The sequence below is a fragment of the Homo sapiens genome, chromosome X (assembly GCF_000001405.40).
Source record: "Homo sapiens chromosome X, GRCh38.p14 Primary Assembly".
NCBI classification, from domain to species: domain Eukaryota; kingdom Metazoa; phylum Chordata; class Mammalia; order Primates; family Hominidae; genus Homo; species Homo sapiens.
Window position 1 is genome coordinate 5,118,967 of NC_000023.11, and position 72,089 is coordinate 5,191,055.

At 36.6% G+C, this 72,089-nt stretch overlaps 2 pseudogenes, besides 1 other annotated feature; one reads left to right on the forward strand and one right to left on the reverse strand.

Moving 5' to 3' along the window:
* Positions 36,155-36,805: an enhancer, noted in NCBI's record as "OCT4-NANOG hESC enhancer chrX:5073162-5073812 (GRCh37/hg19 assembly coordinates)". NCBI's record gives its function as "activates a minimal SCP1, AML or CMV promoter by ChIP-STARR-seq in naive H9 embryonic stem cells {active_cell/tissue: H9 hESC(naive)}" and the evidence as "EXISTENCE:reporter gene assay evidence [ECO:0000049][PMID:30033119]".
* MTND6P12 (MT-ND6 pseudogene 12) lies at positions 49,952-50,473 on the reverse strand (annotated as a pseudogene).
* On the forward strand, positions 50,546-51,679 carry MTCYBP12 (MT-CYB pseudogene 12; annotated as a pseudogene).

Below are 72,089 nucleotides of genomic sequence, written 5' to 3' on the forward strand. Positions count from 1 at the left end.
ATTAAGAGAAGGGAAATTGGGGGTAGGCAATTTTGCTTGTCCACCTTGACTTATTCTATAAATAAACGTAAATAACAGCATTTCAACTCTTTGAGAAAAATTATCCAATCGAGACAATGGGAAAATTAGACAGGATTGTGTGCAAATTCAGAAAGTACAGACAAGTTAAAACACATGGGCACACAGGCATACTCACCAATCCCCATGTGCTCACTAAGGTGAATTAATTTGTGCAGGAAGATAGTAGTGTACCTACTACCTGTTATTTAGTACCTGGTGTTTATGGATGGTGAGTTTAGTACCTGGAATTTATGGATGGCGAAGAAGTTTGGAATATAAAAAATTAACCACTATTTGTAAAAATTTGAAATAGGAAATGAATGGTCCTATTGAATAATTGTAATGTGCAGATGTAGAAATAATATTTGAATTCAAATATAAAAACAATGGGAACTAGAATGATGCTTAAAATTTGCCATGTAGTAAGCATGACTACAAAGCTATTTTAAATATTAGAATTGGTAATCTACCCATATATATTTATCATTTGGCATATTTGTTTGTCAAAAAATCTTAATACATTTTTAGGGATTGAGCTATGGATTTCAAGTGATGCTATGTATAATTGTTCTATCTCCTTTAATATATGAATCTATGACTGTGTGCATGCCTGATTAAAAGGCATGAGGCTGATCTTCCAGAATAAATTATTTAATCATCACCAACTATATATTAGTCAACCAGCCACTCAATTATAGAGAACACATCGCAGTCTGACATACTGATACATTTAAGGCTGGTAAGAAATCTATGCATACATTCTAGATAGATATTTTTATATTTAAAATTATGATATAAGGTTAATTTTTATTTAAGAGGATTTTTATTTTAAAAATCCCATGGATCAGCCTGAGCAACACAGTGAAACCCCATTTCTGTAAAAAATAAAAAAATATTGGTCAGGCATGGTGGCGTGTGCCTCTGGTCCCAGCTACTTGGGAGGCTGAGGTGGGAGGATGGCTTGAGCCCAGGAGTTTAAGGCTACAGTGAGCCACAATGGTGCCACCGTACTCCAGCCTGGGTGACAGAGCAAGACCCTGTTTCAAAACCAGCCAACCAACCAACAACAACAACACAAACCTAACACAAACAAACAAACCCACGGATGATTTGACACTTTGGCACATTATGCAAATATAGAGCCCTGACATCTACGTCATTGTAACATTTCTTATTATGCCGGCGTTCAACTGCTGGGTGCAATTGACAGTATGTTCCCACTGTATAAACTCCCTTGCTAAAGATGAACATAGAAAATAAAAATAGCCACCTGTGTTGAAAAAAACGATCTATTAGGTAGAACAGGTTAATTATTTCTCACATGAATGTTTGAATGTAACTATTAAACTCGGAGAGTTACCAGCCCTGTGTTGACTATTGATTCATTAGCTTCCAAATTTCTGTAATTGACAGGCACCTGAAGCTACCTGGTGTCTGCAGATAATAAAATGTTAACGCAGGAACATCATTTTCATGCTCTGTTGCTTTAGATCTTGAAGTAAATACTAATGCACAGGGTCCATTAGGTTTCTTCTCCTTCTGCATGAAGTGTAGCTTCATTGTACTAAAAGCAACCATTGAAATCATCTTATTTTCCAGGAAAATGAGGCATTAAAAAGATAAAGAACTTGTCCAAGGTCATCCATTTAGCACTGTGGCCATACAAGCATTCTGTGTACTACTTTAAAATGAAGTTTTCAAAAGACTTTAAGATTTTTTTCCTCTTGCCATGCATGATCTTGTCAAGTAAAGACAAGGACGACTTACCATTCTGGAAATGAAAAAAAAAATAAACTAATGATTATATTCAAGATTTGCTTCTTATTGGAATATTAACAGAAAACATCCAATTCTATATTTATTCATGATAATTTTGTTTAAAAATGATACATGTGTAAAAAAATTGGCAGATTGCTGTATTTTATATGGGATACTGATAAAACTCATTCAGTGAAACTGATAATAGGAATCCTGTGCCTTGTAAAAATTGTTTAAATGCATAAACTTATTTAAATAATTTTTAAATGAACTTTGAGAAATGATGACTTTTTTTCAAATTTGGCACTGTATTGCAACTTGTTTAATTTTTTCATGCCATTATCACATACAACATCATGATTTTAATTGAAAAGATAATTAAAATGGACATTATTAAGAAAATAGCTCTTGGGAAATTGTTCATGATCTCAGAGTATTACAGCCCAAGATATTAATGCAATGATTTATCGTGCCATCTGTACAGGCACACTAGTTACCTTGCTGTAAGTACATAACATCTGACCTAGAAAAAAGTCTACTTTTCCTATTTTAATAGATTGTAACATCAAAAAGCACTTTTCACTAAGCTCCAATAAGATACAACCGTGCCCATGAAACTGTGCCCCTAAGTTGCACTGAATTTCAGCTTTTGATCACTGCTGATTGAAAGTACTGTAGGAGTGCTGAGAGCAGAGTTAACAACAAATATATCATTTTCTTTAATCAGCTCATGCTTCAGAGATGAGTGATCTCTGTCTTTGGGATTGTGAACTTGGGAGCAGTTCAGTATACAGTGTGGCTGGTCAGAGAAGTTTCCAAAGGAGATGATTGACTCGCCTTTCAAAAGAATTCTGTGAGTAATGAATTTGAAAGATAAACCTTTTGTACATGTATATTTGAGGATTTGAATATAGTCCACTGTAGTTTACTGTGATTTAAATGATTTAAGTCACTGAATTTGGTTTTGTAGGCAATGTGATGAAACTGCATCAAACGAAACTAACAATAGGTATTACATTCACTCCTTTTTGGCTGGATGACAGAGTGAAATATTTCAGTTCTCAGTTAATTTAGTTTTCTATGAAATAATTAATGGCATAAATTGGACTAATTTTAATATCAATTATTGCTCTTAGTTTTATGAACTTAAGTCCTCTACTGCCTACTGGCCTATATCTGTAAACAAAGCTACACTGTTTCACAAGTGAAGAAACTAGCACTAATGGGACATTTCAAAATTACCTTTGATATGCAATTTTGGCATTTAGTAGCATAACTGTCACATTAAGCAAGAATTTCCCCTTCTCATAAATGAATTTTTTGGTTCAATTTCCATTGGCCAGTAATATGTAGTATATGACAATATGATGATGATGATGGAGATAATGATGATGATAAAGATAATGATGATGATGGTGGAGATCGTGATGATAGTGTTGATGATAATGAGGATGGTGATGGTGATGGTGATATGATAATGATGGTGATGATGATGTTGATGGTGATGATGATAATGATGATGATTGTGGTGATGGTGATGAGAGTGATGATGATGGTGATAATGGTGATGATGGTTATGATGAAGATGATGATAATGGTAGTGATGATGATGATGAATATGATAATGATGTTGGTGATGAGGGTGTTGACCATGATGATGGCGAGGTGATGAAGATTATGATGGTGATGAAGAAAATGATGATGATGTAATGATGGTGTTGATTATGGTGATGATGATGATGGTGATGATGAAGATGATGTTGATGGTGGTGGTGATAATGATGATCATCATCATCATGATCATAATGATGATTAAGATGATGACAACGATGATGATATGTCACGTTACATAGACACTCAAGAAAATGTACCCTCATATTATTTAACAAATTGGAAAAAACATTCCATGATCATGGATAGGAAGAATCAATATCGTTAAAACGGCCACACTGCCCAAAGCAGTTTGTAGATTCAATGCTATTCCTATTAAACTACCATTGACATTCTTCACAGAATTAGAAAACACTATTTTAAAATTCATATGGAACCAAAAAAGAGCCCATATAGCCAAGACAATCCTAAGCAAAAAGAACAAAGCTGGAGGCATCACACTACCGGACTTCAAATTTATGCCTTTTTTTTTTTTTTTTTTTTTTGAAAATCAAGTTTAGGAATATATGTCATATTTAATTCATATAAATATTGCATTTTCTTTGACTAGGACTTTTTATAGGGAATATTAGGATTGTCAATTATTTGAAGCTTTGGAGTAAATCTATAAAACCATTGAGCCAAGTGCCTTTTTGGAGGATAACTAGTTTGAAATTTTTCTATGATTTAAATGGAAATTGTTTTGTTGAAGGATTCTTTTTGTACATGATTTGCATTTGGTAAATAGCTACTTTTTATTAGATATTTCATGCAAGTTTTCAAGCATATTTGCAGTAAGTTATACAAATCAATCTCTCATGATGTCTCAATTTTCTGTTTGTTTCAGTAGTCTTTTTTCTACTTGCTCTTTCTTAATTTTTGTATCTGTACCTTATTCCTATTTTTAAAAATGTAACTGTTTGTCCATATTTTTCATTGTTTCCAAGTGCCAACAGTTACTTTGTTGTATAGTACATGGCTTAACTGCTCTCATCAATTTCTGCTTTAATTGTGATATAAGAAAAGATAAAATTTAGGTTCCAAAACACCAGTGATAAAAGGAAATAAGTGTAATACTAAAGCTTCCAATTAACACTAAAGACATATTTATGAATATCTATGCTTTAAATAAGAGGGCAACTAATTTTCATAACACAAATGTTTAAGATATGCAAGGAGAAAGAGATAGAGTCATACTATCAAAGGGACAAAATAATACAAAAAGAAACAAATAATCTATTCATCAGCGAGATGCCCTTATGGGGACATACAAAATGCACCCTTCAGTAATAGGTAATATACTTAATCTGCAGTTACATTTTTAAAAATTATGAAAATTGATGATGACCAAGTAAATCTGTATCAATTCCAAAGGAATAAAATTTATAAAAATACTTGTGTTATTTTTTGTGATATTGAGTGAGTGATTTTGGTTATAACTAATACTTTTTTTCTCCACGGGGTTTTTGTTTATATGTTTTATCTATGCACTTCTAATCAAGAAACACTTGAGGAAAGAACCATTATTGGTATTATTGTTCTGTACCAAAGTTTTTCTTTACTTTGTTGGGTATTGTGTGAAGCATCTTCTTTAACTAAAAATTTTTGAGTTTTACTTTGGTTTTTATTTTAATAGTAGTTCCCAGTGAATTCTATCCTTTTTTTTCCTGTTTCTTTTTCAGTGTGCAATTTTCCTGTAGCATCAGGAAAATTGTGTTTTGACTTATGAGGGACTGGTGAGGGGCTATTTATGGCTTACTAGATTTTTCAATTCACGGACACCCTCTCGTGTCCATATAATTAAGTTGCCCTAGGAGACGGCTTTTTTTGGTTTATTTTATTGTGTTGTGTTCTCTTCTGTTGTTTTGTTTGATAAAAAGAGCACAAGTTCTGGCATGTACTTTTGGTTTCATAGGACTGACACTTTTTACTTCTTGTTTTTTCAGTTTGTTTCTTTGTTTTCAGTGACAAATCCCAAAGGATGCCCACTCTTACCAGGTATCTCTCTCCCCTGCCCCAAGTAACAATTCCTTCCTCGAAGTGCCCCCTCTACTAAATTATAGTCCATATTGATAATCACTTGCATTTTGATATGATAATGTAATTGAACAAAAAAGCCATCATTCACATTAGAAAACAAAAAGAAAATACATAGTATCTTGGAATAGTTCTTTGACCATTAGTGGAAGATTTTCTTTTCCTCCCTCCATGGAGAAAATGTTAGCATGGAATGAAGGATGTTGATGTAATTGTTTAAAGAAATGACTCAGATAGAAATGCTCTCCAACACCAGATTCCTGGGGATCTCTGATGTTTCAGGCTCTTCAGAGGGATTTTGACTTCCATTATGGTTTTTCCTATGGACATGGCTAGTTGTTAAAAGATAATTTATTGATCAGGACACCAAGCACATCTCTGAGAGGAAGGTGATATATTCGAGCTCCTGGCAATACCACTAGTAGAGTCAAAAGAGAAGATTCTGGAGTTGAAACCTAGTCATGTGCAAAGGGAATATCTGTTGGATTAGGATGAAGCTGGAGATGGGAGATTATGAATGAAGATCAGAGAAAATGCAGTCAGCACAGCTGAGGTGCAAATCCTAAATCTCACCCCAGGTTCCTCTCATCTAGAAGCTTCCTTTGTAATTCCTAAAGCATCTTCAGCGTTACAATTGTCAATAAATCTTTCCCCAGGTCAATATCTAGCCCAGATATAAAAATGGTGAGGATATGTCTCAGTACTGTGTTTTCAGTCTCAGAAACAAAGAGGTAGGAGGCAGGACTCAACTCTAGAGGAAGGGCTTAGACACCAGACCGAATTGAGGACTAGTTAAAACAGGAACAAAGTGGAAACGGCTCTCCTTAAGACATGTCCACCAGTGAACAATGTCGGTTTATCATTGCCATAACAACACCCAGGGGTTACCACTCCTTTCCATGGCAACAACCCAACAACCTGGAAGTTACCACCCTTTTTCTAGAAATTTCTGCATAAACTCCCCTTAATTTGCATGTTATTAAGAGTGGGTATAAATATGACTACAGAATGGCCTCTGAGCTGTTACTGTGGGCACACTGCCTATGGGGTAGCCCTTCTCTGCAAGAGGCAGTACTTCTGCTGCTGCGGCACACTGCCACCTCAAAATAATTGCTGTCTAACACCACTGGCTCACCTTTGAATTCTTTCCTGGGCAAAGCCAAGAAACTTCCGAGGCTAAGCCCCAAATTAGGGGGTTGCCTGCATCTCTTTCTTTCTTTTCTTTCTTTCTTTCTTTCTTTCTTTCTTTCTTTCTTTCTTTCTTTCTTTCTTTCTTTTTCTTTCTTTCTTTCTTCTTTCTTTCTCTCTTTCTTTCCCTCCCTCCCCCCTCCCTCCCTCCCTCCCTCCCTTTCTTTCTTTCTTTCTTTTTCTTTCTTTCTTTCTTTCTTTCTTTCTTTCTTTCTTTCTTTCTTTCTTTCTTTCCCTCCCTCCCGCCCTCTTTTCTTTCTTTCTTTCTTTTTCTTTCTTTCTTTCTTTCTCTCTTTCTTTCTTCTTTTGAGATAAGGTCTGGCTCTGTTACTGAGGCTGGAGTGCAGTGGCATGATCTCAGCTTACTGCAACCTCCACCTCCTGGGCCCAAGCTTTCCTCCTACCTTAACCTCCCAAGTAGCTGGGACTACAGGTGTGCACCAACACACCTGGCTAATTTTTGTATTTTTTGTAGAAACAGGGTTTCTCCATCTTGCCCAGGCTGGACTTGAACTCCTGAGCTCCAGAGATCCACCCACCTCGGCCTCCCAAAGTGTTGGGATTATAGGTGTCAGCCACTGTGCCCAGCCCATCAGTTTCGTTAAAAGCATAAACATATACACTATTTAAATGGCATAGCATTGCTAATTTATATTATTTAGTATTAAAGAGTGAAACAAATGAGCTAAAGGAAAAACATAAACTTGGTAGAGAGTTGAAGATATTTTATATTATGCTGAGTTCTATATATTTTTGCCAAACACAGTTCTTGCAGATGAACAAAAAGGACACATTGCACATTTGCCTTCTGTTGGGATGTTTCTACTGTTCCTAACTGTCGGCTTCCTAGAGAGAAAACACCATATTTTGAGATATAAATGTAGATGGAAAATGAAAAATGCAAACTGTCACCCTGACATTATCAAATATTTTATTACATTGGTGCCTACATTACAAATAACTCTACTGAGTTTTCATATTAAATGTGTTTTTAAATAAAGAGAACATTTGTGGTTGGTATGAATTTATACTCTGAATTCAGGTGTCATTGCTATGACTGAATGCAGAGATCAGTGTTCCAGAGAAGTTCATATTGTATTCATTGGTTACCTTTTAAATAAGAACTTTAGTGATAAGAAATGCATTATTAAGAGTTTCTGTAAACTTAGGAGACATCGAAATCTGATAGTGAAAACATAGATGATAATAATGTCATGTAAGATATACTTTAAAGATCTATTCCACAATTTATGCTTATATGTAGGTTATGAACTAGAAGGTAGTGATTTTTTTGATAAGGCATGGATATCTCTTAAATTTACTTGCTTATTCCTTTGATCTGTTTTAAAATATATGAGTGATGATTATTTTTTATAGATAATTTTCTATAATTGAAAGTGGAGGCTTTCATTTTTCCAGGCTTTCCATTTTGATCTAATAATTTTCTTAAAAGTAACTATCAGAAGATGCTATTCTACATACAATATGTTGAATTTATTTACAGCACAGTTCACAGAACAGCTTAACATGTTTTGTTCATGTAGATCTAACATTAACTGGAAGGGGTGTGTGTGTGTGTGTGTGTGTGTGTGTAAAAGTAAATATGTAGTATAGATTTTGTTTGAAGTGTACTATTTCTTATGTATTGATTATACTGCTGAGTGGCCAAAATATGAATGGATATTAAAAAAGATTAAAGATCATAGACAATAATTTTCCTCATATGGTCTATAAACAAATCTCATCCAAGGTTATTGCTATTCAGAATGATTTGCTTTGGCAAAACAAATATGCACAAAGCATTCTGTCCTCAACACAACAAGTATTTACCTAAAATTACTGATGTATAGCATCCACATGCAGAAACCATTTAATTTAATCAATGCTCTTGACACATGGTTTAGGATGTTGTCCTTAATATAATATGACTTTTTTTCCTAACTGAAATTACCTACCTGAAAAGAAATAACAAACATTTTATTTTTATTTCTTATTTTCTTTTATTAGTGTGTTAGTCAATTAGGATTTTTTGAAAAGGAGGAGAAGTACGATTAGGCATTAAGGAAAAGCAGTATAGAAAGGTAAATAATGAGCCATATATATAATGAATATTAGCAATTTTATCACAGAAATACTTTAGCCACTTTGTTTTATTATTCACAGAAAAGCAAGTCTTCATGCTGTAGAAACATAACACACAGAGTCATATATGAAGATTTAGGGCTTATTTACAAATATGAATCTCTCTCTCTCTGTCTCTTTTTGCATTATAGCTAATTTATCACAATGGAATCCACACCTTAATTCCCATCTGTCTACTAAGCTGTTACTGACTCATGAAAATGACTGAAACTGACAACACACCTTGGAGACGGGATCACCACTCAGAGAATCTGGCTGTGCTCATGGTCATCTTGGCTTCAGGGGAAACCCTAGGCCTGCTGGAGGTCCTGGGTCACTGTCTATTGTGACTTCCTCCCTGATAAGGAAACCTGACTGGAAGACTGTGATGCTTTACGTTGGGGCCACTGGCAATTTGCCACAAGCAGGGACTCCCCAGTTGGGCTCCCACTTGGTGTATGCGTGTGTGTGTGTGTGTGTGTGTGTGTGTGTGTGATTATTCTTCTAATGATGTTTGTTAGAGAAGGTACAGCCTTGTTGTATAGATGGAAGGTGGTGAAAAAGGCACAAATTGGCAATTCAGGGCTGATTTTCTGAGACAGAATTCGTAGATGTGCCGGTCTAAATTTCAATGTTGAAAGTCTTGCTTTAATTGTGACTGTGGTTTCTTAGGAAGAGAAGTTTGGACAAAGTGTAAGGAGCCGGTGGTTTGTTTCTCTTGGGGCTGAGGCCAACAGGTAGAGGATGGAACAGCACTTAGGATAGAACATCTTGGTCTGTATTCAGGATGGCTTCTTTGCTCACGTGCCTTGCTGACTGCCTGGACGGAGTCAACTGAAACCAGGGTTCAGCTGGGATGGTTGACCAGATACAAACATGTGGCTTCACCATGGGGCTGGGATTTCTCAGTGAATGAAGGCTGGGTGACTGCATGCCAAGAGAAAGCACCCCAAAAACATGTGGCCCAAGGAAGTAAAGTTGCATTTGTAAGATTTAAAACATTTTGTAAATCTATGGTAGTTTATCTCTATTGCTTATTCAAATGGATGACTCCTTAATAATAGTTTATTTATCAAAGCTTCTCCTTTCTGATTTCTTACATCTGCCTCTTGCTTTGCTGGATTTTATTAAGTGAATTTTACTATAAATAAAAACAGGGACTCACTATGGCCACAAAGCATCATTTCTGACCTACTCAACTGGTCCAGGCAGCCACAGTTCATTCCTGATTCAAGGTGAAAAAATTTAAGCCCTCAACTTTTAAATAATTGATTAATTAATTTTTAATCGACAAAAATTATGTATTTATGTTGTACAACATGATGTTTTGAAATATGTATCCATTGCAGAATGGCTAAATAAGCTAATTAACATATGCATCACCTCACATACTTTTTTTTTGTGGTGAGAACACTTCAAATCTACTGTTTTTAGTGATTTTCAAGTACTCTCTACACTGTTATTAACTATAGTCACCATGATATACAAGAGATCTCTTGAAATTATCTTTTAATTTCTGATGTGATGAATGTCAAAGGATTTGCAGCCCCTTTGTAAAACTGCTGCATATAGACACACTCACTGGATTGCCTGACAATGGTTTAATACCACAGCAAATAAAGGAGAACATCAGCATTGCTGCAATATATATATATATATATATATTTTTTTTTTTTTTTTCAGAATTCACAGAACTGCTCATGAACTTCAAGATCTCAACAGAGAGAATTGTGCAGGTATGACTGACTGCCAGATTAAAGGTCTGAGTGATCACTCTAGGATAGTCCACATAAGATTTGCTGTTATCTAGTCCCTCAGAATGTCAAGTATTTTGGAGATTCTGCCTAAGAAGGCAGATGACAAATAAAGACTGTGAACTGTGAAATGTTTGTTTTCAAGAAGAAAGAAAATGAGAACTTTCACTGGCTCACTCATAACAAATGGCCATTGTTAGCACTGAGGATACATAGTTTGCAAAAATACATCTGTGGACATCATCTCCAAAGATTGTACTTTTTTTGAAATATGTGTATCTCTAAGACAACGTGGCGATAAATAAGAGGCTTAAGGTTCTAAGCTTTCAGAATGAATGTGTTACATTTATATTGCAATACCCTGATGTAGATTTCTAGATGCTGAAAGTTTTTAGTTGTAGCTATGGGTGAATAGGGCATTCTGTACTTTAGCTGTGTTTCTGGAGCTGACTTTATATTTAAATTGGGTTTCCATACAGCACTGTTTTTATTTTATTTCTTCTGCAAGAAAATCAATTGTGAAAGTAATGGAAAGCTGTAAGTATTTACTTCCAAGCTGAAATGACATCAACACTATGATGACTTATCTGTAGTAAACTATTTTTTCTGACATATTTAAATTCTGCAGACATTTTCCATGAAAATACATTTTTCTTAAGGAAGATACTATTTGGGGTAAAAAGAATCATCAAAATTTCTCTGAGTTGTTATATAAGAATTGAAATCAAAACCACTTTTACATATAGGATATGTTACCTTTTTTGCAAGTGAAATATAAAGATTACTTAGAATAACTTGGCTACTATTTACTGGTTATAGAATAATATATTGAACTTTGAGTTCTGTATTTGTTTCTGTAAACACACACTCATTCTTATATATATATATATACATGTTTGTAAAAACACAGACACTCTTATATAGAAATATATGTGTGTACATATATCTTTATATCTGTCTATATCTATATATAGATAGGTAGATAGATATAAAGTCACAGTATGAGATAGGTGGTCAGCACAAAATACAGGTTATAAAGACCTTGCTGATAAAGCAGGTTGCAGTAAAGAAGCCGGCCAAATCCCACCAAAACCAAGATGGTCAGGAGAGTGACCTCTGATTCCAGAGTTTTGTGTGGCTGGAATAATGACTAGCTTTTTATTTCACTCTGGAGATCAGTTGAGTGTGCCATGCCTTCAGTCCACTTCAGGGCAGTCTTCCTCAGCCTTCAGACTAGGTTGTAGATGATGAAATACTATCTTGGCACAGGGGATATAGCACCAGGTCTCTCCCAGATGACCAATGTCCCTCTTAGCTTCTTGGTGTTTCCAGGTCACCTTGCTTTGTGGTTTCCTGGGCTTCCAATATTGTAATCTTAGCTTTTCAGGGAAATGGAAACCTCCAATGAGATTTTTGGAGGCTTATTTTGGAGTCTTCCCTGGTAAATCAGTGTAAGACTCTCTTATCTATAGAGTGCGCTCTGTCATGAATCCACTGTGGCTTGGCGTGTCCACTTTTATAGCTTTTAGGTTTGTTGTTATTAAAGGGGCTATAGAGAAAGTATGGGAGAAAATTACATTGCTTTTTTTCTTTCCTTTTTCTTTAGAATGTTTCTCAATCTTGGGTGTTATATTTATGGCAGCAATGGGGGGGAGTATAAATTTTAATTCATATGTAAATACTAAACTGCAAGGCTTCTTTTTAAGAACTTCAATAGCTTTTGGAGTACAAGTGGTTTCTGCTTACCTGGATAAATTGTATAGTGGAGAATCTGAGATCTCAATGCACTCTTCACTGGAGTAGTGTATTTTGTACCTAGTATGTAGTTTTTTTTGTTTTTTGTTTTCAAGACATAGTCTCGCTCTGTTGCCCAGGCTGGAGTTCAGTGGTGCACTTTCGGCTCTGCCCCAGGGTTCAAACGATTCTTGTACCTCAGCTTCCTGAGTAGCTGGGACTACAGGCACACGCCACCACGCCTGACAACTTTTTATATTTTTAGTAGAGATGGGGTTTTGCCATGTTGGACAGGCTGGTCTCAAACTCCTGACCTCAGGTGATCTGCCTGCCTTGGCCTTCCAAAGTGCTGGGATTACAGGCCTGAGCCACCATACCCGGCCCCCACTATGTAGTTTTTTTATCCCTCTCTCTCTCTCATCTTTCCCCCTTGAGTCCCTAATGTCCGTTATATCTGTAAACCTTTGTGTACCTATAGCTTAGTTCCCAATTATAAGTGAGAATATATTGTATTTGGTTTTCCATTCCTGAGTTACTTCACTTAGAACAACATCATCCAGTTCCATCCAAGTTGCTGCAAAATACATTATTTCATTTTTTATGGCTGAATACTATTCCATGGTGCACAGATCCCACATTTTCTTTATCTACACGTCAGTTGATGGGCACTTAGGTTGGTTCCACATCTTTGCAATTGTGAATTGTGCTGCGATAAACATAAAAACATAAACGCTTCTTTTTCTAATTTTATTTTTCTAACACCAGCAAACTACAAATAGGACATGAAGTTCCATTGATTTAGTCTCAATGGCACTGTAATAAATATATTCTGAGGGAGGTCACTAAGACTATACCTCAAAGAACTCACAGCTCAAAAAAATGTTTCCTGGTATGAATTACACTTTTAAATTATATAGCAAGGTCTATTTCTAATCTTTAATAAGATGTTTGTGTATGTGTTCCCTTTGACCATTTAATATTTGTCTGAAATTTGTCCTCTAGAAAGGTCCACAATAAAATATCATGATTATGTTATTCTTTGAGTTTTTTGTTTCTTTAGAGTGAACAATATTTTCCTGTTGTCTTTACACCCAAGAGAGCTAAAGATGCAAAATTTTGAGATGCGTGCAAAATGCAAAAACTTTGGGTGCTGGTTGCAAAAATGTTTGGTTCTCACTCCATTCCTTGGATTTTGTTGTATTCACTTTTAGGTGGCAATGGATATTACCAAAGAACAAAACTGAAGCCAGTCTAAAAACACTAATGTATACAAATCAGCCTAACTTTTTGCCAAGGATATTTATACCCTAGTTTATTTTTTTTTCTTTAATTATAGCTGATTAAGTATTCGTGACACAACTTGAGTCTTTTCAGAGATGGATTTCAGCTGTTATGTTATTTTGGACACATTTGTCTGAATTTCATTGGTAAAGTTTGATTGGTGGCATGGTTCTGTTTTCTGGACACTAATCATTTTTTATGCCTTTAAATTGTATTGCACTTATTTTTGCTACATCTATGCTTCTGGTTGTTCTTCATACTTTCCCTACAGATTTTATTCTTTCTACCTGTTCTTTACCATCCTCATTTCTATGCTTGGTGTTCTTTCTTCTTTACTAGGTTTTGTTAGCTTATGATCTACATTCTGCTGTTTTCTCATCGTTGTTTTTCTCAGTTATTGTATTTTGATGTTATTTTCTTCTTTTATAGATGCTGACTGCTTTTGTGAACCTTTTAGACTGCTTTAAAAAGTCATGCATACAATTTATTGTTTTTAAGAAACTTTAGCTCTTTTTCTGTATAAATCAAGATCCTTATCGTAAAGAAGACAAGGAGTTACACCCGTACACTTTCTTTAGACTTTAGGATATTAAGTCCTCTTTGTTGTTTATAATTTCTCTCTGCCTCTTTTCCTTGTGGTTTATTACTACTATAATTACTCTGAGATTCCTGGAATTATCCAATATGGTCAGAGTTCACAAACCCCTTGATACGGCTTGGCTGTGTCCCACCCACATCTCATCTTGAACTGTGGCTCCCATAATCCCTACATGTCATGGGAGGGACCCAGTGGGAGGTAATTGAATCACGGGGTGGTTACCTCCATGCTGTTCTCATGATAGTGAGTTCTCACCAGATCTGATGGTTTTATAAGGGACTTTTTCTGCACTTTTCCTTGCTGCCACCACGTGAAGAAGGATGTATTTGCTTCTTCTTCTGTTTCCTGACATGCTGAACGGTGAGTCAATTAAACCTCTTCCCTTTATAAATTACCCAGTCTTGGGTATGTCTTTATTAACAGCATGAGAACAAACTGATAGATCCCTCATTATGAAATTGATGGAAGTTATGATTCAAAGGCCAAAATTTAACTGGATATTTTGACAATTTTCTGGTCATGTTGGTGGTCAATATTAGTTCAGTGTGAATTAGGGGTAGAATAGTTCATAGTAAACGAGATCATGTGCAGGATTGGTCTAGCTTCCACTTAACTGATTGACTTTCACTTTAAAAAAATTTTTATAGAGAGACCTGGTCTCGCTCTGTCACCCAGGCTGAAGTGCAGTGGCATGATCATAGCTCACTGCAGTCTTGAAATGCTGGGCACAAGTGATCCTCCCGCCTCAGCCTCCTGAGTACCTGGGACTACAGGTGTACCACCATACTCAGATAATTTTTCATTTTTTATAGAGACTGGGTCTCACTATGTTGCCCAGGCTGATCTTGAATGCCTGGCCTTAAGGGATCCTCCCATCTTGGCATCTCAAAGTGCTGGAATGACAGGTGGGAGCCACCACACCCAGCTGAATTTCACTGTTATGGGAACTATCTGGGTACATTTTCACTCCCAATACTCCAAAGTTTGGTGCAGTCTACCAACTCAGGTGCAATAATAACGTGAAGTTCCTCTATTTCATTTTCCTGATTCACGATTGTAGTTATAGTGCACAGTTTTATCCCAGGTAAAAGGCACAGCTTATTAATATCATCCAATCTTAAATAAAATGTGAGTGCTTATACCAAAGTCTTCTTCCAAGTGGGAAGGCCCAAGTGAGAAATTTGACACGTTCAGGGTTTTTTCCCTCAAGGATCGTAATCAAGTGCTGGAAAAAATATATGATTTGATTACAATACTGGTACATTTTTATGCATGATGCAAGAAAGGACACTAACTCAGAGAAAAAGTGTAAGGGGATATTTGTGAAAGAGATTCCATCTGACCTGACTCCATGAGGATGACAAGGCATTAACCAGGGAAGTGGATTGATGCTTTATGGCAGAGAGGGAGCGATGTGTTCCTTGGCATGAGAATTTGAGACAGCAGATCTCATTAGCATAGCTGGTGATAACTCGGGGGACCCAGTGTGAGCCAGGGCATGCCATAAGCGAACACACACAGTGAGCAGAGGCAAAACAGTCACCACAGCCATATGCCTTGCAAAGAGATTCACAATATATCTAGAATATTTTAGAGTGATTGAAAATGATAAGGCAAGGGTATGAATTGGAGCATAGATGGAAACAATTTGTGATTTTGCCAAGAGATGTTTCACTTGTGAGACAGGTGAAGAGGTGTGTTTTTAAGAGGGTTAAGGATTGAGTGAGCCACAAGGAAGTTGAGACAGGAGATGCTTCAACTCAGAAAGATGAGCTGTGAAGGAAAAGAAGGAGAATGGTCAAATGTAAGATTTATACTAGAAAAAGGTGTATTGTTGATAGCGCATCATTTTGTCTTTTTTAAATTGTGAAAGGCCTGAAAGTAGACATGATTTAAGGAAACAAATCTGAGGGAAAATTGGTGAAGTGAGGTCTCTGAGAATTTAGAAAGATGATAGAATCTAGATGACAGAGATTAATTCTGAAATTAGAGATAAAGGTAATTTAAGAGTAGATACAATGTTAAAAATTAAAATAGAACAGAAAAATGGACTTGGCTATTAGAACTCAAATACTGGTTTTGAAGGAGTAGTAGAAGTGAAATGTTGACATCCTGCCCTATGTGCAAGGGTCAAACTGTCAGATTAAATTTGTAGATAGAAGGTCATAGGTCATTCTTTTCTAATTTGATCAATAGTCTGAAAGCAGTGGTGATGAGAGTTGACAGTTTTAAATCTTAGGATATAATTTATTCAGATATCATCCTATATTTTGAAATACATGAGTGCTTGAGAAAATAAGAGTAAAAAATTAGAACCAAAACATTACAAGTGAATTGGGTTAAAGATTAGGTAGGTAGATAAGAGAGAGAGAGAAAGAGAGAGAGAGAGAGAGGTATAATGGATGGATAGAGAGATAGATAGGATGATAGAGAGACAGACGGTAAATAATAGATGATATATAATAGATAGATAAGTAGGATGATAGAAAGAAAATAGAAGATATATATATGTATATTTATAGGTGATAGAGATAGATGATAGCTAGATAATGGATAAATGATAGATGCATAGATAGACAATAGATGGATGAATAATAAATAGATGATAGAGAGAGACATAAAACAAAAATGTTTTTAAAATCTGCAAAAATTGAGAAGACTGAAAGATCTACCATACTTTCTTGATTGGAAGAATCCAATTCAGAGATTGCCAATTAATATGTCAATTATTGCTGGTTGGAACAGACTGAAAGTATGCACACATTTTTAAATTAATTTACCATATAATCCAGTAATTCTTTTTCTTGATAATTACTCAAAAAGAAAAAAGAAAACATAAAGGCACACAAATATTTATGCCAGTACCCCCAAATCAGCTTAAACTGAAAAGAAGGCAGATGCCCAACAAAATAGATTAATAGATTAAAAATGTAGTATATACCTGCAACCAGATTAGGACTTATCTGTAGAAAAGAACAGAGGCATGAAAGCCTCAAAACAATATATTGAGCCAAGGAAGATAAACACACACAGGTATATTTTGTATGATTCCACATATTTGACATTCTGGAAAGTGCTATCTAAATTATGTTGGCTGAAAACAGATCATTGGTTGCCAGGGGCCCCAGGAATGGATGGTTTGCCTGGAAAAGGGAGTGAAGGAATGTTTTGAAATTATAGAAATGTTCTGCATATTTATTGCAGTAAGCATGTGGTTATGCTAATGTATACATCTTTCCACACTCATTAAATGATACATTTTAAATGGTTGCAGTTCACCGTATGTATTATGCCTCAGTAAATTAGATGAAAAACATGAATGCCCTAAACATTTTATTATATGGATGCAATAAGCAGACTAAATAAAAATAAAAATCCAACAACATACTATTTACAAGAGATGTGTATTAATGATGAGAATCCATTAGGTTCTAAGTGAGTTGACTGGCAAGATACACTCTGTAAACACTAGTAGTAAGAAATCTGAGGTAGCTATATTAAAATCTGGCAAGATAGACTTCAAAAAACAAAATAGGGAATCCCAAACATAAAATAGGATATTCCCTAATGAGAAAGGAGCCAATGCATCAAGAAAGCATGCAAATATGAAACATATATGAACACAATAATAGTGATTCAAAATACATAGAGCACAATTCTAACAGGGCTAGAGTTGAAAACAGGCAAATCCAAAATTACAGGATCAGATTGTAGTCCCCCTTTCTCAGTAATTGATATAACAAATATAATGTCAGTATGGGTAGCGATGTCTCAAGTAATCTTATCAAAAAACTTGCAATAGTTGACATCTATAGAATGTTCATCCCAAATTGTAGAATGCATCTTATTATCAAGTGCACATGAAGCATCCACAAAGATAGATTATATTCTGGGCCACAAAATAAATGATGATACATTTTAAAAGTTCAAAACTTTAGCAAATATATTGGTTCATCAATTAAGTTAAACACCAAGAAAAATGAGTATATAGAAAATTTTTGAATATTTGACAATTTAAGGAAAATATTTTAAATAGCTCAAGGGTCATAGACAAAAGTGCAAGAAGCTTTCAACATTCAACTTATTAAAATGTGTGGTATGCAGCTAAAGCAGTACCCTGAGGGATATTTACAGCCTTACAGGGTTTTTGATTCTTTTAAAGATTTACAGTCAAGGTTCTTTCTTTTTTAGAAGCCAGCAAAAGAAAGCAAATTAAGCCCAACATTAAATCAAGGAAGCAAATAATAAATATATGAACAGAAGTCACTGAAAGAAATCAATGGAGAATATATAGATATATGTTTTCAGAGTAATTTCTAAATTGCTTTATATTTTCCTTTGAGGAAAGCCTAAGACCTGGAAAGTTAATTTGTAATTTTAGCAGAAATAAACATATAAAAAATTATGGAAAAAGACAAGAGCTTCAGAGTGAAGAGGCAAGATGAAATTTAGAAGATAAGATGGAAGAATAGATGGAGACATGACCTTTCTCAGCAACCCACATCATTGCTAATATTCCTGAAAAATCTACAGGAGGAGACTTTTTTGTATAAATTTATGGGGTACAAGTGCAATTTTGTTACATGCTCAGATTACACAGTGGTCAGGTCAGGGCTCTAGCTTGCCCATTGCTGGAATAACATACATTGTAGCCATTAACTGATTTCACATCATTCTCTCTCTTCCCACCCTCTCAGCCTTCCTAGTCTCCAATGTCTGTCATTCCAGTGTCTCTGTCCATGTGTACACATTATTTAGCTCCCACTGATAACTGAGAACATATGGTATTTGACTTTCTGTTTCTGCATTGTTTCACTTAACATAATGACCTGCAGTTCCATGTTGCTTCAAAAGACATGATTTCATTATTTTTTATGGCTGAATAGTATTTCATTTTGTATATGTACATTTTCTTTATCCAATCCTCTATTGATGGACACAGGTTGTATTCTGTATCCTTGCTATTGTGAATAGTGCTGTGATGAACATACAGCTGCAGGTATCTTTCTGATAAATTGATCTATTTTCTTTTAGAAGTGGACTTGCTGTATTGCATCGTGGGAGGGGACATCTTTTGTATCAAGGCTTCCCTGTGCCACAACAGCTTGCTTGTCCATGTGCACGCTGAGACAATGGAAGCATGAAAACCTTTCAGAAATCATGAAGAGGGTGCGACGATTGCATGCAGTCATTCTGCAAATGCTGATTGGGCACTTTGATAGGCACTGGGCGTAAAGTGCGGAGAAAGCTTAGAAGCCCCTTCTCGTATGGAGTTTCCCATTTGCATAGGAAAAGGTCAACAAACAGGTAAATAACAAAAAGTATCCTATGTCAGGTGTCAACCAGAGGGCTGTGAAAAATGAAGTAGAGAGAATAGTGCTGAGAAAGAGATGGGTGACATCCATGGCGGAAGCCTTAATTGAGGGAAGATTACTCCAGGCAGAGAAAAGAATAGCAACCAATGCCCTGGATAAATATATCTCTCTTTTGTATGGATGCAGCAGGCTGAGTTGTGTGCTGCCAGTGGAAGGAATAGAATGGACGGTGGGAACAGATCCGGTTAGGGATGGTGGGAAGACCAAGTCAGGTGTGGCCTTAAAGGATTCACATGGATGTTGGCACTTCCTGTGACTGACACAGAAGACAACGAAGAACCATGGGCCCATTTGTGGTTTAAAAAGGATTGCTGCTGTGCTTAGAAGGATTCGTGGGGCAACATAGACAAAGAGAGGTCACCTAGGAAGGCATTGTGGTCATTCAAATGCTAGACCACCCGGGGTGAAACAAGGTGAACAGGGAGACAGAGCTGGTAGCAGTTAATGATGGATGAGGGTGGAGGGGGGGAACAGAGGAGTGGAGGGTGATGTTAGGCGGGAAGAATCTAATCAGATCTCCAGAGAAAGAAGATGGGCAGAGGGGAGAAGGAGCCCCTGGGAACACTTCTGAATTTGTAGTGATGATGTACATCGCCAAATGTGTGTATCTTCAGTGGTCATGGTGAATGGTGTGTTGGGAATATGTGTGCACAGCAAACAATTTAAAATAGGGATGCTTTGGAAACGATTGCACAGTCCCGAAAAGACAGATGTGATTGCTTTTACATTTTAGCCTGTGCCAAAACGTTGCATTAATACTTTATGCAGCACTCAGGGAAAATTACATTTAGTTTATTTTAAACAAAATATTAAGAGCCAAAGCTGAAATATTTATTTTAAAATTAACATGGGACTTTTTTTTTCTTCCTACTTTTTATAAAATAAATGAGCGTTTTCAACCAATGGCTCTTTCCTGTGAAACTACCGTATTAGCTATTTACTCTCTCTCTCTCATTAAAACTGTTTTAAATAAAAAGATAACATAGTATTTAAACTGGACTTGCAATTTGAACTTATTTATCTTTTCCATATTCACCTCTAGTCTACAAATGCTAAAATCTCAACTGTACAGGGAAAATTGAACATAGTTTCTCCTTCTTGTATATTAAAATTTAAAATATGGACGAGTGGTTAAGTTCATTGAAATTTTGATGTAGCACCCTTCTTTTTCCCAGTCGGTACATGAAAATGCATTTAAAGTTAGACTTTTTAAAAGCAGATAAATAAATAAAGTTAGGCCTTTGAATTCTGTCCCTTGTAATCATCACTAAACATACCTGAAAGTGAAGCAAAAATAAATGGTTCATTGTAACTACTTGTTACAAGGAGTTGTTTACAGGAAATTTTCATACTTTCATGGAGTTTCACTAAAAATATATATATTCTTGAATGTATACAGAGCATTCAAGAGTACTTATGGAATGAAGACAGTCATCAAAAATGCAACTTTTAATAGAATGAAAAGGAAATAGCATAAAAATGCCCATTTTTGACTTCCCAAGGAAAGAAGATTTGAAAACTATTTGAATTACAATGAGAAGTTATAATTTTTTTTTAAGTAAGAATAAGCCCAACAAGCATTTGGTGTGTTTTTAAGAAATTCTGAAAAGGTGGAGGAAGATGTATTGAATGAAGTTTGGGGAGTGAACTCATTTGAATAAAACTTCTTGTCTCAGGAGTGAGATTTAAAATAGCTGGCTCTTACTGTGCTTTCTCTGATATTGGCAGTTGAGTGAGGTGAGTCTTAAACATTATTTCATTAAAGATTTTTCATATTCAATGTACTCTATACATTGGGTGAAAACTTGGAATATTTTGAAGGGGTATTAGCAGTGCCATATTCTCCACTGAGTGTTGTTTAAATCCTAGTCTGTCCCCAGAGCTATGGACATAATTATTACAAGATAAGAGTGCTATTTCTATGTATATATGTACACAAGGATGAAAATGTTGAAAGAGTTCTTTGATTGTGTGGGAGAGCTGAATGCTAAGGCCTCCTGATCCAAAGCAAAACATAGTTGCTTGTTCCTAATGTCCAACACAAAATCACAGTCTCAGGGATTTTAAAGTTCCCCTTTGTCAAATCAGTTTAGCCCTGGTCTTGTTTTCAAAGATCGTTTCAATCCATGCATTCACATCCTGTTGTTTGTAGAAGTTTGTTGTGGAGTTAGCATGCATGTACTCAAATAAGACCTAACATCATTGTACCCTTACCAGAATCAGAGTGACAAAATAGGCTGAAATGTACATTTAGTGGATAAATGGTCTATTTCCCATAGAAATTAGCAACTCTTTCTAGGTTTCATGGGGGAGAAATTATCTTGTGGCTTTGAAGCCAATAACCTCATCTAAGACAACGTATTGTTACCAGGATAATTTGTCACACATACAACTGGTCACTCTTCACTTACCTCTCCGCAATCTAGTATTTCTATGCCAACTTCATAATCCTTATGGTCTGGGTAGAGAAATAACAATGAAAGGAAAGTTCATAGTGTTTTTTATTTTTTATTTATTTATTTATTTTGAAACAGAGTGTCACTCTTTCACCCATGCTGGAGTACAGTGGTACGATCATAGCTCACTGCAGCCTTGAACTCCTGGTCCCAAGCGATCCCCCCACTAAGTTTCCCAAGTAGCTCTAACTACAGGCATGTGTGAACATACCCAGCTAATTTTTATTTGTTTTCATTTTTGTAGAGATGAGAATCTGGCTATGTTGCCCAGTCTGGTCTTGAGCTCCTGGCCTCAAGCTATCCTCTCGCCTCAGCCTCCCAAAGGGCTAGGCATGTGAGCGTATAAGGCCCTGCTAATGGGTAGTTGTTTATTATAAAATAGCTTTGATTTACAGAAAAATTGTGAATGTAGTATAGAGTTGCTATAAATCTCTTCCTTCAGTTTCCCATGTTTTTACTTTACTATAGTACATTAGTCACAATTCATAAACAATACTCATACATGATTATTAACTCATCTTTGTATTTTATTCAGATTGCATTTATTTTACCCTAATATCCCTTTTATGTTCCACAATCCCAATCAGCATACCACATGACATTTAGTCTTTATGTCTCCTTAAGCTGTTCTTGACTGTTACAATTCCTGAAACTTTTCTTGCTTCTGAAAACCTGCTTCGTTTTGTGGAATACTAGTCAGATATTTTCAGGATGTCCCTACGTTCTTAGGCAATGGATGTTTTATCTCATAATTATGTTACAAGAAAGGGGTCCTGGTCCAGACCCCAAGAGAGGGTTGTTGAATGTCACGCACGAAAGAATTCAGGGCGAGTCCACAGTGCAAAGCAAAAGCAAGTTTATTGAGAGTAAAGTGGTGAAAGTACAGCTACTCCATAGACAGAGCAGGGCATTCCCGAAGCTAAGAGGAGGAACGCATCCACCCGAGGTACAATACTCATTTATATACAAGATAAAAATAGATCATGGGGAGATGTGCTGTGCTACAGGGTTTGTGATAAAGGATTAATTTCCTTAATTACTATATTTTGCAAGAATCAATATTATTATCTTTGAAGCAAAAGTAGGAGTGCTTCTGTTCTTAAGATATCAGGATGTTAGGACACTCCCAATTCTGGGTCTGTTCAGTAAACACTATCAATCTGTTCCCTTAGCCGCAAACATCTAGAGGCTAGGAACACCTAACTTTCTGTGAGTGCAGCCCAGCAAGTTCCAGCCTCATTTTCCTAGCCCTCACTCAAGATGGAGCCGCTCTGGTTCCAAGGCCTTTGGCAATTAGACTGGGGATACGTGTTTTGGGGAGGAGGACCACAGAGGTAAAGCATCCTCTTATTGGTTTTGATGTTGACCTTGATCGCCTGGTTTGAGATACTATTTTCCAACTTTCTGCACAGTAGAATTGCTTTTTCCCCTTTTGCATTCACTTCCCTGGAAGCAGGCCACTAAGACCAATGGAACCAATGATGATAAACATTTCTTTTCTCCCTACACCTCGCCATTTGAGCCCCTGCATATGCATTTTGCAGAAGGCTGAAGGTAACACGAGGCACACGACTTGTATTTTAGTGGGGAAGAATGTCATACTTATATAAACGCACCATTGGGATTATATTTAATTAACAACTGACATGACCAACTCCAGATTGAATGTAAAGATGAGAAGCAAAGGAGAAATCAAGAGTACTGGAATACAAAATTTGGTGGAGGCTGGAAAGGCACGGTAGCTCCTGCCTGTAATCCCAGCAATTTGGGAGGCTGAGGCGGGCAAATCGCTTGAGGCCAGGAGTTCAAGACCAGCCTGGCCAACATGGTGAAACGCTGTCTCTACTAAACATAAAAAAGCAGCCGGGCATGGTGGTGCACACTTGTAGTCCCAGGTACTCAGGAAACTGAGGTGGGAGAATTGCTTGAAGCCCGGAGGCAGAGGTTGCAGTGAGCTGAGGTCGTGCCACTGCACTCCAGCCTGGGTGACATGGTAAGACCCTGTCTCAAAAAAAAAAAAAAAAATTGGTGGAGGCAACAGATCTGGTGGTATGATATTCTGCTTCTGACAGAAATTCTAGGATGTAATAACTTCCTAGTAGTTCCCTCCATTTTTACTGCATGATATCAGCAGAGTAAAAATAAAGCAGAAAGAGAAAAAATGGCCAATACATGTCAGTTTCCTTGTGGCTCAATAGTTGTCATGTACACAAGTAAACAAGATTTCCCTGAGTAGAACCTGAGGGGAGTGTAAACCAAAAATAATATTCTAAGCCCCTCCCCAACCAGCTGAATGGACCCAGCTCTCAGACAAAGGCATTCCACAGTAAATCTGAAACACTATTTCAGGCCATGAATTCAGGCACAGCTGACCAGTATTTATATTAAAATAGAGACCTTAAGACTGAAAGAACAGACTCTGATGAGTCTCTGATAAGACTCTAATAAATCTCTGATAACACTCTGATAACTCTGATAAGAAACATTTACAATCCATTCTCTCTGAAGCCTGCTACCAGGAGGCTTCATCTGCACGATGAAACCATGGTCTCTACAGCCCCTTATTTTAACCAAGACACTCCCTTCTATTGATTCCAGGTATTTAGGGAAACTCTTTCAACCAATTGCCAATCAGAAAATCTTTGAATCCACCTATCACCTGGAAACTGTCCACCCTTCAAGTTATCTTCCCCTTGTGGACAGAACAAATGTACCTCTTACTTGTATTGATCAATGTCTCATATGTCCTTAAAATGTATAAAACCAAGCTATGCCCTCACCACCTTGGGCCCATGTTCTCAGGATCTTCTGAGGCTGCGTCACGGGCGCATCTTTAACCTTGGCAAAATAAACTTCTAAATTGATTGAGACATGTCTCAGATACTTTTTGGTTTATAGTAGCTAAGAGGGGTAACCATAGAACTGAAGGGATTTTTAATCCATGACACGGAGCTATATGTAAAATAGATGAACATGAAAAAGGCAGGGAAATAGAGTTTCTAGCTTGGGAAGCTTAGGCTGTAACCTCCACCTCCAAATCATCTCCTCAGTCCAATGATGCTAAGATGCACCTCTCTGAAATTGAAATTAAAACTCCTGTCAACTGAGTTTGCCATGAGTTATATGACTGAGTTTACTCTAAATAAACAAGAGTAGATGTTCTGTTCTTGATAGCCAGATAGCAAATAAATTTATTTCAGAAAAACATTTAAAAATGTGCATTTCTTCTACCCCTGAACATGTGGCTTGAAAAATTCTCCATTAAAGTGGATATTAGTGAAGAATGGCTAGTTGCTGTATCCTTCTCTGTTTTCTCTGTGTCTTTATGGAGAATCCTGTTGTACACCCAGAAACAATGCATCAAACTTAATAATACCTTTCTGACCCAACCTTCTAAACCAGGAAGCAGGCGTGAGCATTGCTGAGTGAGTTGCCAAGAGGGTTCTTTATATTTTTTTCCTAATGAGAATACTTTCATTATACAGGCATAATACATACAAGAGTTGTTTGGGGAAACATTTACAGGCGTGGAATTCAGTTCCAAATGTCCATTTCATCCCCCCGCGCTGTACTGCATGCTCACATTATGGTTCTGCCCAAAAAGAATGGGACAAAGAGCTAATGCTGTCTGAACAGAGAGCTTCGATTAAATAGTCTCCCAAGCCAAGAACAGAGCCCAGCATCCTCTTAATTCTTAATACCCTTGGTACATGTGAATAAAACCTTAAGATGTGTTATAGATTACCCCATCACCATTAAAAGTTATTATTAAAATTGAATCCCATTTCTCAAAAGGTTGTAAGAACTTGCAGCAGTGTTTACAGAGCCTATTGAATTATGCATAACTAAATTCTGTGCACTCAACACATTGTTTCTCAAAATTTACAGCCTCCATGGGGACTTGGGGATGACCGGCAGCAACAAATTGCTTCGTGCCTATCCTTTTCAAGTTTACTCGAAACATCTGAAATAAATATGTGAATAAAACTTCAGTACCTTAGAAGAATTTGTTGTTTCAAAGAGTCTTTCATTTAAAGAGTTAACTTTCAAAGTTTATTTTTAAGAAAAGAAAGGAATGGCTCATGCCTGTAATCCCAGTGCTTTGGGAGGCCTAGGCAGGTGGATCACCTGAGGTCAGAAGTTCGAGACCAGCCTGACCAACATGGTGAAACACTGCCTCTACTAAAAATACAAAAACATTAGACAGATGTGGTGATATATACCTGTAATCTCAGCTACTCGGGAGACTGAGGCATAAGAATTGCTTGAACCTGGGAGGCAGAGATTACAACGAGCCGAGATCTTACCACTTCACTCCAGCCTGGGTGACAGAGTGAAAAAAAAAAAAGGAACAAAAGAAAAGAAAAAAAGAAAAAACCATCAGCAGGCTTCGTTTCTACAAGTTTCCTAAAACCAGAAGTTCTTCTTTGAACATGGGATTTAAAGTGTGTCATATACCACTTAGTAACTAGTTGCTAGAATAGAATCTTTGCCTCCTACTAGAAGATTTGATTTCTGAAGAAGCTAGATAAAGAGAAACAGAGAAATACTTTTTTAAAGATAAATATTTAGTAGACACAAAAAAACCCAGCCATTACCTTAACACTGACAAAACAAGTTATTGTTGACCTGCTAACTGGATCACATCAATTTAACATTTCACCATCTAAGTATGTGGGTTTTTTCTTAGCCCAGAAAATTTATTTAAAAGAGATTTTTTTGTTTTGTTTTGAGACAGGATCTTGCTCTGTCACTCAGGCTGGTGTAAAGTGGTGCAATCATAGCTCACTGCAACCTCTGCTTCCCAGGCTCAAGGGATCCTCCCACCTCATCCTCCCTAGTAGCTGAGGCCACAGGTGTGCATCACCAAACCCAGGTAATTTTTGCATTTTTTTTGTAGAGATGGGGTTTCACCATGTTGCCCAGGCTGGTGTTGGACTCCTCCGCTCAAGTGATCTGCCTGCCAAAGGAGACTTTTTTAAAAAGTCTTTAAAAGATTCTGACTCAGCCAGGAGACCTACCTTCAAGCCTTTTCTTCCTTTCGTATCCTCTTTTCTGCAATTCAGAGATAATGTCTAGATCTCCATAAATCCCTGTGACAATTTTATGTGTCAACTTGACTGCACCACCAGGTGCCCAGATGCTTGGTTAAACATTGTTCTGGGTGTTTCTGTGAGGGCTGTGCTGAATGAGATTAGCATTTGAATGCATAGACTAAGTCAGGTCGATGGTTCTCTTCAATGTGGATGAACATCTTTCATCCTCGGAGGCCTGAATGCAAAAAAAAAAAAAAAAAAAAGGCTAAGAAAGAATTCTCTCTGCGCTGGACTGCATTCAATCTGGAAACTAGTCTTCTGTCTTTTGATTGGGACTTAAAGTGGAACTTAAACTATCGGTTCTCCTGGGTCTGGACTTATATAAAAATATATATATACATATGCATATGTGTATATATTTTTATGTAGGTAACTATATATGCCTGTGTATGTACATAGATATATATGTATGTATATTTATATATGAGTTTATATAAATATTTTTATATATGCATGTGTGTATATATATCTTTCTAAGATGTTTGGACATATATGTATATATATACATGAAACACCTGGGCATGATTGACACATAAAATTAATCATCACAAAGATTTATGGAGACATTGTCATCAATAAATATATGTATGTATATTTACATGTACACATATAATGACATTTATTCATATGAATATGGGATATATATGCATATACATACATACATAGGTAAATTTATTTATACAAATAGGATATATATGTATTTATGCATAACAGAATGAATAGGGTGTGCACACATCCTATACACACACACATGCTATTCATTCTGTTTCTCTGGAGAAACATGACAGATATAACTTTCTGGAGCAAAGATTAAAATTTAAGGATTTTTTTTTTTTTTTAAGACGGAGTCTTGCTCTGTCACCAGGCTGGAGGGCAGTGGTACGATCTTTGCTCACTGCAACCTCCGCCTCCCAGATTCAAGCGATTCTCCTGCCTCAGCTCCCCCTTGTGTGGAATTATCCTTCTAATTTTTGTATTTTTGGTAGAGATGGAGTTTCGCCATGTTGGCCATGCTGGTCTCGAACTCCCGACCTCAGGTGATCCACCCACCTCAGCCTCCCAAAGTGCTGGGATTACAGGCATTAGCCAGTGCCCCTGGCCCAAAATTTAAGGATTTTTAAAGTTTGCAAAAATGGTCACGTGGCTTGACAAATATGTATTTGCTATATTTTATTATTTCACGCTCTCCTGAATCAGGCATTTTGTTATGCTGTTTATTTGTTTCAGCTACTGCCCCCTACTTAAACAAAACAAACTTCCTTCACCACATGTTCCTTTCCAAAGACACCACATTTTTCTGTTATTTTCTTGCAAAATTCTTCAAGACAGTTGTCTAGACTCACGTACTCCTCTTTGTTTGCAATAGTCCAGACCGGGAAATGCCTATCCACCAATATTTAATAGTATTTAAACCATGATATATCCATATACTACTAGTCAGTGATACATGGGAATGAATAATGCAAACCACAACATAGCTAAATATCAAAATTATTATGCTGAGCAAAAAAATCCAGGAAAGAAAACCACACATACACTCAGATTCCATTTTTGTAAAATCCCACAGAGTACCAATGTATCTACAGTGTCAAAAAATGGAAGGGTCAGTTCCTGGGACAGGAAAGTGGGAGTAGCTGGAGTCAAAGGATACATTGGAAGTGGAGGGACATGTTCAATGTGTTGAATGGGAAAAAGTCACACAGTTGACTACATGTGTCAAAGCTTATCATTAGTCCCCTTTGAATATGTAAACATTTTTGTATATTATTTATACCCCAATTAAGGTTTTAAAAATTTATCTTTCAGTTTAGTTATAGACTTGTACTCAATTACAGAGGTTCAGTTCAGTTTCCATCTTTATTTTATATTCTGAATCATTACACTTTCATCTGCTTTTTTATAATTACCACGATCTCCTCAGTGAGGGCTGGTGTATACTGATAGCAAATTGTCGGACTGGGTATTATTATGAGCATGATTGTCCACGGTTTCTCTAATCTAGGTTGGTTACGAGATGGACAGTTGAAGAGGGTGGCTAGAAAGAACATGAAATCAATATCAGAAACTAGAAGCAAGGCAGAACTCCTATAAATTGGATTGAGGGTACAATCAAATCTTATATATGTGATTGTATATACATGGCAAAATTAAATTATAGATGTAGATTTGGAAGGGATTTTTAAGCAGACTAGGAGGTAAGAATTTGCTCCTGTTGAAATGTTTTGTTAAGTTTAAATATAAGCTTTTCTGAGACACTTCTTGATAACTGTTTCATGGTATAGATGCCACATTTTAATGTTGTTAAACCACAAGAACATCTTTAGTTTTAGAAAGTAAGTTTAAGGTCGGACACGGTGGCTCACGCCTGTAATCCCAGCACTTTGGGAGGGCAAGGCAGGTGGATCACCTGAGGTCAGGAGTTCAAGACCAGCGTGGCAAACATGGTGAAACGCCGTCTCTACTAAAAATACAAAAATTAGCCAGGCATGGTGGCAGGCACCTGTAATCCCAGCTATTCGGGAGGCTGAGGCAGGAGAATTGCTTGAACCCAGGACAGGGAGGTTGCAGGGAGCCGAGATCGTGCCACTGCACTCTAGCCTGGGTGACAGAGCAAGACTCCAAAAAAAAAAAAAAAAAAAAAAAAAAAAAGAAAAAAGAAAGAAGAAAGGAATAAAGAAAGAGAGAAAGAAAGAAAGTTTAAACATACCTATTCAAAGTTAAAGATAAAGAAACAGTACAGGAGTTGGATAAACATGTCTTGTACTGTATACTCTGTTTCAGAACTTCGGACATAAGAAAAAATTAACATTACTATTCTTGAAATACCTCAAATGTGTTAGCCCTTTTTACTTACCATAAAGGTCAAATATCCATCCAAACTGAAGCTTCTCTTAAAACTCATCTCATTAGTAAAACAACAGAATGTCACGTAAAACTCATCACTGCCAACCAGGGTATTATAAGACTTACACTTAACCAAGGTCTACGATGAACAATTGGTCCATTACACATCATGCCAGCAGACCAATACTATAAAATATAGCACAGATTCAGACTCTTTTCAACGTCTGATCCACTCTCAGTTTCTCCGGGGAAGGGAAGACAAATACCAATGAGATAAAGAAGTTGGTGCTGTGTCTTGTACTTGTTCTCGTTTGCGCTTACCAGAAAACTCCATGTGAGCAAGACCCCTCACTGGTACCATGACTAAGTTGACCTGGGACATCTTGTGTGTGTGTGTGTGTGTGTGTGTGTGTGTGTGTGTGTGTGTGTGTGTGTGTGTGTCACTCTAGTTCACATGGATGTATCAAATTTTATATGCAAATCCATTTCTTTACATATTCATAAGACAATCTTTCTGTCTTTCAGCTCTTTAGATTTTTCCATGTTACTGGTTTCTAGGTTAAAAAAAATCTAGTGTACCAAAATGACAATTTTGAAATTCCATAGCATTGGATGACATCATTTTAGCTATTTCAAGAAGCGCTCAATTCTAAGCCTTATATGTGAATATGAATCACTATTTCATGTTACATGATTCTACTTGGCAGTGAGTGGAGCTCTGCTTTGCTCAAGAAGAGTAGATGTATTTCTGTATTCCTGACATAAAGTAGAAATTTGGTTATGAAGATAGAAAAGAGATTGACTAACCTTTCTCATGGGATCTTTCCTCTGTAGGTTACAGGGGATAAGTACATCATTTCCATGGTGACCGGTGATGTAGAGAAGACACAGGAAAATTGACCACTAACAAGTTATATCCACTGGATTGAATGCCATAATGGATGTGAAACACTCATCTTCACTTTTTACATGAAGTAAGCAAAATTTGCCCCCACTTAAAGTAACAGAACTGTTGATTGTTGTTCTTTCATGTTCTTACTGCTGTCTGGTCTCAAATTTCTCTGGATTATGTTCAAGAATCTGTGTCTCTGAACTTTATTCATAGGACGGTGCTCTTAGTTTGTGGTATAGTCTTAGCATGAGCAGGGAAGCCCTGCATAACACCACATAGTATTTTCTTAGAAGGCATAGGGGTTGAGCAGCTTTGTTGGAGTTTTATTACTAGAGAAATAGAGATGAAGGCAGCAAGAAGAGAATCCTGTCTCGGAACCCTGAAATTCATCCCAATGGCAGTCATATCCTCAGGGTCCATGTTTTATTCTTCAGAGATTTTATGTACATTGGAAACAGGTTTTACAAAGTTACTTTTAAGTTTCACTTCAATGTGAATGGCTATATACAAAAGATTCTCCACCTGACATTTTGTTGTTTGTTTTTTCTAACTTTTATTTAGATTCACGGGTACATGTGCAGATTTGTTACATAGGTAGACTTATGTCTCTGGGGTTTGTCGTACAGTTTATTTCATCACCCAGGTACTAGGCCTAGTACCCAATAGATATTTTTTTCTGCTCCTCTCTCTCCTCCCACCCTCCACCCTCAAGCAGGCCCCAGTGTCAGTTGTTCCCTTCTTTGTGTCCGTATGTCCTCATCATTTAACTCCCACTTGCAAGTAAGAAGATGTGGCGTTTGGTTTTCTGTTCCTGCGTTTGTTCACTTAGGATAATGGCTTCCAGCCCCATCCTTGTCTCTGCAAAGGGCATGATCTCATTCTTTTTTATGGCCACATAATATTTCATGGTATATCTGTACCACATTTTCTTTATCCAGTCTACCACTCATGGGCATTTAGGTTGATTCCATGTCTTTGTTACTGCAAATAGTGCTGTGATTAACATATGTGTGCATGTGTCTTTATGATAGAACAAATTATATTCCTTTGGATATATACCCTGTAATGGGATTGCTGATTTAATTGTATAATATAATATAATATAATAATATAATATAATATAATATAATATAATATAATATAATAATATAATATAATATAATATAATACATATTATACAGAGCTGTAGCCATCAAAAGTATTTGAAGAGATATATAGCACAATATGATCCAGTTGAATCCAGTAATTTTTTTTTTTTTTTTTTTGAGGCAGAGTCTCGCTCTGTCACTCAGGCTGGAGTGCGATGGCGCTATCTCGGCTCACTGCAAGCTCCACCTCCTGGGTTCACGCCATTCTCCTGCCTCAGCCTCCCGAGTAGCTGGGGCTACAGGCACCCGCCACCACGTGTGGCTAGTTTTTTTTGTATTTTTAGTAGAGATGGGGTTTCACCGTGTTAACCAGGATAGTCTCGATCTCCTGACCTCGTGATCGAATCTAGTAATATATTTAAATGCGAATTCTTCATGACAAAGTGATTTATCCCAGAGGATAAGATTGTGCAAACATTTGAAAATTAATCATTTATATTGACCATATTATCAGAAATAAGGAAGAGATTCTAGTTATGGACTAAATTTTGTTCCCCCAAACTCCAAAATTTATATATTCAAGTCCTGATTCCCCAGTATCTGAGGATGTGACTATAGTTGGAGATAAGGCCTTTAAAGAGGTGATGAAATTAAAATGAGGATAGTAGGGTGGGTCCTAATACAATATGACTACTGTCCCCAGAAGAAGAGGAAATCTGGATACACAGAGGCACCAATGATACTCAGAGAAGAGTTCATGTGAAGACACAGCAGGGAGGTGGCCACATGCAAGACAAAGAGAGCAGTCTCAGAAGAAATCAACCCTGCCAACTCCTAGTCTTGGACTTCCAGCCTCCAGGACTGTGAGAAAATAAACTTTTTTGTCATTTAAGCCCCCCAGGCTGTGGTACTTTGTTATGGCAAGTTGACTTGACCAATTAATCGCCTGTAATTATCTCAATAAATAAAGAAGAAGCACTTGACAAAATTCAACATGTTAATTTTTAAAATTCTAACAGAAAAAAATCTGCAGAGCTTTATGTAGTTATCAAATAAGATCTTAAATCTAACATCCAAATTTAATGGTGAAAGGCTATGCTATTGTTCATGAATCAGGAACAAAATAAAGATGTCTGTTTCTGTTACTTTTAGACAAAATTTTGCTAGAGCTATTAGCAGTACCAAAAAGGACGAAAAGGGGTTAAAAAATGAACATAGATTACAAAGACCTAAAACTCCATCTATTCATACACAACATGATCATTTATAAAGAATATACCAAGTTATCTACAAAATAACAAGAAAATGAGTTCAGCAAGTTTCCAAGGAACAAGTTAAATAAACAAAATTAAATTTATTTTTATGCTTGTGCTATAAATATTTGGAAAGGAAAATTAAAACAATGTGTAATGCTCAAAAGCAGCAGAAAATATGACACACTTAGGATGAATTTAGTAAAGCATGTAATATTTGTAGACTAAAAAAGAAATCATTGATGAAATTAATGAAATAAAACATAAATTAGCACAGTAAATCACCAAGATTCAAGAGAAAATATAGATAACCTTAGATTTGGCAATGACCTTTGAGGTACAATACATAGCTCATTTCTTTCTATTCCTGAATATTATTTGTATCACAAGTTCAATTTATCACTTTTTTTCATATTTCATATTCACTTTTTTATCTTCTATTAAAAAAGTGATACATTGAACTTCATTAAAATTGAAAACTTATGCTGTGCAAAATATACTGTTAATAGAATGACAAAACAAGTCATAGACAGGGAGAAATCATTTTTGAAACACATATCTGATTAAGACTTGTATCCAAAATTTACAAAAAACACTTAAATTTCAAGGATAAGAAATGAAAAAAACAACCCAACAAAAAGTCAGCCAAAGATCTGAAGAGATATCTCACCAAAAAAGATATGCACAGGTTTGATAAACATATAAAAAGAGGCTCAACATCATATGCCTTTAAAGAATTAAAAATTAAAACAATGAGAGACCACTAGACACTTTTTTAGAGTGGCTAAAATCAAATACTGAAAACACTAAAGGATGACAAGGACGTGGAACAACAGTAATTCTCATTCATTGCTGATGGGAATGCAAAATGGTACAGCCACTTTGGAAGGCAATTCGATGGTTTCTTACAGAACTAAACATATTAATCCAACAGTATCAATAATTACATTAAGTTTAATCTTACCATAGGATCCAGCAACTGTGCACCTTGATGTTTACCTAAATGAGTTGAAAACTTGCATCCACACAAAAAATCTGCACTTGGATGTTTATAGCAGCTTCATTCATAATTGATCAAACTTGGAAACAAACAAGATGTCCTTAATTGGGTCAATGAATCAGCAAACAGTGATGCATCAGAGGATGGAATACTATTCAGGAATAGAGACAAATGAGCTATCAAGCTATGAAAAAACATGAAGGAACCGTAAATGCATATTTGTAAGAAAGAGAGTATGAACGTCCACATACCACATGATTCCAAATATATGACATCTCAAAAAAGGCAAAACTACAGAGACAGTAAACAGATCAGTGGCTATCAGGAGTTTGGAGGGGAGAGAAGAGGAATAAAAAGGTGTAGCTTAAAGAGAAATTTTAGGGCAGTGAAACTATTCTATCTGACACTGTATGGTAAATGACACTAAACATTTTTCAACACCCCAAAAAACTGTACAACACCAAATGTAACCCCTACTGTAAACTTAGTACTTTAGTTTACAATAGTGTATCAACGAAGGTTCATTAATTCTGTCTAATGCACGACACTAATATAGGATGTTAGTAACGGGGAAATTGTCTTCAGAGGGAGAGGGTGTATGCGGTAGTTGCGTGTACTTTCTCCCCAACTCTTCTGTGAACCTAAAACTGCCATAAAATAGTATTTTAAATTAAAAAAGTAAAACAACTACTGAACTTCAAAATTACATTCATGTCTCTGAAACGTTATGCTGAATGAAGTAAGCCAGACACGATAGGCTATATGATACATGATCCATTCATCTAAAATTCTAAGAAATAAATCTAATCTAAAGGGACAAAATTAGACCAATGTTTGGCTGCTGCTGGATGACAGGAATAGTGACTATAATGGGAAATAGGCAAATATTTGGAGATATAGAAACTGTACCTTCCTCTGGTGGTGCTTGCATAGGTATATATATCTTACATTTGTATTTACCTTAAGTTATTATAAATTAATAAAGGGGAAATTAAAATGCAAATTATGATCCATGAAATATTTAAAATGCTGAGAACTTTGGTATCCAATTTGCAGGCTACGGACAGAGTCTAATTAAATAATATTTAATCCATTCCCAATTAATTTTTTAAAAGTAACTTTTCATGAAAGACAATTAATTTTATGCATTTCCTTATCTTATTCTTGTTCCTCCCTCAAATTTAGTAGAATTACCTTAAAGGTATAACATTTTATAAGACTAAAAATATGACAAGAAATTCCGCTGAAGGTGTTGGCAGAAGGATTTGTATTGGACTGTGTTTTTCCTGGCAACACGAAGCAAAACTATACATACACACAAACGCACACACACACAAAGATACACAAACATAATAACCATACATAGTTTTATATAACTATATGTAATATATCTAATATTATATGTAATACATTATATGTAAGTAAATAAGTTTATATAGTCTATATATAGAAATAAGTTTATTTATATATATGTTTATATGTAAATAAACTTTTTTTTTTGAGACCAAGTTTCACTATTGTTGCCCAGGCTGGAGTGCACTGGCGCGATTATAAATAAAATTATTTTATATAATATATAGACTATAGAACTATATATATTTATATGTGTTTATATATATATAAATAAGTTTATATATTATTAACTTATTACACTTATAGAATTGAATTTATTAAAGTCAACTTATTAAACTTGTATAAACTTATTTTTACATAAACTTCTTTATAAAAATAATATATAACTATATAAATATATAATATAATACAACATATGGTTATAGTTATATAACTATATATAGTGGTATAGTTACATAAAACTAATATACATAAACTACATATAGTTTTACTTATAGTTTTTATATATACAGTTTAACATAAGTATATATAGTTTATATAAAAATTATACAGAGATATATTTATTCATTTCTGAAGGTCACTAGAATGCAATGAAAGTCAAGTATAAATTTGAGGTGTCAACACCCTTGTGTAAAGAGCAAAAACAGCAGATGACACTCATATATAACAGAGAGTCCTATGAGGGCACTTAATTTGCAAAGTACACGGAAAGAACATGTGAAGAAATAGCTGTTTGACAGGTTTGGGGAGTCAGATTTACATTCAATAGTGCCCATGAATTTGTAAAGCAAAGTTGGCTATATGCAACGGTAGACATCACAGTGTGATGAGTCCCTAAATCTATAGGAATTTCCTTCAAATCCTTGCCTAACAACTAATTTCAAATATTCAGTGTGAGACTCAAAGGATCCCCACAGAGAGCAATCAATTTAGGCTAAAAGAGCTGAGGAGAGGTTTTCTCAGCTTCTTGTTGCTGGGGAGACACGGGTTGAAGGTCAAATTCAGCTCAGTTAAAATAGCTGGGTCAAAATCCCGGGATTTTGCTAAAACCCTGCAAGGGTTGCATGCAAAGCAAAAAGACTGTGTTCTAGGAATAAGGGCCAAGTGAAAATAAAGAGAAACTCATTTTTTAAAAAGAATTTAACCAACTCTCTGCAGAATCAATGGAAGGTGATAGTAGTGTAATTTCCTGAAAGACCTCAACCCTTCAACGGAAGACAGCAAATTCAAGAGTCTCTAGACCTTGCCTTTCAGAAGGAAACACATGCTATAGAAAATAACTAAATCTGTAAAGAACAGGAAAAGTTAATATCACCTGGCCTAAAGGAAAGATACATGTTTGACTCATGAAACAAAGACATAAAATATATCTTATAATTGTGTTGCAGTCTTTACATTAAAAGGTGTATAGAATCTGTGAAAAGAATGGGAATAACAAGAGAGACATACTTTTATTAAATTAAAATGTCATTCTTTAATATAATTAAAAAATATACTTTAAAAGGTATAGTAAAAATGTACACAAGATTGAGAAGAATGCAAAAATGTTAATTTTCACCACTTCTACAAATCATTGTGCTGGAGGCTTGAGACAGTACATTATGCAAAGAAAAAGGAAAAAAAAGTACATAGAATGAGAAAAAAGTTATTTTTTTCTTTATTTACAGATTGTTACAGGAAAAATCCCAAGACTTCTACAAAAACAAATTCTAAACTAATAAATATGTTTAGCAAGGTTTCAGGATACAGATTCAATGTTCAGAAATTAAATCTATTTTTATTTTCTAGTAGGAAACAATTCAACATTTAAAAAAGTCATTCAATATGGTATAAGGATTATTTTGCAAAATGTGTGACCAAAAAATGTGATATTCATGGCTTAAAATTTTATATATGAGGACTTAACTCTGATTTTTTTTTATCTTGCCCTAATTCCTATCTAAGGGGTCTAGGGAGTCATGCCCTATAAACCATAAATTCTCATCAGATGGGTTTTATTTGATCCTATATATTGTGACTTACTTTTCAACCTGACTCTGGCATAACATTATGAGACAAGGAAAGAATGTTTAACCCCAAAATGTATTTCCTTGCCATACCTTGAAATTCCCCGGCAAAGTCTCTTGTGGCAAAAACCCACATCCTATAGAGAAGCCCCTTTCCCCTTTGTTTTCTTTCCTTTTTTTCCAGATCCAGGAGATAATCAACTAAAAGCCAGGCATCCTTTTAAGTCCCATAAGAAACATTTTACAACCTGCTCTCTCTGAAGTCTGCAATCCGAGAGCTTCCTCTGCACAATAAAACTTGGTCTCCACAATCTTTTATCTTGACCTGAACATTTCCTTTCTATTGATCCCAGGTCTTCAAATAAACTCAACCAATTGTCAACCAGAAAATGTTTAAATTTACCTATAGCCTGGAAGCCTCCCCTTTGAGTTGTCCCACCTTTGTGAACCAAACCAATGTATTTCTTAAATGTATTTAATTGATGTTTCATGCCTTCGTAAAATATATAAAACCAAGCTGTACCCCGACCACCTTGGACACATGTTCTCAGGACCTCCTGAGGGCTGTGTCACAGGCCATGGTCACTCATATTTGGCTAAGAATAAATCTCTTCAAATATTTTACGGAGTTTGACTCTTAGTCAACACACACACACACACACACACACACAAATATTTTTGAGAGATGAGAAACTAAGGAATGTCTGAATAAATGAAGTGATAGACTGTACTCATGAACTGGAAGATGCAGACTGCTAAGGTATTAATTATTCCCATTTGGGTTCATAGATTCATTGTCCTCTCAATCTATATCTTAGACAAATATTGTGCAAGAATTAAAAGGTCTATTCTATAATTTATTAAAATGCAAAATGTTGCAATAGATAAAAAAGAATAAAAGTAGAACATCATGCACTATGACTTCAAGACATTGCCTGAATCTACTGATACCAAAAAAAGTTTGATAGTGGCCAGAGAAGAGAATATAGATTGAAGGAAGAAAAGAGACAGTCCAGAAATTGACTCACACATAGTTAAACTCTCTTTTTAACACAGTTGATCAAGGAATTCCATGGGAAAGAAAAACATCTTCGACACATGTTGATGAAATGTTTGAATATCCTTATGGTTAAAAAGAAACTTCAACTGCCAACTCAGATTATGCACAGAAATCAATTCAAAATGAATTATAGACTTAATCATGAAAGTTAAACAATGGCCTTTCTCAAGAAAGTAAAATAGGAGAATGGGTAGGCAAAGTCCTTCATGCCCTTGGGTAGGCAAACATTTTGTAGGGAGAATATTGAAAGCGCTAGCCATAAAAGGTAAAAATGGACAATTACACTTTTGCAAAATTAAGTACAATCATATGCCCTATAAAAACGTTTTGGTCAATGATAGACCACATAGGTGATGGAGTGGTGGGGGGGGAGGGTCTCATAAGATTCTAACACTATGTTTTTACTGTACTTTTTCTATGTTTAGGTGTGTAAATACTTATTGTATTACAATTGCCTATAGTATTCAATACAGTAACCTTCTGTAAAGGTTTGTAGCCCAGGAGCACTAAGCTAGACCCTATACACTAGGTGTATAGTAGGCTATACTACCTAGGTTTGTGTAAGTGCACTCTATGATGTTCGTCCAATGACAGAATTGCCTAATGATGCATTTCTGAGAAGGCATTCTCGTTGTTAAGTGATGCATCAGTGTATTCTGAAAAGGAGATAAACAAGTGAATTATAGGCACATTAAAATGAACCCAATATTGTTGGGATCATGGACATCCACTATAGAACTAAAATGAGATAACATCAAGACACATTAGAATAGCTAAAATATAAAGATATTGGCAAGGATCTGTTTAAAATAGTACAAATACTTTAGAAAACTGTCAGCCTGTTTCTTAAAACGTTAAACATATATACAACTTCCATGATCCAACAATCCAACTGCCATGCTTTTATCCAAGAAAAACCAAAAGACATGTCTTCAAAAGGCCTTCTACAAGAATCTTCATAGCAGTTTTGTTCATAATAGTCCAAAACTACAAATATGCTTGTTATCTATGAATAAGTGAATGAATGAGAAAATTATGACACAGTCATAGAAAGAAAATAATTAATAATAAATACAGCAATGTGACAAAATCTAAAATATATTAAGAAGAATGAAATAGGCAAGGAGTACATACTGTTGATTCTGCTTTTAAGCTGTAGGGTGGGAAGTGCTATAGAAATGTAATCAATGGCTTCTTCAGGAGAGGAGCATGAAGGAATTTGTGGGGTGATAATATGTTCTATATTCTTATGGGTTGTGCAATATATTGCATAAATACGGTAATATCAATTGATATATGCAGTTAAGATCTGTGCATTTCATGACATCTAAATTATTTGTCCGTAAAGCATTCTGAAGAAAATGTAAAAGAGAAATATTCAAGTGATTACTACATCAAAGAAGAATTTGGTGCCGAATAAAATACAACAGAAGAAGAGGGAACTGAAGGAAAAAATGAAAGAGCTGTTGAAGGAGTTTTCATTCATCTGGACAAACATGAAAGGGAAAGCTGAGTTCTATCTTCAGACTATCATTAAGCATTATTAAGTGAGTTTTATTTCCAGTGAAGATGCTATCAGAGATTATGTCCAAAAATTTGTGGTGTTACAACTTTAATACAAAATATAAGGAAGACACATATGTGTAAGAGGATCCAGAAAGGATAGGAGTAGATTGAGTCTGTATGTTGGAATGATTAGAATATGTCTCCTTATAGGTATTACACAAATTATGCAGGTGATATTGAACATGATTTCAAGATTTTATGCATTATTTGTATTTAATTTTAAATGTTTTACAATGAAAGATGATACAGGACAAAAATATAGAAAGGTATACTAAAAATCTACTAAACTCAAAAGCAAAGAGAGAGAAATGGAGAGAAAGCATTCAGATCATTCAATCCTTGTTGACCCTATATGAAATAAAGAAAGCAAGTGACAAGTCATAGAATCAAAATAAAAGGTAACTCAATGAGCTAAAAACTTTTGGAAAGTACAGAATCCAAGCAGAGAAAATAATCTCCAAACAGTGGCATGTTCTCAAAGCAAAGGTTCTTGTGTCAATGCTTTGGGTATATTCATCTGACACAGACATTTTTCATCAAACAACCATTGTTGTCTCTTCTGGAGGGTAAGTAGTGTTCTTTAAGATAATTTACCGGCCAAGTTAAGTAAAATGCTTTCTTTAAGATAAATTACTGGGTCCCAAACTAAATAAACCCAAAGATATTAAAGTATGCTGGAAGACAATGTTACCTGGTGGTTTATAAGACCTTCTTGCAAAGCTGGATCTGTAGACAGGGAGATGTTTTGCTTAACTTCTAAGATGTTGGGTTACTGAGCTCTGTCCACATTCTTTTTGTGCAAAATTGCTTAAATTCATAACGAAATTATGACTCCATGCCATGTGGCCTGAAGATGAGTCGTGTTCAGATTATATGCATTACATTTCAGCAGTTTTCTGGTGATGGCGTGATGTGTTTTATTCTCTATACCCACTACTTCTGATTCCCAGACCTTGTAGAAGATGTGTGCATTACCACAATGAACTTCAACTTGGTTTTGACAAAAAAACTCCTTACTTTCATGACTCATCCTACCCTTTGAGATCAGATGGCTTAGCTAAGCTCATCTGTCTTTTGCTTAAAATAAGTTTTATCCTAACCATATGACTAAAAAATCTTAACTATTTATCTGTCTATGTAAAACTCTACAAGTAGACATTTTCCACTTTTCAGAAAAAACGTTAAATAATTTAAATTTATGGCTCTAACTATATGGTTAAAATTAAAATTGCAAAGGGGTAAAGGGGAGAAGGGAGAGGAGCAGAAAAGATCACTATTCAGTACTGGGCTTCATACCTAGGTGTTGAAATTATCTGTATACCAAACCCCTGTGACACATCTTTACCTATATAAAAAACCTTCACATGTACCCCCAAACCTAAAATAAAAGTGAAAAAATAAAATAAATAAATAAAATAAAATTACTTAAGGGAAAAAAGTGACAAAAATTCTATACATTTCAGTGAAAGCGTTCTTTTCATAATAGTCACATTGAGAGAGTATGTGTTTGATTTAGTGTTGCTGGGGTTGCTAAAAACATTGTTGGATCTTTAAAAAATTGAATCTGGAATTCGTTAGTACATTTATATTTTTAGTCTGCACTCTTATTAGTTGTATGATTAAATTCCCATGGAAAAGATTGCAGTGTTACAGAATTTATTCCCTGTCCTCCCCAGTCCTACTCCTCTCTTCAGAATGAGTCATCGTCAACATTTCAGTGTCCATCCTGACATTCTGCATATCATTCCCTCCTGTGTATCAATATGCAATACATTTCTATCTAAAAAAATGATTGGGATCATATTATATCTAAATTATGACTTGCAGTTTTCCATGTCTGCTCATATAAATTTGTCAGATCTTCTGATTACCTAGTTTTCCATTGTATGAACGACACAATTTTCTTTTTGATTCTTTTATTTATCTATTTATACAGGGTCTTGCTACATCACCCCTGCTGGAATGCAGTGGTGAGAATCATAGCTCACTGCAACCTTGACCTCTTGGGCTCAAGCAATTCTCTCACTTCAGTCTCCTGAGTAGCTTGGGACCGTATATACATGCCGCTACACAAGACTAGTGTTTTATTTTTAATTTTCTGTCGAGGTGAGACTTTGCTGTGTAGCCTAGGCTGGTCTCAGACTCCTGGATTCAAGTGATCCTCTTGCCGTAGCCTCCCAAAGTGCTGAGATTAGACGTGTGAGCCACCATGCCTGGCCAATGGTCACTCCTTGAGCTTCTAGTCTAAATAGTATGATGCCATAGACATAGCATGTTAATATGATGGTAGCATATGGAGGGAGCCCAGGCCCTTGCTATAACATAAGGCAGAAGAGAAGACAATGCATTCGGGAAGAGAGACTGAATGTCAACTGATTTCTCTTCCAACTGATGGAAACTCTTTTTAATTCTTCATCCTATAAGAAATAGAAAATAATACATTCCACCAAGCAATGATTGCATACCATGTAACTAAGCCTATGTTCATCTGTGTTCAGAAAAACAGAATATCAAATCTAGTACAAAAATTGTAATTATGGCTAGTTCTTGTTTGAATTTGCCTAGTGCATGGCCATCCTGTAGATTTACCTGATTTTTACACTGCAGGAAATATGAGATAAATGGGAATATGAGGACTACAACCTCAGAATCCTTCATATCTTTAAGACTGTCATGTATTAGTCCATGCATGGTGGCTCACGCCTGTAATCCCAGCACTGTGGGAGGCCGAGATGGGAGAACAGCTTGAGTCCAGGAGTTTGAGGCCAGCCTGGGCAACATAGGGAAACTCCGTCTTTGTTAAAAAAAAAAAAAAAGGATAAATTCTTTAAAAATGGCATGTATCTATAAAACTCTCCCAAAGATGTATTGGTGCATCTATTCCCAAATTTGGCAGTGTATAGTAATGCTTTAGAAAAGATAGTGTTTCAATCATCAAAAGTGAGCTTAAAAATTAGTTTGGTTGAAATTGTCTCAGACTCAGTACTCACTGGATAAACTGACTTATTACATACTGCCTTGTTATCAGCAGTATTAAAATTACTATGCAATGATATTGGATTACATGGATAAGATATAATAATAAATAAAAATTTTCCAAAATGGTGCTGAAATAGACTGGATTTAAGAATACTTACACAATTACTTAAGAGATATTCTGAAGGTTCTGTTTTGTTTTACTCTGAATCTAAAGACAACACAATTTTGTATCCTTTAACAAATATCTCCCTATCTCCCCTGTCTTCTCTTCCTCTAGTAACCATCATGTCACTCCACTACTATAAGATCTTCTTTAGTGTCCACATATAAGTGACAAAATTGGCATTTATCTTTTTGCGCCTGGCTTATTTTACTTAACATAATGTCCTCCAGGCTCATTCATGCTGCTACAAATGACAGAATTTTCTTCTTTTTTAATGGCTGAATAGTATTCCATGGTGTATGTACACCACATATTCTTTTTCCATTCAACCATCAATGGACACTTAGGTTGATTTTGTATCTTGACTATTGTGTATAGTGCTACAATAAACATGGGGTGCAATTACCCCTTTTATATATTGATTTTTTTTTTTCCTCCTTTGGGTATATACACACTAGTGGGATTGCTGGATTATAGGGTAGTTCATTTGCAGTTTTTGCGGAACTTCCATACTGTTCTCCATACTGGCTGTACTAGCTTACATCCCCAAGAACAGTGTATAAGAATTTGCTTTCCTCTGAAATGTCCTACTGTTATGTAAACTATCATTATTAGTCAAAAGTGTATAATGGCTTCGAAGCAAGAGAGAGACCCTCTCATATTGTTTTATATTGTTTTATACTCAGTACCTGTTTTAAGAAGAAACAACAAAAAAGTAAAACCAAAGACAGGCAGTCCGGCGCCAGGCCCGAAACCAGGCCTGGGCCTGCCTGATCTAAACCTAGTAGTTAAAAATCAACTCAGAGACCGATGTTATTCATAGATTCCAGACATTGTATAGAAGAACATTGTGAAACTCCCTGCCCTGTTCTGTTTCTCTCTGACCACCGGTGCATGCAGCCCCTGTCACGTACCGCCTGCTTGCTCAAATCAATCACGACCCTTTCATGTGAAATCTTCAGTGTTGTGAGCCCTTAAAAGGGACAGAAATTGTGCACTCGGAGAGCTTGGATTTTAAGACAGTAGCTTGCCGATGCTTCCAGCTGAATAAAGCCCTTCCTTCTACAACTCGGTGTCTGAGAGGTTTTGTCTGCGGCTCGTCCTGCTACAGTTTCACAGAATCTCTCTATACTGCTTTTGCAAAATCTGTCATCTATGTTATTTCAATATGAATAAAACGTTTAAAATATTATAAACATTCAGAAAGCATAGTGATCATTTTTTTCTTTTTACCTACGCTTTCACTTATTTCTTTTCTTTCACAGAAAGCTACGAAATAATATTGATTATGTGAATGAAATGGTAATCACAGTGTTGCCTGTCTTTTGTGGAATCTAATTAAACCTGCTGGCTTCCAAGGTAGTAAAGGAAATAAAAAAAGTTTACTCCAAAATACACTTCATTGATATATGTCAAGATGACTAGTCAGAAGTGCTGGAAACACAAGAATAGCAGAAAAGCTGTTTTTTGTGGAGGAGATTTGCATCTGTGGAGAAAGTGTGCATTTAGGCAGCCGGCTTTCTTTGATGGACTCCCTTGTTGGGATTTAAGAAAGAGGAACTGAGAGACTGACATCTTTAAAGGTCTGAAAGAGACATTTACCATCTATTCTCTCCAAGGGCTGCTATCTGGGAGGTTTCATCTGCATAACAAGACCACTTTTGCTGGCCAGGCCTCCTCTTCTCTCCTCTTATAAGCTGTGTTGCCAGGACCCAAACCCCCATTCTTTCTGTAAACTCAAGATGGTATGAAAGCAATAACCATCTGGCCATTTCTTTGAGATATTCTGTTTCATAAGAGTTCCGTGCACCATAATAAATTTGTGTGTCTTTTCTGCTATTAATCTGCCTTTTGTCAGTGATTGTCAATGAACCTTCAGAGAGCAAAGAGGCATTTTCTTCTTTGTCTTTGCAATAGATACAGTAACTTCAAACCTCAACATGTTCTATACTTCTCAATAAAATGTATAGAAGAGGTACTGAGTTACATACTACTACGGGTTTTATTTTGTTGTTACTGTTGCCGTTGTTTTCCAATAATCAATATTTAGGGCTTTATTGGCCAACAGGCCACAAACTCTTCCAGTGTAGCATGAAAGCAGCCACAGACAAAAAGTTAAAACAATGAGCATGGTTACAAGAAAAGATCCTCTCTCTATGAAAAATACAAACATTAGCCAGTCATGATGGAGGCTGCAATGAACTATGATTGTGCCACTGCACTCTAGCCTGGGTGACAGAGTGAGACCCTAACCTCCCCCACCAAAATAATAGCATAAAATAAAAAGAAGGATCTTTTATGTCAAAAGTGTCCATTTTTGCATTCATGTGATTTGGAAATTTTTCATCATACAGGAAAGAAGTAAACATCCTTTGCCTTATAATATATTGGGCAAGAAATAAATAAGGAAACCTGAACGTAGAAAAATATGTCTTAAAAGTTCTGTTTCTTTCTTCTTTCCAACTGCTATCTACCTAACAGCATCTATAGAGACAGGGGGAAATGATTTCCTCCTTTTAACTTTCAAAAATTAGGGGAGCAGGCAATGACATTTCTTTCTACAGTGGTTCCAATGAAAAGTCAAGCCAATAAAAAGTGTATTACAGATTACAGATTCTCATACAGATGTTAAGGAAAGAGAAACAGCCACAGAAGTTGATGGTCTAGCTCAGTAACTTCAAACAAAGCATTTGAGCATATGGACATGGTGTTATCTTAGTGACTCCAAAGAGGCTACTTTAGAGGAAGAAAGGGAATTTTACATCTCGTTTTCTCTTGAGATTTTAGCCTCAGAGTAATTAGCAAATTTCCAAGATTCATTTATGACATCTTCAAACTGGGGGAGGTATCTGAACACTTTCCTGGACTGTTATGAATGAAAGATACAAGAAGTGAAATTTCTGAGCAAATTAGGCTAAGAAGTTGGTTATTAGAACCTGCTAATTTTGTTTTGTTTTGCCTGTTGTTGTTAAAAATGAAGGTCCTTTGCTTTTAGAGACACCATTCCAATATCCTTCATCTAGATTCGAGTCCTTTCCTGATACTTAATATTTGTCAAGGCATGAGTAAACAATGATTGATAGAGAGGATTTGTTCTTTCAATGAACTTGGAAGGATAAATAGCAAGCTTAAAGTGTAAGAAAATCTACTTCCACGCTTTCCAGAAATAAATTTGCTCCTTTTATGAATGCTCTGCTAGTTCTTGTAATAGATAAATGCAATAGCAAGTATATTCTTGTTGGAGGTTAGAAAACAAGACCCAAAATACAGGCCACAGAAGCAGCTCTCTCTGATCATCTTCTGCCCTCCTGTCTCTTGGTTGCATTTTCCCTCGAGGCGCCATAAAAACTAGAATCCCTCTTCCTCAAGGTGGGTCCTAGAAATCAGAACCCCATTTCCCCAAAGCCGGCCAGAAAACCTAGAAACATGACCCTAACTTTCTGTGTAGAAACTGGCCATGAAGAAATTCCCGGACCTACCTTGTTTGACTGTATGTCGTAAGACCCTCCATTCCAGAGAGGGTCCTACCCCACACCCAGAAGGAAGAAAGAATGTTCAGAGAGGACAAAAAGAGTCTAGACAGACAGGCCTGGCTGGGTTTTCCCACTCCGTCCATTAGCTTTAGATCAGGCCTTTTTGGTCCAATCTTATTTCTAAAAATGGACATTTTCCTATGTATCTTGGGGTATTTATTCTAAAGGCCCCTGTGTATACACATTAAATAAATTTGCATGCATTTTCTCTGATTAATCTGCATTTTGTCAGTTGACTTTCAATGAACCTTCAGAAACTCTTTAGAGACAAAGAAGTTTGCCCTTGGTCTCTAAAGAGTTTACATAGCATTTTCTGTATAAGCATATAAAGTACATTATATACATGTATGTAAAACATATACATGTTGACACATGCATCTTTAAACAAATTTTAGAAAACCAGACTTGGAGCCAAATTAAAAAAATAAATAAATAAACAGAGGCAGAGGTCAACAAGATAGTTGAACATATTCAGGTTGTTCAGACGTTGTTTCCAGTGAGGTCTTCAAAGCCCCATACTCTTTGGCATTTTCCATTCCCTCCCCCTCCTTTTTTTTTTTTTTTTTTTTTTTGAGACAGAGTTTTACTCCTATTGCCCAGGCTGGGGTGCAATGGTGCGATCTCAGCTCACTGCACCCTCAAACTCCTGGGGCTCAGACGATTCTCCTGCCTCAGCCTCCCGAGTAGCTGGGACTACAGGCACGCACCACCATGCCCAGCTCCCATTCCCTTTTGATCTTGGGGCATAACCGGAAATTAGATACTGACTCCCAGCGTATTGGGAAGCTATTATGGACCAGTGGATTATCTGTTCTATCAGTTGCTAAGAAAGAAACACAAAGAACTTGGACTGAGGCAGACTCTCATTTGCCCTAGATAGGTCTTGTTATTTGCCTTGAGATCTTTGTCTCTAAAATAAGTGTGGGTGTAGGTTTTGTTTTATTTTTTTAATGGTATGTACCCACCCTGCTGAAAAGCACTGAGCAATGAGCAGGAAAAGTGAGTGTCCCCTAAGAAATGCAGTCATTCCTAGTTCAGAAGTCCATTCTTCTATGAGACACTAAGCAACAGATGCACAAAGTTAGAAACCTGCAAAGGTCACATGACTCACTCACACTTGTGCTGCCGGGTTCTAAGGTTACTTTAATGTGTCTCAGATTCCAAATCATTTGGATGCCATAAGTCCACCCATACAATCGGTGATTTGGCATCAACCGGAAAAGCTGTTAAACTTCTAGAACAGGGTTTCTCTGCCTCATCATCATCGGCATTTGAAACCAATATTGAATTTTTAAATTTTAGATTCAGGGATTACATGTGCAGGTTTGCGGCAAGGGTTTATTGACGATGCTGAGGTTTGGGCTTCTATTGATCCTGTCACCTAAAAAGTGAACATAGCACCAAATAGGTAGTTTTTTTTGTTTTTCTTTGTTAGTTTAGTTTAGTTTAGTTTTGTTTCAAATGACGCTCCCCTCCTTCTCTCCCCGCTTTTGGAATCCCTAGTGTCTATTTTTCCCATCTTTGTGTTCATGTGTGCTCAATGTTCAGCTCTCACTTATTAGTGAGAACACGTGGTATTTGATTTTCCATTTTCACATTAATTCACTTAGAATAATGGCTTCTGGCTGCATCCTTCTTGCTGCAAACGACATGGTTTCATTCTTTTTATTGAATTGGATATGCCTTTGTGGTGGGGGCTGTGCCGGGCAATGTAAGATGTTTAGCAGCATCCGTGGCCTCAACCAACAAGATGCCAGTAGGACCTACCCCATCTTTTTTATTGACAACAAAAAATGTTTTCAGACATTGTCAAATGTCTCCTGGTAGGGGGCGGGGGGCACAATAGGCCCCACTTGAGGACCACTGCTCTAATGCCCATCTAGTCGGTGGTCCACATTGTGCTGTATTCCTGATTGAATGAAGTACTAGAAAGCAAAGTAAAAAACATAAAATCTTTCTTAATGGAAAAACAAAATTAATGTCAAGTATTGATTCTGTGATACGAATGAGAACATGGACCACACATGGCTGCGTCGGAGTTATGTCTCTGCCTTTCAGAGGATGCAGCCGCTTCACTTTCCTTGCCTATCTGAGTCTTAAGGCAGCTGTGGTTTGGGCTGAAGAATTTCCTTGGTGGGATTCCAGTAATGATGGATGGCTGATGCTCCCTTTCTTGTCTACCCATCTCAAAATACTCTCATAAGCAGTCATGACTCCATACTCACTCTGACTGTAGACATTCCTTATCTCTGCATTGCACTATTGCCTCCATAGTGGCTTTTGTGGACAACCTTTTCAATTTCTATCATTGATCCTGATCCGATTCTTGTGGCCTTACTCAGCTAGTATGGTTTGTTTGTTTGTTTGTTTGTTTGTTTGTTTGTTTTTGAGATAGGGCTTTGCTCTGTTGTCCAGGCTGGAGTGCAGTCGTATAATCTCAGCTCACTGTAGCCTCGAACTTCCTGGCCCAAGCCATCCTTGTGCCTCAGCCTCCTGAGTAGTTGGGACCACAGGTGCTCACCACCACACCTGGTTAATTTTTAAAATGTTTTGTAGAAACAGAGTGTCACTATGTTGCCCAGGCTGATTTCAGATTCCTGGCCTCAAGCGTTCCTCCTCCCTTTCCCTCTCAAAGCGCTGGGATTACAGATTTGAGCCACCAAGCTTCGCTTCACACTAGTATCTTTTAAGCTGCTCACTTTCAAAAGAAAATAGAAAGAAAGCAAACAAACAAATAAAAGCCCCAAAATACCATTTGGATGCTGGTTGTGGAAATGGTAAGTTTTAGACGTTTTTATCCAGAACACTCCAGTATTGAGATCTTTCTGCTTTCAGATACATTATAGATGCTGCAAAAAATGTGCCTGGACACAGCACAATAGATGTGCCTCAGTGCCTTCAAATGCTTCCTGTAGAAGACTTCTTCTTGTCTTCAGTACCCCAAAAGAATTTATTCTCTATTGTTTAATGGACTTAATGGAGTCCAATGTGACTTAATGGAGTCACAGCCTCCTCTACTATAACTACTCAAAAAGGCCTAATTAAATTTTACTTCCTCTCTTTCTTCATTCCATCCTTTTAAACTCTACTTTTAATTATATAATCTATTACCCCGAGTAATTTCAATCACAACATAAACACCAACAAATAATGTTCAACCAGCAACTACCACTAGTCAACATCCATAATCATATAAAGCACCCGCACCTATAGAATCCTCACGAATCAACCCTGACCCCTCACCATCAAAAATCACTCAACTTCCCATGTTATTAAAATTAACTATGACCAGCAATCCATCATACTCAGCTGTTCACCAAATTAGCATCAACTCTATTACTAAACCCAATAAGAAACTCCCTAAAACCTCAATACCTGATCCTCACGCCTCTGGGTACTCCTCAATAGCAATCGCCATAGTATGACAAAAAACAACCATCATCTCTCCCAAATAAATCAAAAAGACTATTAGGCCTATAAAAGCCCTACCATAATTGAACACAATAATGCAACCTGCAGGACCACTAATAATTAACCCTAACCACCCATAAATAGAAGAAGGTTTAGAAGAAAAACCTACAAATCTCATAACCAAAAGACTACTTAACAAGAATAAAGCATATGTCATTATTCCCACATGGGTTATAACCATGACTAATGATGGAAAAACTATCGTTGTACTTCAAACACAAGAACACTAATGACTATAATAAGGAAAACAAATCCACTAATAAAAATTATTAATTACTCACTCATCGATCTCCCCACTCCATCTAATATCTCTATATGATGAAACCTCTGCTCACTTCTTGGCACCTGCTTATTCCTTCAAATCATCACAGGGCTATTCCTAGCCATACACTACACACCAGACACCACAACTGCCTTCTCTTCAATGGCCCATATTAATCGAGATGTGAACTATGGCTGAATTATCCACTATCTCCACACTAATGACGCTTCAACATTCTTCATCTGTCTCTTCCTACACTTTAGCCGAGGCTTATATTATGGCTCATTCATATACTTAGAAAACTGAAACATTGACATTATTGTCCTGCTCACAACCATAGCAACAGCATTTATAGGCTATGTACTTCCATGAGGCCAAATATCATTCTGAGGCGCTACAGTGATTACAAATCTACTATCAGCCATCCCATGGACAAGATCGGGGCTGACCTTTTTCAATGAATCTGACGCGGATTTTCAGTTGACAAAGCCACTCTCACACGATTCTTCACCATTCATTTCATCTCACCTTTTATCATTGTAGCCCTAGCAACGCTTCACCTACTATTCCTCCATGAAGCAGGGTCTAATAACCCCTCAGGAATTTCACCACACTTCGATAAAATTACCTTCCACCCTTACTATACAATCAAAGATATCCTAGGTGTAATCTTCCTCTTCCTTCTTTTAACAATGCTAGTACTATTTTCACCTGATTTCTTGAGTGACCCAGATAATTACACCTTAGCCAACCCCCTAAACACCCCACCCCAAATTAAATCAGAGTAATACTTTTTATTTGCATATGGAATCTTACTATCTATCCCCAATAAACTAGGAGGTGTATTAGCCTTTCTATTATCTATTCTTATTCTGGCAGTCATTCCTGCACTTCACACATCCAAACAACAAAGCATAATATTCCACCCACTAAGTCAATATATGTTCTGATTCTTAGTCACCAACCTATTGGCCCTCACATGAATTGGAGGACAGCCAGTTGGCCTTCATTATCACTGGACAGATAGCATCCATAATATACTTCTCTATTATTCTTGCCCTAATACCACTCATTTCCCTAATCGAAAATAAACTACTTAAATGAAACTGCCCTTGTAGTACAACCCAATACACTGGTCTTGTAAACCAGAAATGAAGAACCCTCTCCCCAGGGCAACTCAGAGAAAAAGCACTCCAGCTTCACCATCAACACCCAAAGCTGAGATTCTTTTTTTTTTTTTTTTTTGAGATGGAGTCTTGCTCCATTGCCCAGGTTGGAGTGCAGTGGTGCGATCTCCGCTCACTGCAAGCTCTGCCTCCCGGGTTCACACTATTCTCCTGCCTCAGCCTCCCGAGTAGCTGGGACTACAGGCGCCTGCCACTAGGCCCAGCTAATTTTTTGTACTTTTAGTAGAGACGGGGTTTCACCGTGTTAGCCAGGATGGTCTCGATCTCCTGACCTCCTAAACCACCCGCCTTGGCCTCCCAAACTGCTGGGATTACAGGCGTGAGCCATCACACCCGGCCAAAGCTGAGATTCTAATTAAACTACTCTCTGTATTCTATTCGTCATGAATTTTAAGTACTATATAAGTATTGACCATTAATACTGACACATTAATACTTTTATGTACTCCGTGCATTGTTGCTATTCACCATGAATAATATATAGTACTATCAATGCTTGATTGTACATAGTGCATATATGAACCATACAGTACTAAACAGCCTACAGTACATGCATATAAGCAAGTATTAGTAATTTCTCAATCAACTGTAGTAAGTCAATACTACATTTACATGTAAACCAATCCCACACAAATATTAACCAGTACTAAAATTCCTTAATATTACTTAGTACATTCATTCATTCATTGGACATAGCACATTTCAGTCGAATCTACCCTCGTCAGCTTTTCCACTCTGAGTATCTCTTGACCCATTCACCAGGTCTTGTTCTGTTGCCCAGGCTGGAGTGCGGTGGTGCAATCATAGCTTACTGCAACCTCGATCTCCTGGGCTCAAGCAATCCTCCTGCCTCAGCCTCACTAGTAGCTGGAACTACAGGTACACACCACCATGCCTGGCTAAATTTTTTAATATTTAGTAGAAACAGAGTAGAGACCAAGTAGCCCAGTCTGGTCTCAAACTCCTGAGCTCAAGAAACCTTCCTGCCTCAGCCTCCCAAACTGCTGAGATTATAGGTTTGAGCCACTGCACCTGGCCTATCACTTTTTTAAAAATTTTACACCTTCAGTGAGCTTCATGTCTGCTTCAACATGATCATAATAGTTATTACTATGTATTGCATTTATTAATTTACATGTATCTCTACCCCATAATCAGTAACCACCTGCTATAGTCCTAATTCCACACATCAGGCTAAACCATGGATAGATCATAAAATATGCTGAGAAATGTTGCCACAAAATACAAAACAAAAGGTGACACACAATTTCTCCACTGATGATAAATAATTAATATAATTTCTCCTAATGGGGCAAGTGTTCTTGAGAGAGAACTTTCTTGCAATCCATCTACGCTGGATAAAGGATCAAATTAAGCTATAATGTATTTGCCACTAAGAATTGTTGGGTGCAGTGGGTCACGCCTGTAATCCCAGCGCTTTGGGAGGCTGAGACAGGTGAATCACAAGGTCAGGAGTTCGAGACCAGCCTGGCCAACATGGTGAAACCCCGTCTCTACTAAAAATAGAAAATATTAGCCGGGCATAGTGGCAGGTGCCTGTAATCTCAGCTACTCGGCAGGCTGAGGCAGGAGAATAGCTTGAACCTGGGATGCGGAGGTTGCAGTGAGCCGAGATCACGCCACTGCACTCCAGCCTGGGCAACAGAACGAAACTCCATCTCAAAAACAAAACCTAAAGCAAAAACAAAAACAAACAAATAAAAAAAGAATTGTTGAATAAGGCAGATACAATCATACCACAAAGTAATAAAATAGTCACTTGACATACACACACACATTTGTACACATATCTTTCTATCTCTCTCTGTCTATATCTATCTATATCTGTGTATATATATATACATCTGTAAATCTATATCTGTATATTTATGTCTATATCTATCTATAAAAAGTCTACATCTATATTTGTAGATCTAAAGGTGTCTATCTATCTATCATGATCTAGATATCCACCACCTATCATTCTATCTATCTATCTGGATATAGATGTATGATTGCTTTATCTACCTATCTATCTACCTTGATATAAATAGATGTTATCTATCATCTATCTATACTATCTGTCATCTATTTTTTATCTATTTATGTGTCTATCTCTCTATCTGAATATAGATGTAAATAGAGCTATTATTCTATTTATCTATTAAAAATAAATTAATAGACAAATAGAATAATAGATAGATAATATATAAATAGAATAATCTACCTTAAATGATACATAGATTTATCATTATCTAAGATAATTGATAAACAGATTTATCATTATCTAAGATATTGATAAACAGATTTATCATTATCTAAGATAATTGATAAACAGATTTATCATTATCTAAGATAATTGATAAACAGATTTATCACTATCTAAGATAATTGATAAACAGATTTATCCTTATCTAAGATAATTGATAAACAGATTTATCATTATCTAAGATAATTGATAAACAGATTTATCATTATCTAAGATAATTGATAAACATATTTATCATTATCTAAGATAATTGATAAACAGATTTATCATTATCTAAGATAATAAATAGATTTATCGTTATCTGAGATAATTAATAAATAGATTTATCTATTATCTATCTAAGATAATTGATAAATAGAATGATTTGTCACTCTATCTATTATCTATCTAGCTATCTAGCTAGTTAGTTGTTAGCTAAAATAGCTTTTGGGGCTTTCAGCTTTTTGGATACTCAGTTCAAAATCTACTCTTCTTGTTTTCATGAACTTGACTGCTATATTGTCCTTTACATTAGACCATCTGGGTGAACAGCATTTGGCTTTGCTGGTGCCAGCCTTAACAGAACACTTGTTATTTGGAGCACTGTCTTAGTTCTGGCGCTCATGCATTCTGGAGTGAATATCATATGGACAATACAAGTTGATGCCTCAAGAGAATAAAACCCCCAGAATGGCAAGGCATAGGCAACATAGGAAACCCATTGATGATAATGAGACTCTGTTTTGTACTTTTGACAAATCAAACTGGAAACATTGGAGTTATGCGTTCCCTAATAATATGTGGAAAATACCATATCTTATCATTCTGAAAATGGTCAGTGAAATCTGAGTAATGGCTCCTTGGATGGATGTCATGACAACTATGATATTTTGTTGGGTTTATATGCCCATAGTATATTTTGTTCAACTCATATTTTTAAGTATTTAACACAGAGGGAGGAAGGTATAATACATTATTTAGATTACGAATGTCTTACATCATATTTCCCATTACTCAGGGAAACTAGACAATTGAATAAATATTACTGTCCTTGAAATACCTCTAATGTATTGTAATCTCCCACTCCACATAAAGGTCAAATTTCTAATTCAACTTAAAGTGCTCTCAAAACAAATCTCATCAAGACAATAACAGAAGAGTATTTTTTTTGCCTATCACTACCCAACAAGAAGTATATCACTGATATTCCAAGGTGATTTCTAACACACAATATCCTTATAGTTAACAACAAATGGTGTAGCAATCTCCATGTCCACAGACAAATGCTATAAGAAGAAGCTGTATTAGTCCGTTCTCACACTGCTATAAGGATGTACCTGAGACTAGGTAATTTATAAAGCAACAAGGTTGAATCAACTCATAGTTCAGCATGGCTGGGGAGGCCTCAGGAAACTTACAGTCATGGTGTAAGGGAAAGGGGAAGGGGAAGCAAGGCACCTTCTTCATAAGGCAGCAGGAAGGCGAAATGCTAAATGAATGGGGAAAAAGCTCCCTATAAAACCATCAGATCTAGTGATAACTCACTCACTATCACAAGAACAGCGTGTAGGAAACTGCCCCTCATGATTCAGCTACCTCCACCTGGTCTTTCCCTTGACACGTGGGGATTATGGGGGTTATGGGAATTACAATTAAAGATGAGATTTGGGTGGGGACACAAAGCCTAACCATATCAGAGGCGAATATCCAATTTTTTCCCAACAGTTGACCCACTTTCAACTCCTCCAGAAGGAAGATTGGAACATAACCATTAGAAAAATATTCTGCTGCTGACACTAGTAGTGGATCTGGTTTGCACTGACCAGGAACCTATTTTAGGACAATGAATGGTCACAGTCTCTCATTAAATACCATTTCATCTTTCAAGAGAGCTCCTTTTAGATTACAGGGACATGACATACCACTGGTACAGGACCCAATGATAAAGAGATGATAAGTGAAAATTGTCTGAAATGGAGTTGTTTTTGTTGAATTGCATATGGTGACAAGTGTGAAACTCTGAGACACTTTATGCCACATGTCTTAGTCAACTCAGGATGTCATAACAGAATCCCAGAAACTGGATGGCTTAAAAACAAACAGTTGTTTTCTCACAGTTCTAGAATATGAAAGTCCAAGATCATAGTGTTCATAGGGTTGGTTTTTGATAAGGGGTCTCTCTTCCTGGTTTGTAGATGGCCATCTTCTCCCTTTCTCTCTGTGTCCTCATGTGGTTATTTTTTCTTTTCTTTTTTTTTTTTTTTTTTTTTTGAGACAGGGTCTTTCTCTGTCACCCAAGTTGTAGTGCAGTGCCATGATCATGGTTCACTGCAGCCTCCACCTTCCAGACTCAAGTGACCCACCCACCTCAGCTTCCCAAGTGGTGGGGACTACAGGCGTGTACCACCACATTCAGCTAAACTTTTTCTTTTAAATTTTTTGTGGAGCAGGAGTTTCATCACGTTGCTCAGGCTTGTCGTGAACTCCTGGACTCAAGAGATCTACCTGTCTCAGCCTCCCAAAGTGCCAGAATTACAGGCATGAGCTAATGCTCTTGGACCTCACATAGTCTTTTCTCTATGTGTATGTCTTCATGGTGTCTTTTTCTATTCTCTAATAAGGAAACTAGTCCTACTGGATTAGGGCTATGACTTCATGACCTCATGGAAACTGAATTACCTCCTTAGAGGCTTTATCTCCGAGTATAGTCACATTGAGGATTAGTTTTAACATATGAATTTGAGGGCAGGAGAGAAGCACAGCTCAGTCCATAATAGGTGGTCTTCCACAATTCCACTACTGGCATGCGTCACCACACCCAGCTAATTTTTGTATTTTTATAGAGATGGGGTTTCGCCATGTTGGCCAGGCTGGTCTCGAACTCCTGACCTCAAGTGATCCGCTCGCCTCGGCCTCCCAAAGTGTTGTGATTACAGGCATGTGCCACCATGCCCAGCCTAGATGGTAGAAGTAACTCCTGGAAAGTAGATGCCCTTGGTAGAAACTGCTAGGCTTGGAAATTATAGCAGCTAGCTTCTCCAAAGAAGCTAGTGATGGAGAGAAAAAGAGAAAGAGAACAGAAAAAACCTGCTTCAGGAAATATGTGATAGTTCTGTGTTGTCATGCACAGAATATATCCCATTACAAATAAGTGATAAAGAATGCAAAAAATAATTAGTACAGGACCTGGAGAAATTTTACCACTTAACACAGAGACAAAGGAGTAGATAATTGGCCAGGGGACACAGTGAGGGTGAATCATTTACTCTAAAGGAATGAACAGTGGCTAAGAGCATCTAGTAGTACAGAGATGAATTGAGCCATAGGATAAAGACATATGGCAATTCCGAGGTTATTTGTAAGATTAAGCAGCCTCACTAATCCAGATATTTATGCTATAAGGAGTAAACATGGGGAAGAAATCAACATTGCATTTCTAAGGAGCTTTAGAGAGATACTTAATGGGCAAGCCAAGCAGGATGCCACAGAATTGAAAGAAATATTTCGATATTGTCAAGAGTCGAGTATGCTCATAGGAGGGGGGGTATTAAAAAAGAGGAAAAGATAATTTACCAGAGGGCAAAGACTTTCAGGAGTGAGAAGTCATTGGAACGAGAAAGAAAGGGGTGAAAACGAGAGAAAGAAAGTGAAACAAGAATAAGGAAGGGCATGAAATTCCAGAGAAGTGTGTGTGTGAGAGAGAGAGAGAGAGACAGAGACAGAGACATACAGAGAAAGAGACATACAGAGAGAAACAGAGACAGAGACATACAGAGAGAGACAGAGACAGAGACACAAAGAGAGAGAATGAGAGAGAGTGAAAAATGTAAACAACAGAAAAACTTACAAAACCTAAAGACAGGGTCTTTCTTGAAATATGTGGAGGGATTGGCATTTTGCAATTCATAAAGCATTTTGTTTAGAAGGCAATTATTTTGCACAATTCTTGCTTCTTCCCCGCTCCAGTGCTTTGGCATGGGGCCAATTATTTTTAGTTCTGATTTTTACTTAGAATTCAGCTTCAACTGTGGGAGAGGAGTCAACTTGAGTAAGTCCCTTCTGCTTTTAATGCCATTTTCCTCCAATCTGTGTGATAATGACACCAACTAAGAGTTATTGTCAGAGTCAAAGAAAATAATACACATTCAACAACCTGTCAGTGGAAGATGGCACATTGCTTGGTAAAACCCATACTTACATCTTTAAAGTTGCATTTGGTAACTTGAATTAGCTTTTTTTTTTTCCTCAGGGATAATGAATACTGTCGACATACTCAAGTGGTAAGAAGAATGGTTAGAAGCCTGTACAACACTGACTGTTATTTTATCATCTCCTCTTATTAGCACACAGCTCAGACCATGAAAGGGTGCTGGATGGCAGAATTCTGTTCCAATTTCTACTATGAATTAGGACTCGAATTTTTCCTGAGAAATGGCCTGTAAGATTCTGGCTTGTCATGTTTGCTTTTTCATTTTCAAGAGGGTTGAACAAAATATATCACCATTACATTCCTATCATCTTATTAATTCTTACTTTGAATTCCTAAAAACATATCCTGGTAGTTTATTTCTTATAATCCTTTGACATTTAAACAAAGTGTTCAGGACTACGTAAAACTATACTAATTTTTAAGAGAATGTACCTATTGTATCTTTACTATAAATCACATATGTTTTTTCCCTTTCATGAACTAAACTATTCATGCCTTTAAAGTTGCCTCTGCCGGGCGCAGTGGCTCAGCCTGTAAACCCAGCACTTTGGAAGGCCAAGGCGGGCAGATCACGAGGTCAGGAGATCAAGACCATCCTGACTAACATGGTGAAACACTATCTTTACTAAAAATACAAAAAATTAGCCAGGTGTGGTGGTGGGTGCTTGTAGTCCCAGCTACTGGGGAGGCTGAGGCAGGAGGATGGAGTGAACCCGGGAGGCGGAGGTTGCAGTGAGCTGAGATCGTGCCACTGCACTCCAGCCTGGGCGACAGAGTGAGACTCCATCTCAAAAAAAAAAAAAAAAAAAATTGCCTGTTAGGTTAAATATATAAGGAAAGACTTTATTATTTATAACACTGAAGATAGTCACAGCAATACCAAATAACAAACACATTTTACATATTTAGAGCCTTAATAAAAACCCAGTGAAGCCATTAATTCAATTTTTTTTCTCAGTGGTAAAAAGAATGCAAATTATTATCCAAATATAAAACTTTTCCTCAGTCGTAAAAGAAGCCTAAATTATTTTGTAATTATTTCAAGCTTAAAATTGCCAGGTATCTAAATATTTGATAAAGGATAGATATATACAATTATTACTAATCATACTAATTGTTACTTCACATAAGAAATAACAAAAACAATACACATGAGGAGAAAATAAATAAAATACAAATAAAATTTATATTTGACATTCTACTGTCTAAATTTCACTCATATCACAGCCTTACTTCTGCTGGAATTTTTCTTATACTTACATTCTATTATTTGTGCTCATCGTCAATTTTTTTTAACTATCTATGACTTTTTTTCTCGTTTTTTCTCCTTTTTTATCTAGACTTTTTTTTTTTTTTTTTTTTTTTGAGACAAGGTGTCACTCTGTCACCCAGGCTGGAGTGCAGTGACACAATCGTAGCTCTCTGCCGCCTTGAATTCTTGGGCTCAAGCAATCCTCCTGTCTCAGCCTCCTGAGTAGCTGGGACTATAGGTGCATACCACCATGGCCAGCTATCTTTTATAAAATTTTAGTTGTCAGACATCTTTATTTCTAGGGATTGTCACCAACCACCAACACAGGTCCTGACAATTGCTTGGATATCAGAGAGATTGGCCAACTAAATCACTGTCCTTTAGATCCAATAATCTTCTTTAGAATCTCTTCTCCATAGCCCTTCTTCTTCTAAACCAAAATTCTCCCAGGTGTGGATAATTGAAAGTGAAATTTTACCTAGGACTTACATTTCCCCAGAGAATATGAAGGCATGAAGATCCAGAATGTATTTGCATAAGATGTTTATATCAGATTCAGGATGAGAAAAACACAAGTTGTTTTCACCTGCTGCTTGGTGAAAGAATTTCAGTAAAGCAAACTGGAGCAGATTTAAAGACAGAGTCCAGTGATTGACACATTGAAGACTTTCATTTGGTGACTATAAGAGAAATAGATGTTAGATTTAGTAAGTAAGAAAAATGTTTATGCACTATAGAGAAAGGTGTGTCTCTCTGGGTAGCACAGGGTTATAAAACATACAGACGAGAATCACTGTGTTCTTGGAGCAGCTCTCACAGTCCTTAGATGTGGGAAATTAGGATTGATATGGTTTGACTGTGTCCCCACCCAAACCTCATCTTGAATTGTAATCCCCATATCCCCACACGTCTAAGGAAGGACCCAGTGGGAAGTGATTGGGTCATTGGAGCTGTTTCCCCCATGCCGTTCTCGTGATAGTGAGATAGTCCTCACAAGATCTGATGGTTTTATAAGGCAGTTTTCCCTGCTCTTGCTAGCTCTCTCTTTCCTGCCCCTATGCGAAAAAGGTCTTTGCTTCCCCTTTCCCTTCCGCCATGACTGTAAGTTTCTTCAGGCCTCCCCAGCCATGTGGAACTGTGAGTCAATTAAACCCTTTTTCTTTATAAATTACTCAGTCTCGGGCAATTTTTTATAGCAGTGTGAAAATAAACTAATACAAAGATCTTTATTTAAATTTTCCCAGTGTTAGGATTCTCACGAATCAGGTCAGGTTAATGTTTACTTGCCTTATTTTTTATTCATATTAAGCTTAAGTACATTGCCTGGATTGTGGTGAGAATAAAATGTATCAACAAATGTACTATGTGCAGAAGAATGCCTTGTGCAGATTAGCACACTGTATATTTATATCGAATTAAGCAGTGGCCTAAATGGTTCCAAAGTTACACAATTCTGTTGCTTTTTCTTTTTAAAATATAGAAAATATTGACCATGCTATTATACAAAATGTCATAATAACGTAAGGTGGCTGACAGTTAAAGAAGCACTTGAGTGGAAGCATTCTGGATATAATGTTGGTAAAACTAGAAGACTTAAAGTATTCACCGAGGCAAAAAGGTGGCAATAAAAAAATTTCCTGGTCTTGTAGCTCTCATATTCTTAAGCTTTGGGGAGTAAGAGGGATGAAGGAAAGATGGGGAGGGAGCAAAAGGGAGAGAGAAGGAGACAGGGATAGTTGGTCTAGGGAGAATAGTTAATAACACGTTAAACAGGAGAGTGTGAAAGTGGCATAATCCCACTAAAGCGATAAGTGTTCCTATTTCCTCTCTCTCTCACACATGCAGGCCTCGTGACTTCAGCATTATTCATTCAACAAAGGATTTCTTAGTAATATATGCAGTCGATTTGAATAAGGAAGGCAAAGCCAGGACGTGCTAGATGTCATCGGTATCTTCTTCAGCAGAGTTACCTCTAGAGAGCAAACAGAGAGATTCTGTTACCAGGGACGTTAAGTCAAAACGAAAATGGGTATTCATTATTTATGATTAAGAGGACGAGGTTCACAATGCAAGCACAGGGGAAACAAAGCCTGCCTGCCTTCTGAGTCAGCGATCCCCAAGGAGTGATGTAGAGAAGGGAAGGAGGTCATGAGAGACTTGCAGAGAAGAATACAACGAAAGAATGCATTCTTGTTCTGAAATATTCCTGGAAGATCCCCGGAGGTGACTCTCTCATTCCCAGATAAATCACTGTTCTGGTTTGTCCCTGTCTCTGATCTATGCAGGTGCTATCACCTTATGAATTCTGCAGTTGGCAATTTCAACCAGATACCACAAATGTCTGTTCATGACTGCATGCAGCTCAACCCCAACTTCTTCATTTTATGGCTATTGTTAAAATTGCATCTTCAAGATGGACTTGTGATTTTGCAAATAAATCAGAATCAGATGTTGTCAATCACATCCAGTGTTCTTACCCTTGGTGACAGTTCTTATCTCCATGTAACCACAGGAAGATGTGCTACAGCTTGTATGTTGTAAGGTTAAGATAGGAAGGAGCTGGGAGCAGTGGCTCGTGCTTGTAATCCCAACACTTTGGGAAGCTGAGGCAGGAGGATCACTTGAGGCCAAGAGTTCAAGACCAGCCTGGGCAATGTAGTGACACCCTGTTTAAAAAAAATTAAAACATTCGCTGGGCATAGGGACATGCATCTGTAGTCACAGTTACTCAGGAGGCTAAGGCAGGAGGATCACTTGAGCCCAGGAGTTGGAAGCTGTAGTGAACTATGATTGTACCACTGTACTCCAGCCTGGGCAATAGAGCAAGACCTGGTCTCTAAGGGAAAATTTTTAAAAGAATGAATAAGGGTGGGCTGGTCTTTGATAAAATATAGTCAAATATCATTATTCACAGAATCTGGATTTGAAAATTCACTAAAATTTACAGTAACCCCCAAATCAATACTCGTGGTGGGCTGGGGGTCACTCACAGATACTTGTAGAGTAGCAAAAAATCAGAACACATGTTTGCAGTTGAGGTGAAATGAGGTGACTCTGCGTTCTTGTTTCGACTCTCATATAATAAACGTGTTCTTTTCATGAACTGTTTTGTGCCAGGTTTTTCATGTTTTTGTGCTTTTTGTTGGTGACTTTGATGTTTAAAAAGGCCCCCAAATATAGCCCTGAAGTGATGTTTATTGTTCCTAAGTTCGAGAAGGCTGTGACTTGCCCTACAAAGAAAACAATTCATTAAGACATGAGTGACAGCACAGTTGGTCATGGATTCAGTGTTGAAGAATAGAAAGTATATCTCAAATAAGGTAACGTATCTTTAAACAGAAATATACATTTAAAAAGTTGTAAACTGGCTGGGTGTGGTGGCTCACACGTGTAATCCCAGCACTTTGGCGGACAGAGGCAGTCAGATCACATGAGGTCAGGAGTTTGAGACCAGCCTGACCAACATGGTAAAACCCTGTCTCTACTAAAAATACAAAAATTAGCTGGGCATGGTGGTGCATGCCTGTAATCCCAGCTACTCGGGAGGCTGAAGCACAAGAATCACTTGAACCTGGGAGGTGGAGGATGCAATAAGTCAAGATCCCACCACTGCACTCCAGCCTGGGTGACAGAGTGGGACTCCGTCTCAATTAAAAAAAGAAAAAAAAAGTTGTGTAGTGATCAGTTAATGAAAATGTTTGTGTCCAGAGGCTTGCAGGAACATAACCCGATATTTTCCTTAAAAACAATGGTTCAATATTCACTAATGCAGTGTTGGTAGTGACTTTAGTGAACATAACAAATAAGAATAACAAGAATTGTCGTACATAGTAAGGTTTCTCACTCCACTGCGTATTTCGAGGCGATTGTGCTTGATGGGATATTCAGGTCATCCTTTGGGATTCTGTAGGATAGGAAACAAAATTGAAATACCAGGGCGTGATAGAGGGAAAACAAAAAGTTACCATTTGGGGATTATGGCCACTCAGGTCCTACCTTTGTTGTGCCCTGCTGTGTCTCTAGAGCTTGCACCCAATAGAAGGAAGCTCAGCATCAAAGATTGACTTGTCTTAAGTTCCTGAATGGTCCGAGGCAATTGGTGTCTGTATTATAGGAAATATTTGGATTATACCAAGTTATGCCCTCCAAGACCTACTTTCCACATTCATTCAACTCGCTAGCATACTTAAGTTTTTTACAGATACCGATGCGTAACACCTTTTGCCTTTCTTTCAGTGATTCTTAGGCAGAGAAAAAATGTATAGACTGGATAAAAAACATGAGGTACATACCCACCATGGAATACTATGCAGCTATAAAAAAGAAGATCATGTCCTTTTCAGGGACGTGGATGGAGCTGGAGGACACTGTCCTTAGCAAACTAATGCAGGAACAGAAAACGAAATGCTCCATGTTATCACTTATAAGTGGGAGCTAAATGATGAGAATACATGGACACAAAGAGGGGAACAACACACGCTGGGGTCTAAAGGATGGGTGGAAGGTAAGAGGAGGGGGAGGATCGGGAAAAATAACTATTGGGTGCTAGGCTTAATACCTAGGTAATGAAATAATCTATACATCGAACTCCCATGACACAAGTTTACCTATGTAACAAACCAGCACATGCATCCCTGAACTTAAAAGTTAAAAAAAAAAAAGTATAACTGAAGAAGACTATGAGAATCTTGGAAAGTCCCAGAAGGAAATATTAAAGAAGCCATTGATACAGGTAATGTTATAATGCTTTTTTCCAGGAATATGTAATTTACATGTTATGAAAATACACTACAGGGAAGCTAATAGATGCTTTGTTCAAATTTTCTGTTCTTTTTCTATCTTTTGTAAACAAGTGTCAAAAACATCTCAAAGAATGAGTTTCCAAAGGCAGTGACGTGCTGTTGAAGGTGTGTGGGAGATGACCAGAAGAGATATAGACCTACATATAAAGTGCAAGGTCTGAATACCATCTTCAATTTAATTCTAATTCAGAGAGAAAGAAGCAGCCATGTTTTTCAGGAGAGTTAAAAGTCTCTCTCTCTTTCTCTCTCTCTCTCTTTTTCCCTACAGGGAAATAAAACACATTAAGTAAATCTCCATGGTAAACAGTATATTTTGTTTGTCATCAGAAAGATCTGTACTATAGCAACAGAAAACGTTCAGTGATACAAGTTAAAAAAATATCGGGAGTCCATTGCATGGAAATGAGTAATAGCATGTACAAATAAAACATATCATAGGCCGGGTGCTGTGGCTCACGCCAGTAACCCCAGAACTTTGGGAGGCCAAGGCGGGCAGATCACAAGGTCAGGAGTTCGAGACCAGCCTGACCAACATGGAGAAACCCCGTCACCACTAAAAATACAAAAATTAGTTGGGCATGCTGGCGGGCACCTGTAATCCCAGCTACCCAGGAGGCTGAGGCAGGAGAATTGCTTGAACCCGGGAGGCGGAGGTTGCAGTGAGCTGATATCATGCCATTGCACTCCAGCCTGGGCGACAGAGCAAGACTCTGTCTCGAGAACAACAACAAAAAAAAACATATCACAATGAGGTTTCAATGAAACAAAAAAGCCAGTTCCTGATTTCAGTGGCAGCCTCTACTCAAATAAATTGTAGTTTTCTGTGTACAATCCAGCTTGTAGCCATGATCAACAAAATAAAAGTGAAATTTAAAGGAAAAAATGTAAGTCTACTTTTAGGTATTTTTAAGACTGAAGCAGATAGTTCCTTAAAAACTGGTTTTTGTTTTGTTTTGGTTTTTCTCCAAAACCATGAGTTTTCACTTCAAGCATGTAATATTTTGTAGGTTGGACTTTTAGCGAAAAAGACAGAAGCAAAGTCTTCATCTAGTAGTTTATATAAAAATATATTACTTATTTGTAAGTAGATGAATGCAGATGGAATTGTAACTTTTCAATAAGAGCTATTATTAGGTCTGGCGTTGATGAATGCATTATACTCAGGAGCACAGGCATTTCTGCTAGTAAGACTATAGAATACTAATATAGAATACAATATATAGAATACTATTCAATAAATATAAAATATCTTCAGGGTATCAAACTGTAGCTGTGTCCACTGGGTCATTTTGAGGTGGTTGTGCATACATTCGTCTTCGTGATAGATTGTACATTTTTTGACATAGGGCTCATTTAAATGTATCAATACTGGCTGGGCACAGTGGCTCAAGCCTGTAATCCCAGCACTTTGGGAGGCCAAAGCAGGACGATTACTTGAGCCCAGGAGTTTGATACCAGCCTGGGCAACATAGCGAGACCCTATAAAAAAATTAGCCAAGTGTGGGGGCACACACCTGTGACCCAGCTACTCAGGAGGCTGAGGTGGAAGGATCACTTGAGCTCCAGAGCTTGAGGCTGCAGTGAGCCGTGATCATGCCATCGCACTTCAGCCTGGGCAACAGAGCAAGACCTTGTCTCAAATTTTTTTTTAATTAAAAAAGTATTAATATCATATCCTCAGCACTTACAAAGAAAATATTTTTCACTCAGGAGTTGTTCAATAGCAGTTATTGAGTTCATTTTGTGTATATAAACTCTTTCTTTAACATGCAAAATATATGTGCATGTCGCCATCTAATAATGTAAATTATCCAGAAAAAGTTTCATTAACATGCCATACAGAGAAGTGGCTTTTGGCCAAATTTTTTTGGAAAATTCTTTCTATCATAACCCTGGATTGACAGTCATTAACATCTCTAGATCTTAAATACATGCTTAAGAAGAATTATTAGTACATTTATAAGCCTAAGAGTATCCCCAGAGCAGTTGAAATTTTACATCTCCTAGTACGATTTTTATATTTACATGTATTACAGTTGCTTTCAGCTTGTCTAAAGATAATATGGAGACTCAGAAAACAGTTAAGTTAACATCTTCTCAGGCATCTAATGTCATATAGAGTGTACTGTAGTAACAGTTGAAATATTGAGATAGAAAATTGTCCTTTCCTAAATTTTATATATTCTTCCTTGATATTATTTATTATTATTATTATTGTTATTATTATTGAACAGACACAGTCTTGCTCTGTTGCCTAGGCTGGAGTGCAGTGGTGTGATCACAGTTCACTGCAGGCTCGAATTCCTGGGCTCACGTGATCCTCCCACATTAGCCTCCTGAGTAGCTGGGACTTCAGGCATGCGCCATCATGCTCTGATATTTTTTATTTTTTACAGAGATGGGTTCTCATTATGTTGCCCAGGCTGGTCTCAAACTCCTGGGCTCGAGAGATGCTCCCACCTTGGCCTGGCAAAGTGCTAGGATTCCAATCATGAGCCACAGCACCTGACCCTTCCTAGATATTCTGTACATGTAATGTGTATGTTTAGTTGCTGTACTTAATCTATACTATATATAAAGCTTTTCTGATTTACTTCATGATTTTAAGGTGTAAGATAACATGAAATATTTGGAGGTCAGCCTATAGACACCTTAACTCAGGTATTGCTATGAACTCCTACTAATGTTATTGGTAGTGGGACAGATATATAACTAGTATACCTCCCATTGCTTTAAATTTGATATTCTTGTGTGTGCAAATTGTGAATGACTGTACATGAAAGATACATTGCAATTTAAATAGAAAATCCATTGCAATTTCAACAGAAACAAAACACCACTAATTGAGTTTTTATAGAATCTGTTTAAATCAAATTTTAAGGAATGTTTTATTAAAATGTATCTGACTAGTAAATGTTGTACATTTTAAGATGTGTTCTCTAAAAGGAGAAAATGAAATTTGTTAAAATCTAACGACTCTTGAATTGGTACTACCTCTATTATATGAAGTATGCTAACATATTAAATTAAAGATATTTGTCAGATTTATAGCTAAGTCTTTGTTAAGATTGCCTAACGAATCAACATGTGTTGGACCATTTCCCCCCTGGAAATGGGGAAGCTGGAAATTGGGGTGTTTTGTTGAAAGAATATTAAGCTCGTTAATGATTTGTTTACAAGTCACTGGAGCGGGCTGGCAGCTGCTGGGGATTAAGTCCGTGGTGAATTTTTAGAAACATTGTTGAAATATTAATGGAATTCTTGAGACCATTTTAGCTAGTGATCTTTCTATTTGTTTGTTTGTTTTTGTTAAATCTGGTTTAAATACGTTTCTCAGTGATTCTGCATGTCTTATGGTGAACATGCTAAAATTTCTTCTTCTCCAAATCAATAGAAATAAAACATTAGATGTATGGAATACATATGTGTATATAGGAGAAATATGTGCATGCATAGGACTGAGATATTTGATCCTAAGGAAATGGATTGTTGGTCTTAAATGTTTTATCTTTGGTGAGTACAAGTAGAATCATGGTGCATAGTGCTTAGGATATGCATGAACGCAGGGACTGAAATTGACTGTCTATGTGAGACTAATATTCCAAAAGAATTTCTGTATTAAACTGTGATGCCATGACACGTATTCTTGTGCCTGGGTCTACAGAAATGCAAAATGTCTTCTCTGGAAACTGCATACAGAAAGAGTCCTGGCTAGGAGAGCCAAACAGTTTAGTTCAGAATATGTCTGACATCTAAATGACAAGACAGCTCATCACCAGAATCTGCAGGACACTCTGGGAGAGAATTGACACCAGAGGAAGTAGAGATCAGGAAACAATGTAACTAAAAACTTTAAATAAATATGATTGAAGTTTATATTGTAAAAAGGAAAAAGATGCATAAGTAAAATATGACAGGAATATACATATGTATAAGGATACATATGACAGATATAAAAATGTATAGAATATGTGTATATATACACACATGCACACACAGCATATACATACATATAGGACACAGATAGACACACATATCTACATATAAATGTACATTTTCATATACAACAATTGAAATGCACATCTATATCTTAAAAACATTGTCACTCAACTTCAAGTTAAGGAACTGGCAACATGTTTAATCATCTAACCTTATTCATAAGTGTGAAATACTATACACAAATTGTTTATCAAATAGTGTTGGAAGTTATGGTCAAAGATGTTAGCTTACTGATAGTAATATTATTTTCCTGTAAATGTGAAAATATATTGGACAATTTGAACAGTTCTTTATTTTGAATGGTGTAAATGTAGGTGCATTTTATATTATCTATATGATGTACCTATTAATATATGCATATCTATATTTTTATTATCTGAATATATGTATGTGCATATATCCATGTTTTACTGTTAGTATATGCTTATGATAACTAGACATAATTAGTTGTTTTATAAGATGTAAATATTGGGAACAGGATATACAATCACTCAAATGAATAAAAAAGCATTTTCATTTTCCTCTAAAATTGAATATAGAGAATGTTGCTTCAACTAATAACAACTAAAAAATAGTAACAATAACAACAATGAAAAACAAAAAAAAAATCAATGAAGCATGAGATGGTTGTGGTGAAAGCAAGAACTGCAAATACTACAACTACCTGAATAATGGCAAAATGAAAAGTCTGGTGAGCTGCAGCTATTTTTGTACTTCTGGGCATTTTTCAAGTCAAAGTGCTGGACAAGAATCTATGGCACCCAGGCAGAAGTTCCTACTGGGCAAGAAAAGAAATAACCAGCAACCAAACTGCAGAGCTGTTGACCCTGTAACACAAGAAAGACACTATTGAGAGACTTGAGTGGCCAGGATGCTGGTAAAAATGAATTCTCAGATGCCAAGCCTGAGTTTCCACCCTTTTTCCTCCTAGATATTTGTTGATTCTAGATCTATGTGGAGCAGGATGCTAACAAACCTAGCATCTTTCAGAATATCATTGTTTCCTATATTATTTAATATAAATATGATAATTTCAAACTTTGATTTACCTGGGGGTGTATTTCTATTGACTCATTTTCTCTTTCCTGTTGAAGATTTAGTCCTGTCTCTCTCTTTGCATGCATAACTTGCTCTTATCTAATATTCTACAGTTGTGAATAACATTTGCATAGGCTCTGAAAGATAATTTTGCCTTATCAAATATCATACATATTACAAATGTATGGCAACTAAATGGAAGGAAGTAGTGCAGATACAGCCCAAACATATTTTTTACACAGTATTATAATTTCATATTGACAATCAAATGATTCAGAATATTTTTGAGAATCTTATGATAACAGTTTTGGATGTTTGGGAGGATGAATATTATAAGTTGCTGCCCATGTGTAAATTATCATAGCCACGTTGAAGAGTTTAGAAGTGTTTTTGTATAACTGGAAATGTATGTTTTTATATACAACACATTCAGATGAGCGTCTATACCCTAGAAAAACTTTGGTTCACTTTCATATTCAGGAATGTGTGACATGTTCCTATCAACCTTGTTTGTAAGTGTGAAATACTGTAAATGAATTGTTCATCAGATGGTGTTGGAAGTTGTGGTCAAAAAAGATGTTAGCTTACTGCTAATGACACTTTTTCCTTCAAATGTGAAAATATTTTGGAAAATTTGAAAGAGTGTTTGTGAATGGTAAAAATGTAGGTGAATTTTAGATTGTGAGCTCAGGGTGAGAATTGAACTAATAATAAACATCGGAGCCTGTTACATACTCATTCTTTTTTCAGATTCTATTTTATGTACTAAAGGTTAGTTATACTTGTTACATTATTCTTTGTATTTTAACGTGCTCTCTCTTTTTCTTTCTTTATTTCTTTCTTCTTGAAATGGGATCTTGCTTTGTCACCCAGGCTGGAGTGCAGTGGTGCAATCATAGCTCACTGTAACCTCGAACTCCTGGGCTCAAGCAATCCTCCCAACTCAGCCTCCTGGATGGCTGAGACCTGGTGTATTAGTCCATTCTCATCCTTCCAATAAAGACACACCTGAGACTGCGTAATTTATAAAGGAAAGAGGTTTAATTGACTCACAGTTATGCAGGGCTGGGGAGGCATCAGGAAACTTACCATCATGGCAGAAGGGGTAGCAAATATGTCCTTCTTCACATGGCGGCAGCAAGAAGTGCTGAACAAAAGGGGGAAAAGCCCCTTATAAAACCATCAGATCTCATGAGAATTCGTGCACTATTATGAGAACAGCAGCATGGAGGTAACCACCCCTATGATTTAATTACCTCTGAGTGGTTCCCTCCCACAACCTGTGGGGATTACGGGAACTACAATTCAAGACGAGATTTGGATGGGGGCACAGCCAAACCATATCTCCTGGCCTCAAGTGATCCTCCTGCCTCAGCCTTCCAAAGTCCTGGGATTACAGGCATAAGCTACCACACCCGGCCCACTCTTCTAAAAATAAAAATCTCTCTAGCAGTGGTGAAAGGAAGTATGTTTATAATAACATTTGTTTATCTTTTAGAGAAATTAATTAGACTATATAAAATAAATTTTGGCAACTATTAGCTTAACTTTCTTTAAAATACAAAGTCTGATTTTCTTTATAGTGATTTGATTATAGCATATTTGATAATTAAAAGTATCTAAGCAATTACTTGGAAGTTTCTTTAGATACTGTGAAGTAATAAATAACTTTTTTCTGAATTTTGGATTCTCTAAATTTAAATTCTAATTAGCTGTACAGTTAGTGTTGCTGTATTTGACTTTCCAAAAATAAAAACAAGATAAAAGCAAGGGCATTATTTGCAAATATATATTGAACATTGATAGTATCCCTATGTTTCCATTTTCACTTGATTTTTACAACAACCTTTTGGATTTGTGTGAATTGCAGTCTACATTTGACATGTAGAAACTGAGATTTAGGCAAGATGTGTTTTTTGCTTGATGTCTATTAGTAACTGGTTGGGCTGGATTGTGAAAACCCAGAATTGAATTGCTAGAATATTTAGTTGATTCAGGACTCTCTCTTTCTCTTTCTCTCTCTCTCTCAAAAATGCAACATTACCTGGATAACATAATATTATGCCCCAGCAAAATAGAGGATATCACATCAAATTTGAAAACACATTAAAAGCTGCTTAAATATGTATTTCAAATTAGTTTTGCAGAAAAATAATCATGAGTGGGCTTTGCTACGAAAATATCCATAACTGATCTAACTACTAGGAACTGAATATGTCTATTCTTACATTTGAAGAAAAATCGTTTTCACACCTGTGAAACATTGACTATGGCTCAGACTATGGACGACTAATTGCCTCGCTACTGTGCTGTCATTACAAGAAAACCATCAAGCAATGTATTCGGAACATTCATTACTCACTTCAGCAGCTCACTGTTTATCTACAGAAATATCTGCTGGAGCTGAAGGATTCTGTGTAGCGAGAATAATGTGTTGCCAAGTCTTTCCGGAGAGACAGTCAACTCAGGATTCAATATCTCATCTCTGTTAAATATGTCCCTTCCTTCATTTCATGGTCATTTTCTCAGGTTAGGTATCTGTAATCTCTGCCAAAAACTATTGCAACAGCTTCTCAGCCAGTTTCCCAATCTATACTTTTAACTTATTTTCCGAATCATTAGTCTTCATGAAACTCGGAGACCTTCCTAAAATTCAGATAGAATCATGTTACCATAAAATGCTGGCTTCCTTCAATATCCTATTATTCAATGATTACAGATAACAACAATCTTCTAGCCTATAGCAAGACACTCCTTCATCCACCACAACCTCAT